Source organism: Falco peregrinus, chromosome 14 (assembly GCF_023634155.1).
Source record: "Falco peregrinus isolate bFalPer1 chromosome 14, bFalPer1.pri, whole genome shotgun sequence".
Lineage (NCBI taxonomy): Eukaryota > Metazoa > Chordata > Aves > Falconiformes > Falconidae > Falco > Falco peregrinus.
The window spans coordinates 14663250-14735338 of record NC_073734.1 but is presented as its reverse complement, the minus strand read 5'-3'; the positions used below and the strand labels follow the sequence as shown (position 1 = coordinate 14735338).

At 36.2% G+C, this 72089-nt stretch overlaps 1 protein-coding gene across 3 annotated transcripts; it reads left to right on the top strand.

The window, feature by feature from the left end:
• Window positions 1-48354: 48354 nt before the first annotated feature.
• Window positions 48355-71011, top strand: ZNF507 (zinc finger protein 507). 3 transcript variants are annotated; one of them, XM_055818683.1, is made up of 8 exons: window positions 48360-48408; window positions 49273-49408; window positions 51914-54045; window positions 55196-55301; window positions 60874-60988; window positions 63316-63420; window positions 66656-66790; window positions 66925-71011. In XM_055818683.1, the coding sequence occupies exons 3-8, from the start codon at window positions 51919-51921 to the stop codon at window positions 67286-67288; spliced, it is 2952 nt and encodes a 983-aa protein (XP_055674658.1). In that variant the 5' UTR covers window positions 48360-48408; window positions 49273-49408; window positions 51914-51918; the 3' UTR covers window positions 67289-71011. The 3 variants fall into 3 exon arrangements, with proteins under 3 accessions (XP_055674659.1, XP_055674658.1, XP_055674660.1); XM_055818684.1 differs by lacking the exon at window positions 49273-49408 and having other exon boundaries at window positions 48355-48408; XM_055818685.1 differs by lacking the exon at window positions 63316-63420.
• Window positions 71012-72089: the final 1078 nt, after the last annotated feature.

Genomic DNA, 72089 nt, shown 5'->3' with positions numbered 1-72089 from the left:
CATTATGTACTATAAAGGCCACAATTTAAGGATTCTGTAATTCCAATGATGATCATTTTAAAGTAGATTTATAGCAGAAAATAGTTAGATCCTTTGACTTCAGTTATAATTTTACATTTTGTAATTTAACACTCCTTTAGTTTATATTTGCACATTAAAAATATAGCATCTAAAAGTCCATCATTAAATACTTTTAATCAGTGTAATAAATAAATTTTACAGTGTGCATAAATCTAAGAACAAAACACAGCTTAAATTGTTAATCTTACACTTTTTCTCATTAATTGCAATACATAAACATATGTTTTATACAAAGATATTTGCTACGAAATAAGTATAATAAATACAGTTTACCACATGTATTAATCTTAATAGTTACAAGCTGTTAATCTTATATATTAGGTAATAATTTGCAATAAATAATTGTTTATTATCTTGATGTTTGCTTGTCTTGGGTTTTAGCAATATGCAATAAAGAAATGCAATTTTGAATAATTTGATTGTAAGACTGCTGGGAAAATACTGTAAGTTATAATTAGCTGAGGGAGGATTTTGTTCACTAGATGAACTATAGAGATATAGTTCAATAACAAAAACATGCATTATTGCTACCATAAATAATTTAAAAAGTTAACTTCAGTTTCAAGCAATAAGAGATTTTTAAAACTTAAATGCAAATAAAATTAGTAAAATATTTCACATTCTTTAGTTCTTTTATCATTCTGTGTTCACTAAAAACAGCAACAAAAACCAAAGCATTTCAGCATCTTACAATTCTTTGCACATATATACAACAGACATACACATGTACACCTGTCTCCCAACATCAATATTTGCCAGTTCAAAAATATGTCACGTATTTATTTCCCTATCAAACTATCTTCTGTCCAGTTCTAGTGTGTGTGTTTTATCATGTTTACTAATCTTAATAGGAATTGTTTTTTGTATACATAAAGGGTAATAATTTGTCATAAACATTTTTTCATTATCTAAGTATTTTCCCACCTTGGAATTCGGCAACATGCAATCAAGAAATGCAATTCCATTCACCTCAGAAGGAGACTGCTGCTTGCATTCAGTAACTAAAAGTTTGCTTTTAAGCAAGTAAGCATTATCTCTTAAATTAAGTGAATAGATACAGTAAAAGCATTTCAAACCTATCACTTCTACAGAAACAAAAGGACACCTACAAATAATAAATAATAAACCTAAAGCCCCAAGGTGCTTGCATTGGCATTACAAACAGGATTAGCTTCAGATAACATCTATGTAACATTTGACTGGTCTGTATATAGTATGCATTTTTATGCAACAGCATTTTTTTGTACGTTTCATTATTCCCATTTTTTTTTTTTTACTTGTATGCCCTAATAGTGATGAATACAGAAGTGTGATCTGCCTATAAGAAATATGCCATAAAACAAGGTAAGGTTTTTTGCAAACTCTGCTGTCCACTGGCAAACTCGGGACTGCAACACCCTTTAATCACCGTCTCACCAAAGCAACATACATTTGTAGTTTCTGTGCTCTAGATGCAGTATTCAAATGGTAGGCATTCCTGTTATACACACAGAGCAATACCTTCTTTCTAAAGCAAAAAACTTATTATGAAATCAGAATTTGCAGAACACGTTCTTAAAATAATTTTGGAATTTCATTCAACTCCGCTTTTACTGCAGTTTCACTCTATTACACTGTTTGATTTCCCTGTAATCTGGTTCTGTTTCCAATCTGTAAACCATGCAAGTTAAATAAGAGAAACTACATTACAAAAGCAAGCAGTACAGTACAAAAATAAAATCCATCAGTAGATCACTGTATTTCATAATTTATTACCAAAGTTATTATACACATACCTATAGTATCTCTGCAAATTAACCACCAATAAACATTGCTATATATAGCAGTATTTGTAAAGCAATGCCGCTTACTGTTAAAAAAAAGAAGTCATGCATTTATGAATTTTACAGTGATACGTAAATTCCAAACACTATACTATAATACTTACTATCCCACCTATTAACCTCGTACTATTACATAAACAAATTACTTACATTTTGTTTAAACCTCATCGAAAACTTATCACTAAACAACCAGAATTTGCTGACATATAGGAGATGTGAGATAAACTTTTCATATACTGATCAGAATATGGTGTGCATATATATACGCATTAATCTGTTAAATTGAAAGAAATAAGTCACCTTTCTAGAAATTTTAACTGAATTAAATGTAAGGCATTCAACATTGTAATGCAGTTTAATAAAATCGCCATTTTAACATAGTATGAAACAGCATAGAAAGAATTTATTTGTAGGTAGATTTACACAAGTGTACTGACATCTACAAATTTTAAACTAACACAAATCTGAAAAATTATTCTCAAAATTAGAAAATATTACAGGCTTAATCATTACAGAAATCGAAATACATGACAAAAGCAACTAAGTCATAGGGCCAGGGTGGGTGTGTGTGTATGAGTGTGTGAAAAATCACTCAAATTAAAACCCAACTCCCACTTGCCTTACTTACATGAATAATCCCATCGATTTTAATGGGACTATTTAATAAGTAAAGTGTGGAAGAGAACAGGATGAACATAGTGTCAAACCTACGATGGGAATGAATTCAGAAACCCTTTGCATAATATCCAGGAACAATTTCCATATAGAACTCAGGAACTGGAATAAGACTAGTTAAGGTATTTAAATGAATTTGTACCCAGCACGTAACAGGAGAAATCAGAAACTGGAATCCTCCGTTCACTAAGAATAAAAGGAAAATATCCTTAAAACGAAAGTGGGGTTTTTACATCAGATGAAAAGTATTTGTTAAACAAAGAGGTAAAGAAGTCTGCTATTCAAATGAAACACTGTACTACAAAAACACAGCGAGACAAGCATTATTAGAGGCTTCACAGCAGATGGAAAAGCTACTTTGTTGTAGCCTAAAGATGTAAAATGCAATACCAGTCCCTAAGTGGCACTGGTACAACTGTGGAAATCATACAGCCAGATGAAGCCCATAAATTTCCCATATGAACAATTGTTTTCATTTTCCTCCCATGCCACTAGATATTATAAGTGGAAAGTAAAACACAAGTAAATATGTTCATTCCACTCTTGTGATCAGTGATAAATGAAAGGCTATTGAGTCTGACAAAGGTCAACCATGGCCTCGTTGCAGTTTGCCGATGCGCCGGTGCGCCGCCGTGCGCGTGCCTATACTCCCACCAACCGGCCAGCGGCGGGATCGCGCCCCGGGGCTGCCCCGCCCCGCCAGGGCTCGTCCCGAGCACCGGAACGGGGCTTCGTGCTACCCTTGTGCAGAAAAAAAGCAATGCGGTCGGCGAACAAAGGTGAGAACCGGTCCGTTTCCACAGACGAACAACAGCAACGGAGCTGGAGAAAACAACGACTTCTAAGGATCACCATCAGCTACAAAATAGCCCCAAAAATGTAACAAGAGCGTTTCAGAGTGTTGATCATAGAAACAAGGCAAGATTTACAGTGCTTAAAAAAAATACATGTTTTAAGACAATTCAAAATACTAATGACAGAAAGTAAAAATAAAAATAGACTAGTATACATATCCTAAGAGTTCTCCTTCCTCCGTCTAGGCATTTACACCGCTACATATTTTCCTGAAGTTCTTAGTGTCTCAGCAACAGCTGCCAGCTACAAGCCCACGGCCAAATACTATTCCCTACAAATCTAAACATACAGCCGGACTCAAAGGTAAAAATCTTAAAACTAATAAATTTATTGACTAAATCTGTATCATCCTTGTCCAATATTACCATACAAATAGAAAATGCTTGCTGAGTTATGTTAGCCAAATTCTAGATATATTCAGAAATTTTTATTCCTATAACTAATTCCTAATCAATAGTATTTTTAACTATAGCAGCAAAACGAAGTGGCATTAAAAGAAACTTCTAATAGGCAAAATTGGGTCAATGTCATCTTTTGGACAATTCATGTTGTGAATCTAATACTATTAATTTTACAGTAACATATTTACCACTGTGAAACCCCATGAACAGGATTTTTTATAAAAGTTACCCATTACTATTACAATTGTAAAAAGGGGGGAAATGCTGCAATAAATTGAAAACTGCTTTGGGTGGAAAACAATAAATAAACATCATTTTCAGAAATCTGAACACGTCTCTCATCTTGCTAGATGTTTTTAACATTATCCATCCCTCCAGTTACTTGTATGATAAAATACCTTAAAATTCTCATTCATGACATGATTTATTATTTAAAAGGGAAAAAACAAAACAAAACAAAAAAAACACCCCACCAACTCACACTGAAAAAAAACACACAACGAACGCAAGAGGGATGGAGATATTCCAGAAGCAGTTAAGACCTCAAAAAATATACCAGTCAGAAAAAATCTTTGTAAATAGCTGAGAATAGGATATGTTTGAACCATAAATATGCTTTAATATTTTTCAATCACTTTGCATGCAAGACGTAACACGGCTGGCTCCTCTTTATTCCCCAACCTCTACCTCTGCCTTAAACTAGGATCTCTGTTACTTGGGCAGGAGTTTACATAGCCTTCATTTTCTAGCAAATAGCACAGGAAAAAGAACAGAGCAACTAATGAAAGGAAATACTTTAATCTACATATTCACTCTTTCCAGGAAGAAGCAGCAACACTGAAGATGTAAAGTCAAATTTTACTCCCTCGATATAAAGCCCAGGGCAGCAATGGAACAGAATGAGAAGAGTGAGTAGAGGCAATTCTGCAGCACAGCTGTATTTCATGGGGATGGCACAACTGCAAAACTCCAGCTCCAGAAGTCTAGCACCTGGAGCAGACCACTCAAGACTGCAGGACCTCTGCCTCAGAAATGCCAGCAAAAAAAATCAGACCTAGCAGAAGCATAACTATGTCCAAACAAAAGCACACACCCTTGAAGTTATCAAAGACACAAATGACAGCGAGGTATCTCCAAGTAATTTAACAGGTCACAGATGTCTACTTCTCATTTACGTTCTTAATAACAGCCCATTTGCAGTTCCTTGTGAATGACTGACCAACACAAACATTTTTAGTTCACACAAATCACACAGACTTCTCAGGTTTGAATAATTTTTCCCCGAGTCAACAATAGCAACTTCCCTGTGTCCCCAAAATAACACATGAAGATAATGCTAGATATTTACAAGAACATAAACAGAACACAGCTAGATACTACCATTACTGTGGTGTTGTATGGTTTTGTCTGTTTGGGTACCTCACTGCACTGTATCTAGACACCCCTCAAAATTTGGCAGAGACATAAAAAAAACCAGATCATATATATTTCAAAGTTCTCAAACCTGCTTCAGTACCACTCTTTTTTAAACTTCAAGCTCACAGAATACATTGCATATTTCTGGCAAGGTAGCCAACAAAAGATGCAAGCAATCTTACACATTCAAAAATAAAATAGGAACAACTAGAAGAGGAAGGAATACACAGATCCTTGAAAAGTGAAAAAGAGCTCTTCAGTTAAGGGTGATACTCCATGAAAAATGAACGACAATACTTTAAAGATGTACCACAAAAACCTCACTTCCTATTACAGCCGAGTGAGCGAGTGCCTGTGTCCAAATTACTACTCCTCCTGGGTTTGATGAATTTAAACAAAGAAAATATCTGCAGAAAAACTGTCGGAACTCTTCCTTGATCACTTCATCAAGAAAGGACAAAGCAGAGGCAGAATCACACTACAATAGCTGCAAGAGATCTGTTCTTCAATACAGATGATCCACTGGAGGCCAAGACTGAACTTTGGCCTTTTCTACCATCTTGCTTCCAGATGTGCTGACTTTAGATTAGCTCCATGTCATGCTGAAGATGAGCTAGACAATTACCAGCAATTGTTGAAGGACTGTGTAGAAATGGGATTTTTCTGACCATCCTCACAGCTCAAAGCAGACCATAACGTACATTTCCAGCATCCTCACTCTTGCTGCAAGGCCTCCCCTTTCCCCTCTTCCCCAGCCACTCCCAGCAAAGCGAACAGTGTTCACAATTTTCAGATAGGAATTGCAACCCACCACTGTACCCCCACAGATGTAGCCTGAGCAGATCCTAAGCTACACTGCACAGACTAGATGGGTTTTCTTAGAAGACTGGTTCATTTTTGTTGTATACATACTAGCTAACAGCAAAAAGATAGCAGGGCTTCCGTACAACAATCATTACAGTACAGGCCGGTCCTGTATGTAAGAATCCCAAGAGTTCAATCTTAGAAAAATAACTATTTTAGCTAAGAAATCACCAAATCAGGCCTCATATTGTGCATTACATTGAATTAAATAGGTCCTTCATCCCCAGTTTTCTTTTTGGAATGAACTTCATTACCTCCACTTTCTTCTCCTCATGACCTGCCTCCTTTGTAGCCACCACCTTCCCTTTCCTCCCTCCTATTCACCACATTGCTTCTTGCCACTGCCTGATGCTGTCTCCTTGTCTTCTATCCTTTGTTCTTCTGACCCCTGCTGCTACCTCCCTCCTCCCCCAGCTGCCCAATTTGGCAGTGTCAGCACAGGGCCCAGCCTAATCAGTCTGAAAGAGCTTATTAACTTGGGCTTCATGCCATGCTTCAACACTACTGGTGTGTCCCTGGTAGCTGGGAACCAAAACGTACAGCGAAACTCAGAACTCTACTGTGAAATTCAAACATTTCAGAATTAAAAACTTAATTGACAATTTCTAAGAAATTTATTCTGTAGGCAGGCAAAATCTGAGTACCAAGCTCTGCCTGTATTTCTCTAAGACAGCTGAAGTTACAATAGTTTCTATTCCCCCAAACCATAGGAGGTGCAATGCTTTACTGTCATGCCCATGTTCAAGATGTTTCATCTTCACATTGTGTGGGTTGCATGTAGTTCACCAACTCACCAGCTATTTAAGGTGTACCCACAAAAGATTTCTATGTGTATGAAAAGCATCACAATCTCACTCCACAGAAAAGCTTTCAGGGAAGCCTTGTGATGCACAAACAGGATTTTTTGAAAGAAAGATAAATTTTTATTGATTTTTTTTTAAATGCTGTAAGGACACATTAGAAAATATTTTTTCTAAACCATACGATAAAAGTAAAAACCATGAACAACTTGACACCAGACATTAACCAGCATATTATATATCAGTTTGTACTGGCAAACCTGGTACTGTTTATATATGTTCATATACCTCATCTTACCAACATCATTTGCTCTTCATTAACTTATTTATTAATTCTTAATATCATTTTGATAATAAAAATCACCACTGTCTCTGCCAAAAAGAAATACTAAATACGGTGCTAATATGATAGAATGGAAAATTGCTAAACAATAAGATGGATCTCTAAGAAAATTTGATATAGATTTCCTGTAGTTTCCCTGCACTATTTTCAACCCTTCTCACAAGGGATACAGCAAAATGGCAATGAAAAGTGAATTTCCTGCTGTTACAGCTACTTTGGATGCTCATGCTTCTGTTCCTGTGGAGCCAGCTTGGATCAATTTCAAGAAAATAGCCTTTATCTACACTTTTGCACAGAAAACACATTTCTGTTTTGAGGAGATTCAGTATTTGTCTGTGGTCTGTATTTTAATCGGCAGCATAACATTGTTGTAACTTGCATAAAATTAAAGCATAGCATACTATCAGAGAAAAATTTACAAAGCCATTGAAGAAAATTATTTTTGGATTCTATAAATAAGGTAAAGAAGTATCTCGTTCAGAATTCTTAGTATCATTTATGCACTGTACATAAACTATTACATGCACCTAGTACAGTTTCATCTGTTGAAGCAGAAACAGAAAATTAACTGAAAACCAGTATGATCACAACACTGGGTCTGAACATGCTTGCACTGTCATTTGTAGACCATCCATGTCTTGTGAGGCGATCAGGAATGAGAGACTCCCTGTAGCAGTTACTCCTAATCCAGTTACCAGGTGTGACAATACTCATTCATTAGCATTATATTGAAGTTTATGGCCCGCTTTTGTGACCAGGAAGACAACGAAAAAATTGGTTTATTTTTTTTAGGATACAGACACTCAAGCAAATTAATGCATGAACAGCACCACACAAATTTACTTACTACTCTTTCATGGGGGAGTTAATAATAACTGATGGGCTGTAATCTCACAGCAAAAGAGCATAAGGACACGTGTGTATACATTCATGCCATAGTTAATCGCATTATAGCTTGTATTTAAATATCCTTAAACAAAACAAAAAAACAAGCAACAACAAAAATCACACAGGCTTTAAGGCTGCAAGACCAGACATTTGGTCAGTTTGAATGAACACCGAGCAGGGTACCAATGAGATTTGAATACACCAGCCAGCCTTCATTCTGTTCAGAGATAGTCTACACATTCCTTACCTGGCTTTTACTACTTCAGATTTGTTGGATAAACATGGAAAAGCATTTTATAAACTGTACATTCAAAACAGACACATCTATTCTACAATTAAACAAATCACAGCATCTCTACAAGAAGAAAACACACTAAAAGTATCACAAAATCAAAATTTGAGCTCATGCTTTCTTACATGACTCCAGGAGACCAAAGAGTTGACCAACAATAGCCTAGCTAGGTCCTTGTTTCAGTGCAAATATAAACGTAAGGCAAGTAGAATATGAAGGTGCACCAGAACAGACTAATTCCTAAACTATAAACCAGCGTTTCTTTATCTGTAGTACATGAACACAGTCTACCAAAAGCATTGCTCCCATTTTGCATGCCAGCTGTCTGGAGCAGCAAAAAACTACTACACTGATGTAAGCATCATTCTTAATTCTACAGTACATAGCAATAGTTGTAACACAGAAACACAGCAAAACAAGCAAACTTCTTCAGCTTGCTTTACAGTTTCACACCAATTTCCAGATACTTAAAAGGAAAAATGGTAGAAACTAATTTCTTTGATGATTGTTAAAACTTAGATGTGTCTCTTAATAAAGAGTTCAAGTACAAAGTATAGTAGGTATAGATTCTTCTCTATACACTCCATAAACTCTGCTTCTTCAATATACAATTCAAAAAAGCCTCAAATTGCTATTGCTACCATGATAAACATTGGAAAGTTCTGCTTGACCTTTTATTAACATTTTTCTATACCAATATGGTTCTTTTGCTACAAGCACCCTAAGGAATTATGAAAAATACTTTTTTCTGTAGTTTAGCCCATGTGCACTTAATAGGCTCACAAATATAATACCATTATAAAAAAGAAAAACTGCCAACACTGCTAAAAAATTGTCATAACACTAAATTATTATATAAATATAAAAGGAGTATGTCTGTAAAATATTCACTCAATGAACATCCCAAGGTGATGATTTTGCTATGTTGTTTTTATTCCTGGGAGATCCATAACACATTTGGATATGCCACATGTCACCACATGAATCAGGCAGTTAATGCATGTGCTTTTTAGAAGCAGAGATGTCTTCCCAATAGAATGTGCTATAAAAAAAAAATGTTGAGATTCTGCTGCTTTGTCTGATAGGCATAATTTAATGTCTTGCTTATAATGCTGCATCTTAAGGAAAAATGTGCACTGTCCTATGTAGTTATTTACAATATATTACTAGATCTATGCAAATATATTTCCCTGAGCTCAGTGTTATATAACAAAGGTCAACAATGTTTGAAATATTTTGAAACACATGCCTAATATATTTTGTATATAGCACTAATGTCCAATGTATATACATATATCTTAATATATTTTCAGATATTTCTATTCATTTTATCTTGCTGCAGATTATTACGATAAATATGTGGGGGTTTTGCTTTAAGACCATAGAAATTGGCCTCTCAAGCTACGGCTTTTCATTAAGAATGTTAATTATACATTTGTTAACAATGCATCATTTAAATTACCACATAATATGCCAGCAATATTTAACAAATTAGTCAATATCACTCAATAATAAACTGATACTCATCTGAGAAAAATTAAGAGAAAAGAGTTTCAAAGTTCTGCTTCCAATGTGATTTATTTCACTATTTCTGCCATTCATATTTGTTTTCACTAACATTTAAACAGAAGATCCCTAAATACTATTTTTCTCTCCCTTTTGGGATAAATACTTCTCTGCCCTTTGCGAAAATACTAGGTATCTGATTTCATTTACATATCCCCCTGTCGTTTCTACCTTTATGTCCACATTACCATAAACAACATTTTTTTTTCCTACAAATGGAATTGTATTAATAATTAGCAGGATGTAAAAACTTGTGCATCTCAGAAAGCAGTAGTACTTTCAAAGGAAGTAAACATTTTTCTAAATTTTCTTCAGATTTCTTTTTATTTTTTAATGCACATTAGGGACAGTGTGCATTTTCTCTGCAGAATTATGGATGTTTTTTTCAAACTGAGGATTTACAAGTTAAAATATAAAATGTTCCCATGTACATACAATACCACTGAAATACTGAGCAATTTGTATGTTGCCCTATCAAGAAACTGACTTTTTTCCAAATTTTACACACCTATGATTTCAAAACACTAAAAGTTCTGAAAATTAAACACAGTCAAGTTGTATATTAATGAAATTATTTACAGCTTTCCTAAGTCAAAGCTGTATCATGCCACTTTAGCAGAGCACTGAACAAATTGTAGTATTCATTCGCAGTGTTACAGATCTGCATGTCTGTAAAACAGCCATAGATTTTCAAAGCCAAAAGACATCGCATGTTCTACCTAGTCTGACTTACTTTTGCCACAACACTTCACCAAGTAATTCCCAGATCAAATCCAACAGGCTGAATTGCTATACGCAGTGAATAAAACCAGGTTAAAACTAGCCCATATTACTGCAGAAAGGGAAGACCAAATTTTTTCCTCATGTTTCTGTTGCTAACAAATTTCTGACTCATTTCTCTGGGAGAGGCAAGATGACATCCTATGAAGCACATTGTTGAGTGCAAAGCGTATCCTGGGTCAGCATTTACTATGGAGTCTAGCATGTACCATTTGCTTTACATACTTACTCCTAACTTGCAGACCATTTCCGTTGTACCATTAAATACTAGATGTAGCACTTTGCTCAATAAGCACCAAGCAAGATTTAGCTGACTATGGCTACATTAAACTAATTCTGGGGACCCAGAAGCATTTTCAAGCTGTGTAGTTGTATACCACCTAATTCCACCCCTAGAACACGCCAGATAGGGGCCACTGGGGAATGTCACAGCACGCACTTGCGTGCCTCTTCAGACACACCCTTCCTAGGGGATTTGCAGCTAGCAGGCAATACCTTTCATTCCCACTGCCAGTCTAAGTGCTGACGTTGAAGCAGTAAGGCTTCCCCATCACTCACCATTCAGGCTGCACATTCTGACTCTAAAGCTCAAGTCACAGGGTCAGATCAACAGGTAATTTCACTTTGTACCCCATCTCCAACAGTGGCTGTAAGCAGAAGGTATGAAGAAAACAGGCCCAGATGAGATACTTTCCCCTAACATCCTCCCTTCATTCACCTATTCTCAGGTCAGAATCACCTGTATTTTTCATCTACATTTCAACCCGAAGCCCTCTATTGCCACTCTGTATCTTTTAAAATTATTGTTCAGCATCTTATAAAAGATTTTAGACACAAAATATCATTATTCTGTTGATGTTTTCATTCTCTCTGTAGCATTAGCTATTATTATAGTCAATGTTTTAATTTCTAACATGTTTCTGTATTAGTTCAGATCAGTTCTTACCCATTTCATTTATTTTAACTACGTGAATATTACCCATTCTTGTTTTTCAACTACTGACAAATTTATTTTAAAAAAAAATATTACATAGTTGACTTGTAATTCTAATTCCACCAAACCGTAAGAACTGCCATTCTGGAATTTTATTCAGGGCCATATTTCCCATAGAAGAGTCATCTATTTTTGTGCATGTGATACAGTTTTAATTTGCAAATCAAATAGTATAGTATACATGTAATTACTTAATTGAAACTACATGCAAAACTACTGTGCCTGGCAATATAATAGAACTTAACCCTGTTTTCCGCATACATATTTCTCACATTGTCTGCAAGTCTTTCTACTTTCCCACTAACATGCTCATGAGTACTTTCTTTCTATTTCTCTTCCCTTGCTTAGCATGGTCTACGTTGCCTGTGGATCTGCTACTTTTTCATTCATCTGAACTAGAAAGTAACACAAGCATTTGTAATTGATAATATACACAAGAAGCTGTGTTTAAATCTAGGATAGTCCTGGACAATCAAACATTGCGATTAACTCCCACTGCATTCTTAAATATACCAAAATTGTACAGAATACTGATAAAGAAAGTTGATGTTTAATACCATGGTCCTATTAAGCAGCATCAATCAAGCATACTAACAAAAGAAAGCTCTCAAAACTAACACGTACTCTAAGTAAAATAAAATACATAAAAAAGAGCATGACTACAGAGGCAACAAGATATGAATAATGCCTACAACTGGCAGATATTTATTACAAAATTGTTTCTGGGAACATACTTTGAATTGTGCCCATGATGTTTGCCTAGAAGAGTAAGATCTTTATTCAAGATAGTAGTTTCTTAGCATTATGCTTCCCTCATGTGTACATCAACATCACTGCTAAATTTCACAAGGCTCACTGTCTCCACTTAACAAAGGCCAGTATTTCTTTTGATGTCAGGGAGACCTGCTAACACTGCTCTGTATCTCTTCACATTGTTCACCCAATTCTAATAAATATTGGCAGCTCTTCTATTATACTTCACACATCTCTCCCTATGAATACACACACAAGACATGGGAGGAAAACTGGCAATGTTTGGTGCATTAAGATCACCTTTCCAGAAAACATCCATACCCCAGAAGGACTATACTCCCAATAAAGCTGTTTGACCTTGAGTTTCTTTGATGCATACTACTTTAGAAGAGGCACAAAGGCAGCCGTATCATTGAGGTTTGGGACAACTGCGTCCTTTCTCCTTCGATACCAAATCTACCCTATCTATTTTGACATTTTCACACTGCTTTCTATCTTAAAAGAAAGAAAAAGAGGTACAAAATTTGCAGATTCCAGTTGTCCTTTCAAATAAAGATATTCAACAAACCTAAATATTAGATATTTTTGTGGAGGACTGTAACCAACATCATCACAAGCAACAGATTGCCTTAAGATAGGAAAGTATCATTTTCAGACTCCTAAAGAATAAATCTGCCAAATATGAACATTATGCTGCAACAAATTAGCAAACAGTTAATCATGTACATTTGTTGGTGATGGTATGGTGACCAGAATCTATTGGTATATTTAAATAGTGAGTCACTTTGGTATTATACTTCAATAGTAAACTAATTTAGCCAACTAATCTTGTTTATTGCCTCAATATTGTTAGTTTCTATCAGTCAGATGATTTTTCCAGACACTTACATAACAAGCATTAAAAAGATACATTTAGCAGCTACAATTGTTAACATAACAAAGGCTACAGAATCCAGAGGTTATTGCATTCTCCCAAAAGTACTTAAATAATAGCCTAAAATCTGAAGAATTACTTTAATACTTCAATAAAAATAACCCAATTCAAAACATTTTCAAGGAAACAGAGCTCCTTGCTCTAGGCTACCGAATAATGGCTGAAAGAAAGTATATAGCTTGTCACTTCTGATTAGAGAACTGTGCCTCTGTGCTTTGAATGAGAGGCATGTCTGGTAATAGGAAGTGCAGATATTAAATTTAATAAAATAACGTGGAATACGATATATATGAAACTTGACCAAGTATAGCACAAAATGTAACATACATTACCCTGCTCAGTCAACTACTGTGGCCTAGCATCTAATGACAGACTTAATTTCTATTTTCCAAGGAGACTACTATAAAAATATAATTTTCAGATTATACAAATATTTTATCAGACTACACAAAAAAATCGTAACCAAAATTGCCTTACATGTCTACACGAATACATAACAATAGCAGAAAATTGCTAAACTACAAAATGCTCAGCCTTAAAAGTCCACAGAAAGACATTAGGTCTTGTAAATAACTAGTTACAAAGACCCTGATGCTAATATATCACAGCATCGTATGACCCACAACATATTTATTTCTTTCCAGGTTTAAGGATTCCTTCATTTTGGGGGTTTATTTGTTGAGGGTTTGTTGGCAGGGGGGTTGTTGTTGTTTTGAGGGGGTAAACAATCAGGATTCTTCTTCATAAACAATATGTAAATGCTGCAAGTGCCTTATCTCTTTTTATGTCTTAATTCTGGCATTGCAATGCAAATCATAAGAGCTTTGTCTTTCAATACATTAACCCTCAGCATGTATTTCCACAATTAAGTAACAAGCTCCATATAGTACTTTCCATTCCCTTTCTAACACAGAACTATGCTACCTGTGATATGACACATAAGGGATTTTAAAACAATTCCAAGAGCTAATCCCAGTAAACCCAGAATTAAAGTTCTTGTTTTCATATTTCACTTTCAAAATATTTAGAACTTTGACAGATATGACATTATGTTTTCATTAAAACAGCTGATTTCAAAATGCTGCACTGTGCAAAAACACCATAAACAGTTTATGATGAACTGCCACGCTCTTAATTAAAACAATAAATCCAGTGCACAATATTTGTGCAGCCTCTGGTTTGACCTTTGCCTCTTGCTATCCACTACCAAAGCTGCTGCCTCATTCTGTGCACCAGATGTAGAAGGTTTTAAACCATGATCTGAAAGGCAGTAAAGATAAAATAAGAGAAAATGTGCCATTACTCTTTGCAGTTATGATTAATTCAGTTCATATTTTACAATCTGGTTATGGAGTAAAACTGCAGACTTTACATCAAGTATTTGCCATTCAATATACCAAATGTATAAAAATGCCTGATACTTTAGAAAATGGCACAAAGCTAATTCACAACCACTACATGAAGGACAGGAATAGGAATAATAAAAAAAGGACAGTAATTAGCTATCCATCTAAAATAATGAAGCTATCACAGCACATGATGGTCAGTCTTAGCAACAAATGCATCTGTTATAACAAAACAAACTAATGCTTTCCCTTATCTCTCTACCACTTGATTTTAGATTAAAGTATCCTTTAAAACTATCAGGTCTGCTCCACAAACAGAAACCAAAGGTTATTAATTACTATGGCATGCTGTAATGATCACAGATTTCTTGTGTTTTCCTGGAAACAAAGTTGAATGCAGAAACAACTCAAAGACCTAAGTACAGGAAATGAGCTATAATCCTGGGGTACAAGCTGGTATAGGCAGAAATCTTGCAGAAAAGCAGATGAATCGAAAAGCCCTCATTCTGCAAATGCTTATACACTGATCAATTCACTACTTTAATCTACTAGCTTCATATACAGTAAAGCCTGCAGGAGTAAACATCACTGTCTGCTTGGTAGATTCATGTGACTCTATTTGTTGCATACTTAATATCTTCCCTGGAAAACTGGAATCAGTTTACCAAATGAAGCTAATATAGCTCATGATCACTTTTATGGGAAATTGGCATAAAAAAGATGTTTTTCTTTAGGATCAAAGAGGAAAAATGCTGTGTGTTGCCAAACAAACAAACAAAGGATTCAAACGCAAGTCCACTCATGCCCTAAGAAGGTAAGACTTTATTTCATATAATAGTTCCCCACACAGAGCTCTAGAGAACAAGAATCTTATTTTGCTAATTCTTTCATTTGCCCACAGTAAGGTACAAAAATCACACCTCAAGTTATCTTGTCATTCTGCAGTTGACACTAGGTGTTTAAGGAGGCAGAGGGTAGTTAGGAGCTTGTTTTTAGTTTGAATTTATTATCTTTTTAACTCCCCAATTTCAGTTACAAATTAAGAAAGAAAAACAAACATAGGACCTCACAGGTAAAACTTTCCCCGGGTTTGGTTCCTTACACAGTATTCATTATGTATTCAAAATCAAACTGCATTGCCATCACTTCTCCACATCATTCACAGGCAACACAAAAGTTCAAAATCAGTGGATGAGTTCTGTGGGGACACAAAAGGGAAACAAACATATATGTAGTTTCCTGCCCACTGAGAAATTGAAAAATATATTTAGAAAGGCAAGACATACAAAAAAAGATCCACTGCACTAAAACCTCTATTACCTCTGTTAATATTGGTAACTATTCCTTAGTTTTCTTTGTAAAAAGTATCACAATGGAATTAGACTATAATCAGTGAGAATGAAGTGAGCAGGGTAAAAACCAACCACAAACACAAACAATTTCAGCTCCTCAAAAATAGCTCCCAACCATTTCTTTAGAAGAAAAATAGGAAACATGCAGTTATTGAAGACTTCAGTGTTCATGTCTTTCTGTGACTCTCCACACCTGCACTTGGGGAGAAGACTATAAAACAAGTTCACAGTGAATGAGATCTTTTAAACTAAGAATGGATTAAATTTATGAAAAGTTATTTTACTTTTACAGCTTTACTTGTTTATTTGCATTATCACAGGTCCCACAGAAGTGAGTCTAAAAAAACTTGTGGAAAATTAATTACATGAATTACAAAAAGAGCCAGGAATCTCTGACTTTTAAACATAACTCAGACAAATTTTTATTCCAGCAACTTTTCCAGACTCTGGGATTTTCCTCTTTTCCATATTTTTAAAAAGATGGTGGGGGAAGCTACCACACTTGTATAACCTTTATAGTTGTGAGCTAATTTCTGCAAAGCATGAAATACTCTTACAGACTAAGTATGCAATAGAAAACATTTTATAGACGTCCCTTTGTAATATACACAATGCCATACTTCTCAAAAATAGTAACCAAGGAGGGAAGTATTTGCACACTTCTACATTTATCTGAATTCTACTGCATATATATATATGAAGTTTAAGTGCTGCAAATTCCTTTTCATTTTCTTGGGTTGCTTCATAAGAACATACACCATATTTTAATCAGGCATTGCTAGCCAAAAATCCAAGATTCCTGCTAGTTCATTGTTTTACAAATACTCATACTGCAGATGTCAAATTTGATGTTAAGAAACTTGTCTACTAAAATATGTCCATTATGACATGCCACAATTTAAGCATAATAGAACATGACCAAATCAGTCCAGAAAATATTACATTTTTTTACATTGCTAATCATAAAAATGTTGATATTTCCTCAAATGCTCAGCTCTTTACAACAATTATGTACGGCCAAAGTAAAATAAATTAGAAACAACAAAAAAAAAAATCCTTTCCTAAAAGTCTCAATTATAAAAGAAGCCTAAAAAAATATAGTGTACCCTAACAAACCCTGAACTCACAAATAAAAGAACAAATATTTTCTGCATCATAAAATCTCAGGGTTTACGCCAGTCTCATGATTACACTAGGCATGATTCATGACATAAAAATGCTTCAAGTTTGCCTACTAGTGGTTCTTCCATAGCTTTCACAGAAACTTTCAAAGATAAGCAAAAGTCTAACCCATCATCAAATAACCACTTGCATCAAACAATCATTTCTGAATTTCTCACACAAAATATATACCAGATATATATATTCATAAACTCTACCCACATACCTATTCTGTCAGAAAGAACTGGATGATTTCCAAATACAGGTAGGAAAATCATAATACAGGGGACTCCCTGGAATTGCTACAAGTGTTGAACTAAATGAGAAACACCCTTGTAAGTTATTTCCCCCCGGTGGTTTGTGATTGCAGCACCAGCTCCACTCACTCAGTTTAAGGAGGTTCTGTAGCAAGCGTTTGGACTCCGTAGGGAAGGGTGAGTTGATGGAAATTAAGACTGAGACTTTTGTCTTAGCATTACAAAAGATAATAGTAATAATAATTCCAAAAACATCACAGTCTTCTCACTTCTCCGGGTAAGAAAATAAGATTCTGTGAGTCTGGTTTGGACCTGGGTTACTGTTACTTCACCTGCAAACTTTCAACTGTCCTTCATGACACAGCAGGATCCCATCAACCAGCTTGGCTACTTACACAAGTGAAACCCATATCAAAGTACCAAAACACCTGCAATGATTTAGCCAATAAGGGACCTGGAGTGAGAATACTACACAGATGATGGGACAGCTTCAAAAATAAGTAGCAAATCCTCAATCATTTCACAATACTGGAATTGTTCCTAGTAGTGTATCAACCATGAAGTTCCATGAACAAACATTAAAACTGCAGGAGAGAGCTTTCCAGATGTAATTACATTTTAACATACCTTTTTCTAAAGCAGAAATCTTGATCCTGACTCCAGCAAACTTACCTGCCAAGTTAAAACTTTCTAATGAGCACATTAGATCAAATGTGTTCTAAATTAGATTAACATCTAATGAAAACATGCTCAAAGACTTTTTTTTTTTAATGTGGACCCCAAAAGGCAAAACTGAAACAAATGTGCCCTCCTACTATAGACCTATTGCAAAGAAAGAGAATGTTAAAACTTTTTAAAAAGGGTGCAAGACTGTTTGAATGTTAGCTAATAACATTTTTTCTGTAATCTAGTTCTCAGAAAGAGCTAAAACATTTTAGATGAAACACAAAAATTTCAGAAACTTGCAAGTTTTATCCCATAAAAATGAGTGACATTTAACAAAGTTTCAAGACACTGAAAATCATATATTTTATTGGAAATATTGGGCAAACTTAAATTAAGGGTGATATACTGGCTGCTATAAAAATATTTGCATGCCTACAGTAGAAGAGTTCATCCTTTTAGAAGAAAACATTGTTCTAGAGTACCTCTAATAGGGCATAAAATTTAAATAAGCTTTAAATAGGAATTCTGCCTAAAGATCCATTCCACCCCAGCCTCTGGTAGCTGCTTTGCTGAAGAAATTCTGTGCAATGGTTGATTTGTCTTCCTTTCTGGAGGAAGGAGCTGGGTGATTTTGATAAGATTCCTGGTGCAGGCACCCTCACATGAAATGGCTTTGCATTGCCAATTAAAGTGGTGGAGCTCTGATTCAGTAAGAATACTGAATACATAACAGAGTTTAATACTGGCATACCTATATGCAGCATACAGATTAACATAGAGAGTAAGCAAGCAGGCAGCAAAATCTTCACCATCCCCCCTTTCAACCATGAAACATCTGCATAGTTATCTCCTGCTGGATCACATTAATAGTGCATACATGTGCAAAGAAAAGTTATGCCCAGAAGGATAAAAGAACCATAACCAGCCATCAGCAGCCTGGCTGTATGACAAATCCAGAAGCAGCCATGATTACTCCAAACTTAAAGACACAGCCACCTGAAGAGCTGAATGAAGCCAGACAAAGGGTATAAAGTAACATCAGTCACTACAGGGAATTTCCATTAGGTCAACTGACAGTCAACCAGCTGGAAATGATAATAATAGATTCAGCATGATGCAGAACCACAAGACCACATTCTTGTAACACTTTTAGTGATCCTTTAAAAGGAAGAATGAAATGCATGGAGAGAAAAATACAAATTCACTTTCCCATTCAAAATACTCACCTTACTTGTCTCCATAGTATTATCTTTCTCATAGTACACTATTCCAACACTTCAATAAAGAGAAATTAAATTTCATTTTACAGAGAAAACAATTTTTTAAAAAAAATGTAAAGAATAATTCACATCCAATAAAGGAACCAGTGAACTGCCCAGAGATGCCCACATCTTCAGGATTTCAACTCACTTCAGTGGAACCTGCATATGCTTAGAAGCCAAACCAAACAAGCTCTTTTCTCCATGTTATATTGAAATTAGAGATGTAGTTCAGACTCCATAGTACCTGACTTTGCCTCTAAATCAAGAGACCTTAAAAGCAATCACTCATAGATTGCTAAATTTAAAATAGTCATAATACCAACTGGCTGAATAAAACAGTTCACAAATGTTATTTCAGTCCATACATTCAGAAAGACAATATCTGTTTGTCTTCAGCAGACACATTTTGTGTTTGAAAAGTACATACAATATACTATTAGCATTACCAGACAAGAGGTCTATGTTTTTAAAGTTCTCCTGGAACTAAAAAGAGTAGGCATTTTTCTTCAAAATACAAATTAATTTCTGCTAAAAAGCAATTACAGATTATATAAAACTTGTGGACAAATACTAAATGAGCCAAATAGCATAAAATTTCTGAATTATGTATTTCCAGAGTTCTTCTATGAGCTGGACTTTCACACTTCCTTCTTTATTTTGGCTTGAATAGCAAAGATTTAAGGAACTGGAGAAGGGTAGATTAAGAAGAATAAAATACATGCTTGAGTCACAATATTCTTTAACATTTTATCAGAGACCCTGCAAAAAAACTGGGCACATGAAGATTAGCATGTGAAAGATAGCATCCATTAAGGTTTATGCTGCAATGGCTCTAGGTTTCATGAATAACAAAAAATTAGCTCAGTTAAGAAAAGTGGTTAAATAAAACTGAGAAGAAATACAGTATCTACACAAGGCCTGCCTAAGTAGTCCACCTTCCTATGAATTCAGTTAATGCTCTTGTCCTGTTAGAAAAGTAAGAAATGACTGTTTAATTTTAAAACAGGTAAGTGAGGAAAAATTAGTAAAAAGGCAGCTTGAGGAAAATCTATATTTTCCAGACTATTATAGTCAGGTGATGAGTCTTCTCTTACTGGCAAATGTATCTGAGGCATGGAATGGAGGAAATAGGAATTAGCTAGTATCTTCAATGAATTCTAGCTCAGCAAATGCACAAATATCAGTAGAGGTAAGAAATTTGCATTGCAGCAAAGGAATAGGAAGGGAGAAAACTGTAAATTTTTATGGCCTATATAACAAAGTATTTCTTTTACATTCAATAGATGGACACCAACATCTAATGTAAATAGCATAAAGGTCCCCCTAAAAGCTGACAAGTGTTTCCAGTGATAAAAAGTTTACCTACTTTAATAACAGTAATCCAAAATAGTAAGTCTCGTATATAGACTATATAGTTGTATATGAGTAGTATAACCCTTTCTGTCTCCCTGCTTAATTGTCAGCTTTAGGAATAATCTTGGATCAACTAAGATACATGCTGGGTACATCTGCCTACTCATGGAAAGTCTTCAGTGGCCCCAAACATCAAATCTACCCTTGAGCTCATAGGAGTTAGTAGGTGATTAATTGGTAGATGTAGGTGACTGATTTAAAAACTGAGGAGACTATCTGAATGAGAATTATCCTTGAATTACATAGGGTAACAATCGCAAGTCTCTGTAAAAGAAAAAGATGCCTTTCTGATGACATTATCCACTGATCATCTACCACATATAACTAAATAATCTTCCTTTTTAAGACTAAGGAAAAGGACTCCTGTTTAGTAAGATGACTAAACAAATATGGAAATTATTATTTCTCCAGTGTTTTCCTAACTTTTGTTTGAAAATATACATTATACACAGAAGCTAAAGCAGTTATAAGTAAGACAAGAACCTTACAGTAAGGTTGTGACTAAAATTCTCCCTGAATGAACAATCAGCATCATTATGATGCCAACCCAGGAAATCCCAGACATCATGCTTGGAACTATAGAAGACCATTAATAAATATATTCTCTTCATAGGTAAAAGGAAACACTTTCTGTACCTCATGTGAAAAGGCTTGATCCCACTCAATATTTATAAATGAACAAGTCATCACAGAAAATCACAATGAAGCAAATAAATTTCACTCTGAATCCTGTTATTTTCTTCTTTAACAGCTCAATTTTTTCAATCTGATCTGAAATTTTTTTGCATCAATGTGGGATGTGGAAATGCACAGCTGTCACCCAAAAGAACAATACAGAGACTGTTTAAACTAAATTGGCTGAAGCAAGGAAACCTGAGACACACAATCATTTAGATTGTGAACCTTAATTTGTACTAGAGCACACATAAGCAGCACCAAATGTGAACAATTCAAGTCACACTCAGCTTCTGAAAATTTGGAATTCTTGGTTTAATTCTGTGGGCATTATTCAAGAAAAAAATCAAATTTCATGAGGAATTTGTGAGTTATAGGTGAAAAAAATCTGTCTTTTTTTTTAGAATTAACAGAGGCTTTAAGACATCACTCCTAGACTACATATACTGAAAAAATCAGTGCCACTACACACGGAAAAACACTGTTAAAAAAAATCCCACAAAATGAGCTGTATTTCATCTTTATAAGTGTGTCTTACTAAGTTCCACCACTGGGACAGTGAAAAAAAGAATAGGGATACATCTCCATCTGATTTTTTATGTCTTTCTTAATGCCATTATAGGACTAACATATTCACCCTCTCAACTTTTTTTTTTTTTTTTTTAATTGTGGTAGCACCACTGGGAGCAGGTGCCTTGAAGTGGGGGCACATACCAAGCCTGACCTCCCTATGAACAGCTCTGAATTCCCTGATCTTGTTATGAATATTTTTTCTTCAAATGCAAAGCTGCAAAATGCATAAAAACTAAAGTAATTCAATTAAGTATCTACTCGGAGCTGGAAAAGACCATTTTGTTAGAACCAGTGGAGCACTAGTTTAACCCTGGTGCTCAGAATTCCCAAGCAAGTCAGCACATTAAGCCAGCTCTTCAACTTAAGAACAATTACTGTCATTTATCAGCCTGAATAGCAATAATGCACAAATCGACAGCTTTCAAGAGGCAAAGAGCGAGCTAGGTGTAATGATATGCAAAGCCACAGCACTCTACATTTTGAACTGTCTTCAGCCCATCAATACATCTCCAAGTACCTACAATTTATCAATACAAATGTGGTACCCAATGAAGGCAGGACCAAAAAGATAAATATGAACAGGGTGGAATAAAAGGTTCAAGAATGTTTGAATTTTATAATGATGAAGTACAGATCACATTCTTACAGCATTTTACATGCAGTGACCTGATCACATCACATTTTATTCAGCAAGAGGAAACTAAAATAAAAGAAAATCTTTCAGGTAGTTGTAAGCAGCTGCTTTGGTTCTTTTTGTTTTGTTTCTCCTTCCTTTTCTATTCTTTTTTTCCTCCTGCCATTTCTATTTCAATCATGCATCTATGCAGTATTTACACAGATATGGTTCTTTTACTGATATATATAATTGACATCTTATTTTTATCATGAGAAAGCACAATATATACAGAAGGCATCATTTGAGTCTCACTATCTTATAAACTTATTTTAGTAGCAATTGAAGGATTAAAGGAATGCCTAAAATTATCTAATAGCATATATAACAAATGGCATTCTGGTGATTAAAGGCTCATGAATACAGAACTGATTTCCTCTGTACTTGATCTAATTGTGTGAGGTTTTTTCTTTTGGATTTTTTTGGCTTTTTTAACATAAATGGGTTCTTTGTGAATGGAACCTTTTGGCAACTAGAGCTATTGCAACAGTCAGGCATTCAGATTTCTTTTCTCTCATAGGACCTCCACAGGCAGATATGGGCATTTGGATTAGCAGTTAACATATACAGAGAATAAAGGCACATCTATGTTTTACCATGAGAAAAAAAATGAGGGTTATCATTATTTCACCTGAAAGTCTGGCAGTTCCACCTGAAACTGCTAGTTTTATAATACCTTTTAATTTTCTATTCCTTACTTTCCAATTATTACAGCATGTAAACTGTTATACGTAGTCCTATCTCGATTCAAGACTTCAAGGTGTTCACTTGAGGTAGACATCTGCTTTGAAATGTTTTTGCATAGGGGATTTCACTATGCAAGCTATTTTTCCTAAACTACTTCCATCTTCAAGAACTTAAAAAACTATATTACAGAAAATACTAACATGTCCAGATGGCTAAAATGAGGTATGAGCAGGACTGAAAGAGGACTTTGCCAAAGAGAAAACACAGTCTTGTAGTGAAAGAACAGAGATCAGGAGCTCTGGGGTTTATTCCTAGCTCTGCTACAAACTTCTCATACAATCTTGAACACATCACTGAAACCTGTGCTTCCTCAGTTCCTCCAGAGACAGCTCTTTTTCTAAACACAGAGAATAGCTTCTTCAGAGGACAGATGACAGTTATTGATCAATGGAAAATAGAACATCATGATCCATGAACATATGTGTGGTATTCCTCAGCAAAGATCCAAAACAATATTGTCTTCAGCCTTCAGGAGACAGAATTTGCACAGAGATACAATTCATCTTATGATATAGCTCAAAACTGAGAGGATTTAATGGGAGTTTTCACACCATTTAAAATACAATTTTAAGAAGAAATACAATTTCCTCCTGTTTTACAGCCTTTCTAGAATTCACTCATCTTCCTCTAACTATTGGGGAAAGGATGTATATTACAATGCTCTGAGTTTATCTTTCATATCCCTTTTTATTCCCCCCAACAAATTTTACCTCCCACCATCTTACTAAGTGGGCTCATTACATATTCCTAAACATAGGTGTTTCTTTCAGACACCCTAAGTTACCAGCTTCTGAAAAGGGTGCAGAGATTGAGAGGCTATATACCCATTGAGAATGCCTTAGAGACCACCAAGATGTCTTAAATGGCAGAATAAGTCAAAAGTGTGGGATGAATTGAGTTGAGCCTAAGGCGTCCTTTTCCCATAGGCCTTTCTTATACTACTAATCACACTTGTGTACTAGTTTAGTAGACTTACCAGTTAGTAATATGAATATTCAGTCAGAAGAAGTAAGTGACTATCAAGAATCCCAATGAGCTGGTTACTAAAGAGGTAATAATAATAAAGAGGTCATCTCATCTCAAGGTAAAAACAAAAGAGAAACCCACTGCTGACTAAGACAGCACAGTTTTGAGATCTTAAGAACTGCTGTTTTGTAACAACAAATTACTTCTGTATTTGATCTAGTATTCTGATTTCAGCTATTATCAATGTGTATGGAAGAGTACACCATAATGGAAGCATAACAGTATAATTTTCCAGGAAGGTGAATGGGAAAATGTCTAAACAGAACACAATGAATGCTTAATTTGATTGATATCTCTCTCTTACTTGTTACTGTGTCAGCAACGCTGATGATTTTTCACAAGTCTCCTGTTACTTGGCGTTCCTTCTCATCCAACCACTCCCACAGTTGTACTATATAAAAAAAAAACAAACAAAAAAAACCCTCATTTTCTTTAAAATTACGTTTCTAACATTCAGTAACAATGAGAAAACACTGCAAGCTGAAACCCAAAAGTTTCAGAATACTAAAGGAAGCAAAAAGAACTTGAAGTAAATTATTTTTTAAAACTGCTTTAAGCCAATGTCAGTATTTTGTCTGAAATGCAGTGGTCATTGGTCTTGACTGTTCCTATAAGTAAGGGCTCTAAAGCAACAGTGATAGCAGAGAACTTTAATCTCTGTTACTTCCCCTTCTGACACATTTGTGTCGACCTTGCTACTGTTATCAAGCTCTATTGCTCCTGTCTGATAGCAGCATCAGAAATGCAGATGTACTATAAAAATCCAAGGCATAAAACATTACATTGATTAAAAAAATAAATAAATTATTCAGAAGAAGAGGAGAAAACTCTTAAATAAATGTGTATACCTGAACAATCTAAATGACATCTTACTGTGTCAAATCCTTTTGTTCATTTCCTATGTCTAAACTGACTGAGAGTTTGATCTTGCTTCCTCTGAATTCAAAACAAAACTTCCATCTTTTTCTTTGAAAAAGCACAGAAAGATCTTCTGGAGTGAGAATATATCTTCTGTTCAAAAAACTTCAGATTTATCTGTTCCCTGGCTGAAGTAATAAGCGGAAATAAAATAGTAAGAAAAATCTCTAATAGTTACAGTTTCAGACTATGGTGTACTAGCTGGGTTCTGCTTGGCTTTACAATAAAAGCATTGAACATCACATTTTGACTAATTATCCAATTGAAATACAGATCATTCTGAATTGTCAGAACTCAAGATGTCTTGAAGGGACCTGAAGGTCTGGGGACTTTCAAGGCTTCTGACACCACCGTAGAAATAAGAAGAGGGGACAAGGTTCTGACCACATCTGATTCCTTCCTCCTTTCACCAAGATCTCTGGCAAAATTACCACTTGCACTCCGAGAGCCAAACATAGGTTCCTTAACAAAGATTTTCATAGACAGGATTCATGACTGAATGGCCCATAGTTATGAGAAACCTGTTATAAAGTTACAAAATATAATTTGCCACACATACCAGCAATAATACCTACACCCTTTTTATCTATAGATACAGCAAGTAATGACAGATCAGCAGCCACTTTGAAGGCTCACTGAATGATGAAGATGCAGGTTAGCATCCAATTTGTAATAAAAAAGGAATGAGCTCTGAGAGTTATTTGAAGATTAGTGGGAATTAGGCATGTCTACTTTCAGAAGATGCCTATCCACACCTTCATACACAAATATATTATTACCAGTCTGGTTCTGGCTGTGATTTTGTGCCCACCAACTTAATTAAAATATGAATTATTGTGAACAATATCTACTGATTTTTTAGTAAAATTAAATTAAATAGTAATATTAATGATTGGCTAATGACCACAATTCTGTAGATAAATGTATTAAGTACCTAGTACATGACAAAGATAGTAGGAAAGCTCTGGACACGACCAGGACTATGCTCTGCCAGTTCAAACTACAGGGCTGAGAGTACTTAGGGTCATACTAAGGTGTGTAGTAGAGAGCCCTGAAGAGCACGTGGTTCTCTGTTCCCAGAGCTGGGGTTTCTACTTTGTTTTTAAAGATCAATAAAGCTACAGAATACTCAAGGAACTGGAGAAAGAACACCTCTAAATACTAATTCCAGCTCATCCACATTTCAGTTGCCTAGTAGACAGCATGGAGCAAACCTGAACATCAGCATGGCTTCCATTCCTAAAGATGGTTTAACCTGACAGCTAATTCCATCAGTAGTATAGAGGGACCACATGTCATATGTTCAGAAGTATGGCAGAAATGAGGAATTCTGGCAGCAGCAGGCCTGCCAATCTCCTCCTGAATAACAGCCACAAAGGACAGAGTCAGTCTGATGCAGCTGGATCATCCTTGGAGTTACTTTAATTTATGCTACAACAAAATTGACGCCAACCTATTGCAGAGTTTTTTTAAAGGGGGTTGCATCATTAACTGTTCCAAAGTCCCATAAATACTGATTTTATTTAATAAAAAAGAGCTCAGCTTACCACTGTCATTTCCAATGGGCCTTCTAGCGCAAAGCTTTTCATTGGAAATGTGGGTACTCTTTTAAAAGGAAGTATTCCTAAATATGGATATTTATTATAAAATCTCATACTGACATCTGGATTTAAACTGGCAGGAAAGATGTTACAGACACTTTATCCTTGTTTCTATTAACTGTATAACAAGCATGAAATATATACAGAAGTTTACATGGAAGAAAAAGCAAACAATAAAATGGGAGTCAAACACTCTCAAACTGAAGAAAACTTCTTGACTCTTGTAACTCTTCTCTTTGAAGTATCCATGCAGTAATTTAGAAGAGAGTGCAGACTCACAAACTGAAAAGAATAGAGGGCAAATCAGGGCTATTTCAGGGATTGAGATCGAACGTTGATATATTTAAACACGCTATAACCCAAAGAGGAGGGTTTTCTTCAATGTCATCTTATTACACTGCAAGGGAGGAAAACAGACAGTTCAATCACAAAATCATAATGCTTAAGCAGCATGAAATCATAAAGCTAGCAACAAAACAGGTGAAGCATGCTACATTTATGATTCATATGCTTCCTTTCACCCTAGCACAGTATTGGTTTACTGATAGCCCTAAATGGCCGGTCTCTGCTGGTCTCTCCAGCACAAGAGGAGTGAGCAGTATTATCCTTTTGGGTGTACTTACTGTACTGCACTCCATCATATAAAAATAATGCACATGAATAGTTAAACTGTTTATCCAACTGTACACATAGGTTACAAGCTACCATAAATAGCATTGTTGTTTAGACATGTACATAAAGCTCAATGCATACAAATAATCTTTACTGTCACATTCTAGATCCATTGAAACTGGTATACTGCCACAATACAATTTGGTAATTTTACTTTGCTACAGACAACCCAATTCTCTTAATAATTCATGTAAACTAAAATAACAAATTCTTTGAAAAATTCTACCTATGAAAGAAAGTCTGAATGTGGACTTTCTTTGATCATTTAGTTTTCTCTATAATTTTTTTCAAATCTTACATGATTTTGAGATCACCAGTGTTGATATTCTCAAGCATCTGGGGGGCAAGCACATTTTGAACAAGGTGTCGCCTTACGATTTACTCCAGTGTAAATCCAGAGTCAAAACAATTCAGAGAAAACTCAACTTTATCTTGTGCATCCATGTGCTGAAATAGGCATTTTCAGCTAAGATACCTAACTGAAATTAGAACATCACAAAATAAACTGGGACATTTCCTCTCTGCATACAGCTGAACTCAATGTAGAGATGAGGAGGGAATGGAAAGGATAGCTTTGCTTAACTCAGGTAGGCTGAAGGCTTCTTCAGTCTCTGCAGCAACTCATTTGGGTGAATAAGGAATTGATGCAGAATTCAGCTCACCTTAATACCAGAGATCTTCCTGATACAAGTCAATACCTAACAAAAGGATGTTTTCTGGAGTGACTAAATATTCTAAGTGAGCTAGGCTCCTAAATGCCTTTTTACCAATTTTAACCATATGTCTCATACATTGACATGTTCATTATGAGGTAAATACACCTGCTGTACTGCCATCTGTTGTCAATCAATAATCCATAATATCAATGAAATTTCTAAATTGCTTTCAAAATAACATCATTGTTCCCAAAAAATAATTTGAACCAACTTTTCTTAGTTGGTTACGTGAATGTAAGAAAGATTTCTCTTTCCAGATGTACTTACAATATACTTTGTCTTAGCATATGAAGCTTGTTGTTTCAGTAAAAAAAAAAAAAAAATAAATAAAATTAATAAGGGAGAAACTAATGGAACATTTATTTGCTACTGGTATTTGGATTTCATTTTCCGAATGCAAATTCTGAGAACACCTTTTAGTATTTTCTACTATCGTCCTCAAGACTCAATCAAAAATTCTTCAGTTTCTCTTTTCAGCCAGAAGATGGAGTCACTGTTTCTTTAGAAAGGTCTTCACCACCCATACTATCACCCTGTCTGGTTTCTATAGCTATGTCAGCTTCCAACCAGGTAAACCACATCACAGGTTATAAATTATTCAGAATTTTGAGAAATTGATCGTGCACAGTACAACATTGTTGATTGAGTTGAAAGTCTACTTTATTTGCTTATGGCAAATCTTTCTAGAATATATTGGGGGGGGGCGGGGCTGAGGGGGAGATGTTTTTGATTTACTTCTATTATTCTAGCTAGCATCTCTGCAGTCACAATCTTCACCTCAAGGTTTTTGAGTGAATTTCCTGCCCTAGATCAGTGTAATTCTCACAGGAACAGAGGCAGTCTTCACATATAGTTTACTTGGGAAGAAGTGATTGCAGTATAGTTCATCAGAGAACTGGCCATTTTGGAAATGGAGCTTGCTTACTAATGTTATATCTATTGCAAATTAATATCAAAGAGTACATTGCACAAGAAGGAGGTTTAAGAAAAGCGGATAACTAGCCACACAATTTATGGTTACGTATTCTTCACATACAGGTGTGCCAAGGAAATGAACATATTCCTACCAAACAACTTGAAAATAAGACTAGAAGGTCAACATGAGAGCTTTCATCAGCAGCTCTGATTACAAATAAGCCATCAATTAACAATGTAGTACTAGTACTTCCTGAAATGACTCATCAGTAGTAAAAAGCTGGTTCATGAACTACAGGTATCACAAAAAGACAAACTAAATAGGCAATTGCAAGGTTACAAAGAGCTGACACTGCTGGAGTTCTGCATATACTCACCACAGTGAGCAAAAAATTCCGTTTTAAAAGGCTTAACATGAAAAGCAATTTATCAACCATACCACTAAGTTTGACTTTCACAACAGTGTAAGTAGATTACAGGTATTCTAAAATTACCCACAACTTTAGTTCGCAATCACAAACAAGTATTTCAGCAGTCATATGTTACCTAACTACAACTGTAGCTGACATAACAGTATCCCTTGACTGTCTACCATTGAATTTGTGCCCTGTCTGGCATCTACAAAATAGAGAAACCTAAAAAATCAGGGTTATCCTTGCCTTCTGGATCAGCTGTAAAGATGGAATCCATTTCTTTGCTTTAAAGCATAGAAAGCAAACCACTGCCCAGAATTCAAATTTGTCAGTGAGCACTCAGGAATGCATCACCACAGAGACCCAGACTGTCAATATGAGAAAAAAAAATTCCAATTACTCTGTGAAGTTAGTCTGATCACTTGTAAGTTCCAAAAAGAAAAGTATTACTTTTCATTTGCTCATGGTTTTAATTTGGACATGTCTGCAGAAGTTTTATGCATAATAAACACAAATACCTGTAACTGAATACATTCAGTTGTCTCCATTTTTTCTTAAAGGTACAATATAATAAACTCTCACATACATAAGAAAATGTATTTGCTCAGTTATCAGGTATTTGTTTACAAAGCTTTTGCAGTTACCTAACAGGCTCAAGTTTAATTCACAAAAGATTAATAATTTAGCTTCTGAAACTTTGTGTTACTTTGCATAAAAGACATTCACCCACATCTACCGTTCAAAAGGTTTAATCTTTTATTGCAGCATTGCCAAGGGTCACGATGCTAACTCCAGCCAAGGTGGGAAAACAGCACTGCTATTAATTATTACTATTTACAGTACATAGTAGTAAATTAATTGGGCAATAAAAGGTATTGCTATGATTTATCAAAGTATTAAAAACTCATTCACTGGATTTTTTTTCTTGCTGAACTACTGTATTCAATATTATAGAGCAAGCTTTTTACCTTTTTATTTTAACTAGGTGACCTGGTTTTGGAGAAAGTAAAATAGAATTCTTGTGAATGTTAGTGAGATGAGAGTAGAACTTATGTTATCATTAGAAAAACAGAAATTGAGGGTAAATATTTTAAGAAGATTTCCTTCATCTTACATTTATGCAACTGCAGAAAATTCACAAAGAAGATTGCTCAGGAAGTCCAACATCTGGGAAACTTAAAGAAAACCTGGACAAAAGACAAGAAATATGAAGTCCAGTTTTAGAAAATAACTGCTAACTAGATAGGTTTTTCTTATATTTTATAATTTACAAAAAAGTATTAACTGGCAATGACATTTGATTTGAGTGTCAAAAATCAAGCCCATTTCTACTTCATCACCATTCTTTTAGATAATTTTTCAGACATAAGCCATCTCTATTAAATTCATATTAAAATGATAATAACTAATATGTGGCAAGCCTTTAGATAGTAACATGTTCATTATTATTGTGCAAAAAATTAATTAACTATTTTCCATTTCTTCTCATTTATAGTGGTTTTGGAGCTTCTACCTTTTTGCTAAAACTGCTAAACCAGCCAATATGGTACAGAGATGTAAAGACCTGAATTACTGAGCTCAGCACTTTTGCCTGCATGTATGATGCTCACAAATAAATTATGTGTAAGAAAAAGAATGTATTATTGCATAACATTCTTAATTGCCTCTCTCCCTGCAGGACTCCATCGAAACATGGCATGTTGTATCCTTATAAAAAATATTTTGTAGAAGGACTTTAGAAAAGCACAGAGCTAGTAAACAGATAGCCATTGTGCTTATAGTTACAATGAGTTACAATGCATTATGTATTTAATAACCTAATTTTTTCAGTTGACAGTGCAGATTTTTAGTAAACTTAAATGGACATTGGACATTAACTCCACATGCTTATACGTAGCAAAATCTTTAACTGCTCCCATGAAGAAGATAAGTTATTAGCCTAAATGACAGATACTGTTTCCATGCTCACAAATACTGTCCAAATATTCCTTCAGTTAAAGGCATATTTAGAGCTCATTCTTTTCCAGATTTGAAATTATCTAAAAATTGGCGAAGAGGGTGGTTTTCTGAACTAAGCTTCAAGGGAAGCATGTGAGTTTGTTCTCTGAAAGCACATTATCAGTGTGCTTCCTGGAAGACAGGAACAAAAGAACGTTGAATGTGAAGGGCATTTTCCTGCATGGCTTCCCAAGACTGCTGTGGGTATGTCATCTCTCATTCTAATGATTTGCCAAAGGTCTACGCTATTTAGAACATGCATGTGTAAAAACAGAAAACAAAATATTAAAAAAAATAAATCTGACTTCTGCAGTCCTTGGGACTTGTGTGCAAAACCATAAAGGGAGAAATTTTTCTATCCCCTAGTATCTACCAGAAGAACTGTGAAGGTTCCTTTAATTTACACAACATCAACTGGAAACAAGCTCTTGTTCAATGCTTACAGGAGAATTACCTCACATTTTTCCTGTCATCACTTTCTTCATCACCTTTGAAGCAGGTGGGGACAATGCAAACAGCACATTCGCAGTGGTCAGAATGGTGTACTGTGAATCTATGACTGTTGTGAAGCAGTTCCTTCAAATGTTATACTATCAAACACTTTAAATTGGTTTCTCTTTGAAAACTCTAGCTTGAGCAGAAGTGAAAGCAAAGGAGGTGGTGAAGAAGAGACTAGAATAGAGATGCTGACCATTACATTTGCATTGATCCTCCCAAAGTTTCTACTGTCATCCAGAGGAAGCCTTTCCACCATACTACCTACTCACTCATCTACTGCCTTTAATACAAGGTATTATTAGAGTATATCAGATGGAAAAAGCTTGTGAAAGCACCTGATACTGTCTCAGCCAACACAGAAAAAAGGCCTCATTCTCACAGCACTGATCTAGAAGGAAGTATGTCAGTCTTTTTAGGAATTTTATGGAATCTTAAAAAAAGTCATTGCACTGTCCTAGACAAAAACCAAGCTCATTAATATCATGGCAGTCTTATATGAATAAGAAATTAAGAGACAATTAGTACAAAGCTATTGTACATGGTGTTAAAGTGCCCAAGTCCAGGTTCCCTTGCGTGCAAGGCAGGTCTCTGTGAGGAGAGGCCGGGGCTGCCCCGCGCTGACAGGGCCGGTTCCAGCCGGTTCCGGCCGGTTCTGTGGTCGCCCCCACGCAGGGCCCAGCTGAGCCCCTCAGCGACACCTCTGGGGAAACCGGTCTGGGAAAGGGCAAAGCGCTGCCCCACAGCCAGGGGACAGGTGAGGTGAGGGACAGGCGTGGGGGACAGCCGGAGGGACAGCCTGAGGGACAGGTGTGAGGGACAGCCTGAGGGACAGGTGTGAGGGACAGGCGTGACGGACAGGCGTGAAGAACAGCCTGAGGGACAGGTGTGAGGGACAGGCATGAAGGACAGCCTGAGGGACAGGTGTGAGGGACAGCCTGAGGGACAGGCCTGTGAGCACCAAGATCAGAGAAGAAGGATGTGCAGGAGGTGTTCCAGGGGCCGGGATTCCCCTGCAGCCTGTGGGGAGACTGTAGGGGAGCACCCAGACTGTAGCCTGTGAAGGGCCGCATGCCAGAGAAGGAGGATGTTTCCTGAAGGAATTGCTGCCCATGGAGAGACCCACACTGAAGGAGGGGAAAAGTGTGAGGAGGAGAGAGATGCAGAGATGGACCGTTACAGACCGACCACAACCTGCCATTCCCAAACCCATGCCCTGACTGGGGCTGGGGTGGGTAGAGGAGTCAGGATGGAAGGAGTGAAGTTGAGCATGGGAAGAAGCAGAGGGGAGGAAGGTGTTTAATTTTGTCTTTGTTTCTCACCATCCAAATCTATTTTATTTGGCAATAAATTAAGTTAATGTTCCCCAAGTCAAGTCTGATTTGCCCATGCCAGTAATCAGTAAGTGATATCCCAGTCTTTAAATTGACCCACAAGCTTTTTCATCTTATTTTCCCCCCGTCCTGTGGAGGAGGGAGATGAGAGAGCAGCTGGGTGTGCAGCTGCCTGCAGTGCAAGGTCAACCCACCACATCCCCAGGCTGATGAACACTACTGACCGTCAGTTGAGGGAGGACCATGACAAAAAAAAGAGGGGAAGTTAAAGGTAAATATAGAAAGAAGGAAATACTAGATTTATGTGAAATCTTATACCTGCCTGGATTGATACTGACTGTAAATTCTGCAGTCAGTCTGGGATATATTTGGATATTTTGATCATACATCCATACTGCCAATATTTATTTCACTGACACATTTGGGCCTCTGTATTCATTTAGTTCTATTCTCAGCACACAACTGAAACCCTAAATATGGACCTAGTCCATCTGGGGGTATCATACTGTGTAGCTACAACAGGCATACTTTACTGTAGTAACCCTTTCTTCTACTCGTGAATTGTGTAAGCACCTGGAAGGATCTATATCTACAAATACTCATTTTCTTTTATTGTGTCAAATCTTGTATGTATCTGTTTGTATGGAAAGATGTGAATAAAAATGCAAAGATATTTGGGAAGGCTACATAAAGGAACATACTTTCTAATAAGCATTATATTAATCTGACAAGGATTATACCTAAAAAAAAAAAAAAAGAGAGAGAGACTAATAAAATACTTCTAAAAGAACAGTATTTTCAGGAGATGTATACTGAATACACATTATGACACCTCCAGTATGCTATACTTTCACACATGTCTTTTCCTGAGATGCATTTAGTATCCCTGAAATTTATTATCAATTAGTCTCCATTTGCACTACAGTTTTTCCAGGATCACAGTTAATATCTGGTTACAAACTCTGCTGATGCTACCTTTGCTGCCAGGCCCACCATCTTCCTCAACGTACTGAAAAATAATGGGTTTTTTTCCAGACAGTTTCTCCCCTTCCCCACCAATTTGACACTTCCATGTCTCCTTTCCTTGAGTAACCATGAAATTCTACCAAGAACGTTGAGTAAACTTCTTGTCCATCAGCAATGACACTCCTGAATGTCTACTGAAGAGTACCAGTCTTGTTCTTACACACTCCATTTGTGTAGCAGTTGTGATATTGATCTAACACTCCACAAAAACACAGCTTTCAATCGTTACAATAATTGAGCAAAACACGTCCATTCTGAAATTATTAATACTATCACAGGGAAATTAATTTCCTTTTGATGTTCTTCTATCAGGAACTCTACTTTGATTCATTGATGTCACAGAACAAATTAGTGCAGTACATAGCCAAGCAGTGTGATATTAAAATCAAACATTATTCTGCCGCTGATATCAAACAATAAAGTAGCAGATGGCTTTTTTTTAGAAAAGGCTTTCATGTCAGAGTAAAGGGTTGCACAAACCAAAATTATTTCTTTTTCTGGAAGTTGTTGTTGGTTGTTGCTCATCTGGATCAAAATCTTCAGTGTATGAAAAGACTACATTATACGATAAAAGGTCAAACATTCAATGGAATACAGAAGATAAGAGACTTCACAATCTTCTGTGTTTTGGTTCTTTAGCTTCAGCGGCAACCAAACATAGCACTTGGTGAAAACACAAACACTGACTAGCTTGCGCCAACTCTTGGACAAACATTTGATTTTAATAGCATTGTCTTTTCATATACGAAATTTACTTATAACACATGCTACAGTTGCTCTGAAAGGAATTATCCCTTCATAATTAATTAAAAGCAATGGTATTTACACTGCCATCAAAACTGGGTTTGTAAGATCAGGCGTTAGTATTCCAATATTCTGCATTTCTACACTAAACCTGAACTTGCTTCTCCAGTGAATTAAAGACAAATGTGATTTTGTCATTTGTTTCAATGGGAGGTAAATGCGATTAGGTGTCTTCCTTCAAACGTGTCTTCCTATGATACTACCAATGTCATAAGGACATGTGCTACCTCTCTCTATTCAGCACAGCTACTTTCTTCAGCAATTAAGTCACAGTATTTGAATACCCAGGCTTAGGGACAAGTTTATTTGTTGAGGAACAGACCAACCCCTCACTGATACATTTCCTCCTACCAACTGCTGGTAAGCATACATTCTGTAAGAAGGAGTAAAAGACCATTTAACAAAACAATGTTGTTTATGACAACTTCTAAATGAATGAATTAAAACACAAAGCACAAAGGTTTGATTCATGTTGTGTTTACCACTGAAAATGACAGGTAACTAAATGCAGGTTTTATGCAGCTGTTCTTGCTCACCAGCAAACGGGCAGAACATGAGACAGCAGAATCTTTGAATTTCAATTGCACAGACAAGGACAGTATATTTAACACATCTCCTGTACATCAAGTGGTCAATGCTATAGCTATAGCTTCATATAATAGTTTTCAGGGGCTTAGGAAAATGAGCAAAAATAGGGTCGTTTACTTTGATCTTAGCCCCTGGGAATGGGAAAGAAAGAGCAGCCAAACATACTTGCATATTTAGTAAAAACAGAAGAGTCAAAACAGAGAAACTAAAGAAATCCATAAACTCTAGAAAGGAATAATACTTCATTACTTCCCAAAAAAAAAACCACCTCAACAGAGAAACATGAGATGCTGCTAAGTGGATTAGCTGCAATACAAATCCTATTGAACAAAACAGGCCTTCTAACAACTTGCAATTTGCATTTCTCCATGGAGGACTGGTGATTAGTTTTGCATTAATTGCTGCACCCTGTTAATATTATCCCAGCCAGGTTCCACTATCCAGCCGGAATCACTTTTTTCATTACCGATTCTTATTAGTTGTTGTATGTAATGCTAACATATCAGTCAAATTGAGTTTTCTTATTATTCTCATTAATACAGGATCTTTTGAAATCTTGGACTACTTATGAAAGAGGTTTGGGGGGCTGGAGAGGATTAGCCATAGTTTGTATTATCTGTCTTTGAGAAAGTATTTGTACTTGGATTTTTTCAGTCTTGTAAACTCTGTGGCATGATGTGACCTTTTAATATCCTCATTTGTCAAAAGCAGACACTTAAATTCATTTAGAAGAGTGGAACCATTACAAGTAAGTTAATAACACAAAACCCAGATATTTTTAGAAAGTTTTGTATATCCAAGGATTTTCTCTTTTGAGTAAAATATTTAACAAATTCATATCACTTTTCATATACTAATCTCCAATTTTAGAAAAATCCTTTGAAGTATTAAGCATCCAGACATGCACACAGAATAAATTTTCAAGTTATTTCTCTGAGTTGCTGTGTCCCATTCCCTTCCACCCCACAAAACACCCCAAAAACTGTATTCACCACCATTTTTAATGTAAATTATGTTTAGAATATATCATGTTTAATATAGTGAAAGCTTTTAATAAAGCTAAACTGAAACAGGTATCCAGTTTTCAGAGTTAAAAGATCCGTTTCTTTTCTATCAAATTATATGAATGACCAGTAAAATTGTAGGCACAGAAAATGTATTCTGCATTCACTGTAATAGTGAAATATTTGGCTTTGCCAGCAACAGACCAAGTATTCCATTTTATGTAGAAAAGGATGTGGTTTGCTTAGTTAGCTTGGAAATAAAGTCAGTGAAAAAGAGTGGAAGCTTTCAAAACACAAGAGAAGTACAACTTAGTGCTGTTTTCCCATAAAGCTGCAGAATGCAGGTCCCTTTCAGCTGTTAAAAGATTGAAGAATGACTTGGAGTAGAACAATAATGTCAGAAGAACAGGGAAGTGCACACTAGACAGCCATAAGAACTTCATTTGACTTGTATTGGCAATTGATTTAAATGGAATTGCAACTACCCATCAGGGTCAAGAGTGCTTTCTTGACATTAGGGACCTCTGTGTCAACTGCAAATGTACAATGGTCATCTATTTTTTACAAACATGTTCAAATCATTATAAATCATGTTTTAGAATGATTGTTTTAATGTTCTAAGTAACGTGATTTTACTGAACAGTAGTATTGCTAGCTGAACAGTTTGGAATATATTCTTTGCTATACAAATTACTCCACAAAATAATAAAATAAGCTTTATCAGATACTACACAGCTTAACTGAAACAGATGGATCACATCAGGTACTTCCACTGCAGTATAACAATGGTACTTTTAAGACAACAATGTTGTGATTTCGAGACAATAAGGTCTTACAACAAGGTCTTGCTTAACATTAGTGCGCAACCATTAGGCAAATGTTAAACTAACACTTGAATAAATCCTAAAATACTGGCTGCAGGTCAAAATCTCTGGAAAATCAAATAAACATCTATTACAGATTCTTCTCCCGTTAAAGTTGAGGACAACTTGTTTATTTGATTTTTGTATACTTACAAAGAGCCCCCATTGTGACAATCATAATGTTTTAATTTCTCCAACAAAATGTGTGCTTTTGGTGCTCTAAAGACAAATAAAAAGCATATCTCCGATTTTGAGATACTGGTAATCTAGGTTCCTGACCTACAGAGATGAGAAGTACCCACTAAAGCTCATTTCTATATATTTCTAAGAAATTACTCACATTAGTTTCCATGTTAATGATGTTCAGCTCATATATATTGTAGCCTTAGTTTTATTTCTGAGGTAAACATATTTCGGTGATAAAGAGCCATAAAGTTAAAATCAGAAAGAAAGAAGAAAGAGGTTCCCAGTGAATGACATTCCTCACAGGAATACCACTGTTACCTGAGTTATTCTGCTTCTTTGTCACTACATTCATATCTCTGGAAATTTTGTTAAATCATAGAAATTAGCTTAAGAAACAGCAAGGTGTGACAAAGAGAAAACTACAGTACAGGTCAGAAGAAATAAAAGACCAGATCTAGGTCTTAGTGAAGTAACAGTATTTGTATCAGATTTAGTAACCACTGGCACAGCCCAAACAGCATTCATGCATCGTGATCTCCATTTGGCTTGTGGTTTCTGATTCTCTATCTGCTTTTTAAATCTAGTAACACATCATTCTGGAGCTATAATTCAACTTACAATTCTATTTTTGTTTATATGCTTCTATAACTGTTTCTATGTAATACTCGTATTTCATTAGTTGAAAAAGTTGTCACGGTACAACTGGTCAACAGACAAAACCAGTGAAACATGGGTAAAGAATAAGGGTAAACAGGTCTAAATTTCAGATCTTAGTATAAACACAGAACGCTAAAGATTGAATAAAACCCAAAACCTAAATACTCAATATAACCTTAATTTTTATTAAATTATCACTGAATTATTTTTAACTGTTACATAAGCTATCTTTAATCAGTTATTGGGACTTCTTTATATTTTTGTATATATAAATATATAATATATGTATATTTTTATTAATATGAACTCCAGGTACATAAAGGGTTTCCTTCAAATCAGTTTTTAACTGATGTATAAACACATCACTAACATCAAATTCTCTGCATTTGTTAGGGTAACTATCTTTGAATGGTGCTTCTTCAACACCATTAAACTGTGTAACAGATATTTCTTTGGTCTTCTAGTCCAAACTTGTGTTAGTCTTGCAAACCAGCACCACCTGAGCAGCAGTGCAGCCCACACAGAAGATCATTGTGGAGTATTAGTTGTTCTAGAAGTTTGCAAAAACAAATGCTTTTAGCCATTTCTTCTAGTGCCTCCTATTTTGACTAATTAGCTAATAATAATTTAGTAACCTAATAGTAATTGACAACATAGAAATGCATAATAACCATGTCCTGAAAACTGACACGAGCACTATTATATCACCCAGTATACTGGCTTTCATACAACTATTTCATTACCTGCAAGCTTCTTGGTAATGAATATGCTATTAAAAGTTTCTTTTTAATTTTCATGTTTCTCATGTTGTAATTCTCCAATAAATTTCTCTGACTTCTAACATAAATAAGTTTCATTATTCCTCATTATTAAAAGAAACAAACACATTCTCCTTCACTGAAAGGGGGTCATATAATTAGATGACCTTCCTACATAAAATCATGAATGAAAAAGGACCTGACAACTTGCAGGAAAATATTTAATCAGACATTAGGACATTAAATATAGTTAGTCAAAACACAAGACATTATTACACTAACAAATGCTTTCAGAAACAGTCTTTTACAATACAAGAGATCAAAACAGACTTTAGTTTTACTACACCATTAGACAAGTCCCAGCTTTCCAACAATTTATCACCAATTTCTTCATTTGGTTGTTTTAAACATGCTTTTAAAACATACTTGATAACTAGTAAAAATTGTATACAATGCAAATGACATTTCAGATAAGTTTTATTGACTTAATGCTCTGGTAATAAAATTATAACAATCAGTATTATTTTGATTTATTGCAAATTTTACTTTCACCTTTAATGGACTTGGTGTATGGCAGAATTGAATGTAATGCTGCTGCCACCTCAAGGTCACTACAGAAAAGTGTGATGGTTCATTTTGGTCTACTCGTATCTAATAAACAGTAGCAAAATTCAGTAAGTGAGAATGAACAGACTCCTTTGTTTTCATGCAGTTGTTCAACGCTGTGTGCAGATTCCACAAGCATATTTGCAATGAAAATATAATTTGACATCTCTGTGTACATGGAAGTGCATACACGTCATCTACAGACCTGCATGCACGCACAGTGCTAAGGGTTAGAGAAAACAATCTTTGGATGTCAAGGAATGTCCATAAAGTGACCCAAACCATAAGGTACTAATTTTAAACAAACTAATTAAGAAGAATTTGACTTTAGTAAAATTGGTAAGGGAATTAAACATTTGGTCCAGTACCTTTCCAGGGTTTTGGGGTTTTGGTTTGTTGCTTTTTTAAACTTTCAGATTAAAATCACAGTAGGATGGAGAACCCCAGTTTATCACATTTATATTAATATTTTAATATATGTTTTGAGGGAATAAGTGCACAATAAGTACTATACCACAGACAGAAAGTTGTGTAAATCTTCTTATTTAAAGTTTTGGGAGCCAAATAAATATTTTAATGAAGAAAACTGGAACAATGTATTTATTGGGTACTATGAAACATCTGCAGCATTGTGTTCATATGGATGCTCAGAAACTGCGCACATTTGTACTCCTCAGAGTTCTATAGGAGCATAACAGAAGCCTCACACCATCACACACATGATAAATATGCGGTCAGCTGTATAAATTTTGGAAAATTTATCAAGGTTAGGTTAATGTGACTTCTACACCGAACTTCCCTGAGAAATCTCACACTGTATAAATACAATCTACAGCTTAAAACCCATCTCAAGCACCTATGTGCTTGATTAAAATACCCTGCCTAATCCCATTTGGCAAAAAAAAAAGATTTCACTTAAAGTTAAAGCCTCTGCAGGAGAAGATCAATCTATGGAACACAAGGAAAGTTGCCAGGACTAGCCAGACCATTCACTGAAGGACAGAGGACTGGTCCACAGTTCCCTTTAATGATACTAGAAGTACTCAAAAGTACTCAGCAGTTTCCATGCTGAGCAGGAAACCTTAATACCTTTATTCTGGCCTATATTGGTAATTGATAATGACATTCAGTCATGGATACACCTGATTGGATTTACAAATTTCTGGTGGCATTTTATCCATTGGGAGCTAGCATGTTGTATATACTCTAGAAATTCTTTCTTGCATCATAAAGTATTTTAGTCTATGATGACTGATTTAACAAGGAGGAAAAAGTAATGCCTTTTAACTACAATGGCTAAAAAAAATAAATAAATTAAAAAACAACCAAACAAAAAAAACAGCAATTAAACCCATTACAGGAATATTAGCTATATTAGAACTCCAGGGAGTCTGATTCTTTTTAGGGGCTCCCCTTTTACATGTGAAATACTAATTTATGTAATGTAGGATCTGATTCCAGGCTTACTGCCACTTATCATTCACAAATGAATTCTCCTGAATGTGTAAAACACACTGAAGACAGTCACCAAGGCATATATAAATGGCAAATCTAACAACTAGGATCTGTATGTATCTGCTATAATGCAACACTTCGCATACAGCTGATTTCTTTTACGACTGAAAAAGACACCTGTATTTTCACTGACTGTAACAAGAAAAAAAGTGTGGCAGTTTGCTGTCATTGTTGTAGGAGTCTTTTGTGCGTATGACTCCCCTTGCTACAGCTGCCAATAATAAATCACATCCTACACTCCCTTAATTGGATTACATGCGTAAGAAAGCGCCGTTTGGAGTATGAGCTGGCAAAAATATCAGTACCTATGCAAAGTAATAAAAAGGAAAAATAATAATGGACATCATGTGGCAAGTCTCTAAAAACTGCCTTGCTATTTTCTGTACAGCTAAATAATTTTTGCCCCTATTCTAAGGGGAGCTTCCCCATGGCCAATTCAACAGTAAAAACTGATCCAAACTTTCCTCATTATTTTCACTAATTTAAAAAAGATCTGTCCTCAATACATGTACACAGACCACACTGTCTTTATATTAATACAGACATTTAAAAATTGCATATTCTAAGGGCTAGGAGAAGCCCTGATATTTTGAAGACAATGGCAAAACACCTCTTAAGAATCACACCTTCTGATTTAACATTTCCCCCAAAAGTAAAAGATGGCAATAAGGTCCAGTTGTCACCTACCAGTGAGCATTATCATTCCCACAGCTGCAGGGAACTTTAAACTTGTAAAGGGATGGGCTAACCGGAAAGCTAGATTCTGTTGACTCTCAGAAGCTTCCAGTGCCCTAGCTTGCTGTAGAATTGAGTTCAAAGAATCAATGAATTTTAGCTCATCCCCTAACAATTTTTCTTGCAGTGCCCTTATTTCAGAGGATCCAATGCTTTTGATTCCATATTTTGCCTCGAAATGTTATTAAATGGAGTATAGCATGGTTTGGCTGTTTTGTAATTGTGCTTTTTCAAAGGCAGAACACTGGTGTTTGAATCATTTCTTCAAGTCATAATGCAACCTACTACTTTCAGTCACCATTGCAAACCCACTCCTTTTCAGTACAGAATCATAAAATAACAGTTATGCTCATATAGGCAAAAATATAAATTAAAAGAATTTACTGATCTTTTAAGAATTTTACAAATTTTTCTCTGTAGCTTCTTCCTTCCTCCACTCCTATCCACACACCTACAGCTCACATTTAACCTCTTCTGCTTTATATTCACTGCAGACCTTCCAATGAGACAAATACACCCATTGTGATCCTTTGACCAAGTCTGTAAAAATCATCTACTAAAATAGTAATAGTAATTAGGGATGTGATTTTTGGTGACATTTTTATATAAGATGTAATATAGAACACAGTTATAATTATGGTTTGCCAATATCACTGACACAAATAAGCTTTCACTTACTTCACAGAAGAAACCAGCAGCCACAGCAGTTGTGAAAAGAATTGCTGTGCCAGTATAACTTCTATAGAAGTTATGTAAGTTCCTGTTGGTATAACTGCATCAGAAAAAACACCTTTATTGTAGAGAACATTTCAGTACCTTGATTTGAGCCAAGGTGAAGCTTTCCATAATGTCTCACTACTTTCAGCTCACCTCGTTGTAGTTTCTTTCTCCCATATACCAGAAAAGCTACGAAGGAAGTTAGCTTACACTCGCTTCTACTCTTAGTACATTACCAGCATGCTCATATAAAGTGATTTTTCACATTCTTTAAAATTGGGTGCCTCCTAACCACTGACTGGAAGATTCCATGAAAATATAGCTCTATGTTTTACATTTTAAAGCACCTAACATTTTAGGGTGTAGTTTTGCTCAAGTCAGTAACACTCTCCAAAAACCACAAATGTGACTTCAGAATTTTAAGGAAATATCTAAGGAAAAAGATGAGCCTTCCCTATTTCTTACACTCACGAGTTCTTATTCAGGTCTCTTCTTCTCAATACCGATGAAAAGTCAGTATGTTAAAGATAGAACTACATATTCCACAGAATGGGATGAGGGGAATTTTGCAAAAAAAGTATATCCTCTTATTCCTGAGAAGAAGTTTTAAATCTAAGTGAAGAAACCAATGAGAAATAAATATAGCATTTTATTTTATTTTATTTTAAAAGCAATTTCAAATAAGGGACTTATGGTCAAATAACTAAGATTCAAGGGAAAGAAAGTAAGTTTGCAAATAACAGGACAGATGCTGTTAAATCATCTCTAAATTGCAATTACGTATTTTACGTATACACTTACTTGCATACATAAAATTGGATTTATGTATAGCTTAGAGGTGGCCCTGAATCATACGGTTTAAATCTGGAGTCAAGCTTGTATCTACCCACCCATAAAGCTGGGGGGAAGCAGTGGACTGAATATAGGGATTTTTGGTCTCATTTCCTGTACAAAATAAAGTAGATGTGATTTTAGGAGACGGAGTAAGTCATATAAGAAAGCAGAGTGAAAGATATTTTTTAATTCACTGAAAGTTATACATAAAATACAGAGTGAGAAAAAATCTCATCATTTGATAACCCATCATGAAAATATACAAGGTCTAAAGGAATAACAGATTCACTGACTTGCAGTGTTAGCAGTACTAAAATAATTAAAAGAAAGATCAAGCAAAAACAAAACACAAAAAATAAGAAGTTGTCATGCCTATTCTGTGAATATAAGACATATATCTGATCTACAGCTTTTTAGCAAATACTACTAACTTAGATTTAGTAAACATATTAGTAACCATCTTCTCAAAAAATAGAAGATAACGTATCTATATTAAATTAATATAAATCAGCCCCTAGATGTCATTGTTGCAGCTGAAATATCACTTACTACAGAACTTCCCTAATTCTGTAGTAGAAAAGTCTGTATAAAGCAAAGTAAACCATCTAAGTAATATAAATTCTGCTCAGTTTTAATGCCTCAGTGCCAAAGCACAAAGACCTCTGAGGCTATAACAAAAAAGATAACTAATCTAACTGTACAAAAGGACTGTATACGAGACAAAGGTTCTGACAGCAGGTAAGCACAACCACCTCAAAGGACATTGCAATCTAAACCTCACAGTGTTAAATGTTATATACCCCTTTCACAAGGGAAGATTCTTTGTAACTGCCATCAATGTTTGCCTCAATACTAAAAACATTGACATTTCATATAGTTCAGACATCTCTAACTCTACCAGGAACACCTATACATGTTCTGTATATACAAAAATCTAGTTTGGTTTTTTTAAAATCTTACAAAGTGTGGTTTTTTCTACAATATCTTGTAGCAACTAATTCCAAAGTTTAATTACAAATATATAAAAGAAAAAAAAAATCTAAAAATTTTCTGTGCTTGTCTTGAAAGTGCAACCATTCAACTTCACAGAATACCTAATTAGTCTAACAGTAGGAGCATATTTAAAGTGTATTGTATTTTCTTTATACTATTTATTATCCTTATGTATCTATCATATTCTATTGTACTGTCTCTCTAAATAAAGCAATGCAATGTTCATTCTTTCCGGTACAATTTTTCAGTACTTATAATAATTCTTAATCCATCTATACAGATATAGATATAAATAACATATTTTTTCCTATACAGTGTTCTTACCACTCTTCTCTTACTATTTTCATAGAATATACACCGCATTTGCAAACTTATATATTTACAGGGTCAAAATGTCCCCTGTGTAAAGCTTCGCTTCACAGTAAGGATTCCCAAGATGCCAGCCTAATAAAGTAGCCAATACATTTGCACCAATGTAAATATATGGAAATTCTTCCACCATTTTCTAACTGAGAAACCCAGAACTTTATTTTTCATGCATTAATCAACTGTATTTTATGCAATCTGCATTCCTCCCCACGCCCAGCCCCCTGCCCCAAAACAGAACTGCTATGAGCAGATAAACCTAGTACACAGGTACAGACAATATGAAACAGATTGTGCCATCCAAAAAAAGGTGAGAAAAATAAGTCCAGGCTCATGTGTTGCACTTATTCTATAAAGATGGCAGAATTCCTAGTTGCCAACAGTGTTGCAATGCTACTGCAAGTTTCTCTTTTTTATGGTGGATCTACCCCACGATAGATCAAGGCCACCCCCAGGCTGCCAGACTTAAGTGAAATATAAAAGAAGAAAACTACTTCTTTACGTGGCACTCAAAGTGCTCACACAGTACTCTTGGTCACTGCTCACATAGAAAGAGATGTACAAGCCAAGGCCTCCGTTCCAACCAGTGCTCCACGCAAGATTCACTTGTAAATAGAGCTCTGAAGCAGTTTATTTAATCTCCACTCAGGAGATTCAGGGACTCCATTTATATCATACATTATAATAATGTGAAAATTATAAAGCTTTTGGAATGGCTTTGGAACAGCCAGGCACAAAAATGTAGAAAACTCATGGGCTAAATTGAATTTTTTATTGACAACTATATAACTCATTGCTGTACAAGTCATTAATGAAAATAAACCTAATCATTAATCCTGATGACTGAAAAGAGTTTAAGACTGAGGCCACAAAGAATAAACAGACACCTTATAGGCAAGTTACTGTATGTAGATTTCTCTTATTTTAAAAGCGTGCACAAAAAAGTGTGTATACTTTGCATGTATTTACTTCAAGATAGCATCTTTGTTGATGTAGCTCTATATTTACTTGGTGTTTCTAGACTATGTATTACTCTTTTAAATTAAGCTTATAATGTTTACCATAAAACTCATACCACTGACATTCTGTACATATTTACAGTAATTACAAAGCAGTTTTGTATAAACTTTTACAAAAACATCAACAGCCTGAACATATTATGCTCAGTACAAGTGTCTCATTTCTACCACTCAGGAACAGTTGCCTTATCCAAATTTCATTTGGTTTCATGTTTCCTTCAACTTGAAAGCAATGAAAATGAAAAATATGAATAGAACTTGGTGAATTAAGTAGCCTTTCAAAATAATGTAAAAGCTGAAAACCTAAATCTGTTTTTGTTGTACAGTCATACTTAAACAGAGGATGAAATCTTTAACTTAGTCCGGCTTTAATTACAACAGGGAAGAAAAACAGTGTATGAAGACAACTACTCATTATCAACACAGTATTTTTAATCCAGACATATCAGATCCTAGCATATTTTGATTAGAAAAAGGAGGGTGAGAGTTCCGTATCTACAAGAGTGATTCAATTCAGATAACTGGTTAATTAAACTATGACAAATATAGAGGTGAAAACTAAGCTTTTAAAGGAACACGGTCCATGAAAAGTAATGACATTTCTGTGAAAAGGCTCCATTTAATATGGCAGAAAAGGTGAAACACACTGCTATTGTTATTACTACTACTACATTTGACTACTTTAAAAAAAAATGAAATGTCATTTAGTAGGTGTTAAGACAGATTGTATCCTGGCATTTCCCCTGAAGCAATGTCTTTTTTAAAAAAGCCTTACTAAAATTATCTTACAAAAGTTATCTTACCAAGTCACAGACTGTAGGATAAGCTTTGAAGTGTCTTAAAACTTAACACAATTAAATAGAGCTTCATAATTCAAGGAACTGAAGCAACAATGCAAAATTAGAGATTAAATAATGCCTATTGAAAGGATGGCTAAATCCATCTCTTGAGTAACACCTGATTTACCAGTATTTCAAACACATCTCCTACCTCTATGAAACAATACACAGTTATTTACAAAACTCCCGGCTGGGGGAGGAAGTAAACTTGCAAAAAGTTGCTACAATTGTACCAGGTCCCCCCCAAATTCAGCTGTAGACCCACACACCTGAATGCACCTCAAGGCTTTTTCGAAGAATGAACATTAGATTTCACTCACCCTCACCCAGCCGGGAAACACTGCTGAAACTCATTATCCCTCTGTCTTTTCAGTTTATATGAAATACCTCATAAATTCACAGCACATAACGCTCCTGACACCACATTCCTGCTAATATTTTTTTTTTTAATTGCTAAACTTTCTTGTCAGTTCTCTGCAGTTTACTCTTGGAAACATTTGCATCCATTTGCCAGTTTAGACCCAAAACGTGGTGGTCACTGTGGTGTTGTGTGAGTTTTTTGTTCGGTTGGGGTCTTTTTGAAGCACGGGTGTCTACCAGTTGAAAACAGTGCTGAAAGGAAACACTTTTTGGGAGAGCCTACACCATTTCGTGAAGGACATCGCGCTGCCTGGCGTGGCACGGGGTACAGCGATACTGAGGAACCGCAGGCTGGCACAGACATGGTGCCGCAGCTGCAAGGTAAACACCCAGTATTTTGAGATGTGGGACAAAACCACCAGCTCAAGAGCCGTCAGGAGCGGTGGTGCGTTGCTGTTGTGGCTCCGCGCTGAGTGGAAATATGAGTTAAGACGATAAACGTGTCGATGGAGCCACCTCAACCTGCAGCGCCCAGGCAGGAGGCCGGTGGAAGCCGCCTGTGAGAGGGCCAGGGGAGCACAGCCGCCCCGCCGCATGGCTCCCGCCCGCCTTCGCGCTGCAGCCAGCGTGGAGGGAAGGGCCCAGCAGCGGGGCGGCAGCGGCCCGGGGGCCTGGTGCGACGGGCGCCGCGGCGGCGGCGGCCGGGCGGGCTGCCGGGCGGTGGGGGCCGCGCTCGTCTCCGTGGCAACCGCGCGGAGGCGGCGGCGCGGCGGCAGCGTCCACCCGCCGGTCACCTGACCCGAGCCCGCGGGTCACGTGATACGGTCTCCATCGTCGCCATCTTGAAGCGGTGGCCGGGGGTGAGGAAAAAAAAAATTTTTTTTTTCTTCTTTATTGAAAGCCAGGTAAAAATCAGGGGCGGGCCCTCGGCGCCGCCGGGGCGAGCGGGCGGTGGCCGGCCGGCCGGCAGGTAGGGCGCGGGGCGCGGTGGCGGGCAGGCCCCGGGCCGGCATGCCGCAGCCCATGTGCGGAGCCGCCGGCGGCTGCGGCTCCCGGCGGCGCCTTCCCCGGGCCGGGCCCAGGCCGTGGCCGCCTCCCTCCTCTTCCTACCGCACCGCCCCCCCCCGGCAAGCCAGAATCCCCGCGGCTCGCCCGCCGGCGCGGCGGGTGCTGCTCCGAGCCCAGCCGGTAGCGCCGAGCGCGCTGCTTGAAGGCCGCGCCGGCGGCACCTGCCTGATGTACAGCGGGGGCGGCCCCGCGGGAGGGGGAACCTCGGAGCGGGGTCCGGCGGATCCGCGGCCAGACGTGCCCGAGCAGCAGTCCCGGGGCAGGGCCCGCGCCGGCGGGGGCGGCAGCTGGCAGCCCCAGCTCCTGCTGGAGAAGTTTCCCTGCCCTCAGGAGCCCCGATGCCACCAGACCGGCCTGCCCGGTGAGGCGGTTGTGCAACGCGGTGGTTGGCTTTTCCCCGACCCGGGGCGCTTCACCCTGGCTCTGCCCCCCTGGGTGTCTGACGCGGGCGGAGCGGGCAGCTCCAAGGCAAGAGGCGCTGCCCTCTGCTCCGGATCTTGGCCCTTGGCACCCCCAGACCGTGCACCTTAATTACTGTGTAAGCGGCACCCGCTGGCACAGCCATTTGCCCGACTGAAGTTTTATGAGATTGAGGCGTCTTTGTGCTTCGTGAAAGTAATGTAGTTACTAAAACTCAATTTTTGTACAATTCTTAGCCCTTTAAAAAACAAAGTCTGCAGCAGTAAGCGCTACAGCTACTCTAAACAAAGAATGATGTAACACATACATACCATAGTTACACCTGTGGTAACTTCCAGCAGCTACAAGCATCCCAGATCGATGCATCTGAAGGTACACGCTCTGTTTTCATTTTTGACATAGCAATAGTACGTGGCAGCGTACTTCTTTTAGGGTCAGACAGACCATACGATATTTCATCTTGGTTTCTGTGCTGCTTTCAGATGAAAAAGAGGAAATATTTGTCTACTTAGCATCACTTACAAAGTTTTAAAAGTACTAAGTATAAAGTAGCACCATGGGCTTATAATTTTCCTTAACTCATTCTCAAATTGAAAATATTTCAAGTAGACATTATTCCTTTGACTACTTCATGTAATGTTACATTTGCTTTCAGGGGAAAAAGCACATTTGTTTACTTTTCATAATGGTTTTTGAACATATTATAGCCAGTATGAAACAAAAGCGAAGTATTTTTGTATAACTGAATAGGATAGTTTTCAAATAACAGCCTTAAGCTTCTTTTAAGTTAATGCATAATCAGAGATATTACATGAAAGGGGTATAATTTTTCCTAGCCACATAGACCAGTTAGTCATTCAATGTACTGTGCCAAACGCGTAACAGAAACAGAAGCAGAATATGCACATCAACATGTCTATTGTTTTATGTTTTAAAAGTTAAATACTTGGATGTTTCACTATAAGTCTATGGACACATGCATTGATTCCTGTTAATAAGATGATACTGAACTTGAATTAAATAAGCTGGCTATTTGGTATACTCTTATGTAAAATGATACTTTTTTTGTTTAAATATTATTTAATTTCTGTCTCCTACAATTGATCTACTATTGCAGTGCAGTATTGATCATTTTTAATCTGTTTACATAGATCCAGCTAAAGTCATAAGGCCTTAAGTAGCTTAGTTTTCTAGTTATCATGGATCCAACTGCTCTATGGCTTTATTTATAAACAATTTTATTAAATTTTTCAATTTTAATGTAGGTTATAAGCATTGCCAAGTAAATAATCTTCAAACTAACACTGAAAAATAGTAACATTGAAGGGAGTAGTCTTGTGTTCCTTAATGATTCAGAATTCACAAATACTGATGCATTTTCAATTTGAAATATTTTACATAAGCATATTAGTGGTGGACTTGGCAGTGCTAGGTTTATAGTTGGACTGGATGATCTTTTCCAACCTAAATGATTCTGTGATTCTGAGAGGTGTGAGTGATACTAACATAGCTAATATTGATAGTTCTGATGATAACCTGAATTGTAAGTTGAATGGCAAATAAAGGTAATTTGAATAGTTCTGCCCAGAATTTTTTTTGTAGAGGGAAAGGGGCACCACAGAACCCACTCTTATATGTCTGTTCATTGTATCACTGTGTACTGAATCTGTAAGTAGAAAAGAATGAATTTCATGGTTCTTTAGGACCAGTTCTGGAAGTTCTGGTTTGGCCTATGTATCTTTCTGGGGAAAAAAAACCCCAATAATAAATAATCCACATTAAAGAACTTGGGATACATTTTCAAAGATGACTGACAAAAGAAATACCTGGCATCTCTTTATTGTCAAGGTTTTGTTATATATAGTATATAAAAATACATATTGTGTATAAAATATATGTGTGTATATATAGTGGAACTCAAATAGGTTATTTTTAGCTATTTTTTCAGAAGTAAATTTCACTGTAAGACTTCTTGTCCAACTCCTCCACCCCTCACCCCACAGCTCTGCCCACATCACAAAGTATGTTTTCATGTAAATTTATATATATTGGCTTCTAACTTAACCTCCAATAGTACCACGTTATTGCCTGTGGTTTATGGTTAGACATGTTTAAAGGAAGTGTAAGTGGAAGTAGTTATTGCCTTTAGCATTCCCTCAAAACAGAAAAAAATTACTCTCTATAACTTTAGTACCAATTGATTTTCCCTATAATTAAGGAATTGTAGAAAAAGCTACAATTAGTAGCTTTTCTAGAAAATGACATTTATAATAAGTATGATTTGACATGTGAATGGTCTTTAATATAGTCATAGTGAAATGACTAATGTAAGTAAATACCAGAATTACTTTCTTTTCCTAACATTTCAGGGAAAAAAATTACTTATTTTTGTAAATTATGTTGTTGCAAATTGTCATGTGCTTTAGGAGACATTAGTGTATCAGAGTAAGTACGTTTGAATACATTTTCATATTATATCATGGTTTTTAAATGTAAATATGCCAGTTACTATTGATTGGTATATTTAAGTGTCTAGCATTCAAACTGTGGTCCTTGTAAAGAAAAAGATAATAGCTGTAACAATGCTAATCAGCCTATATTTGACAAATATATATCTTGCCCTTGTACAACTTGGAGTCAGGCTGTTACAGGCTCTCATGGAATTAATCTGTCCAGCTGTATTGAATAGCATCTATGCTATCCACTAAATGTCCTCAAAATCTTTGGCTATCTATATGGCCGTTCTGGCAGGTTTTATTAAATCAGTGGCATTAGGCATCCATATTTAGCAGAGGGAGAAATCTAAATAGGACTGGGTTGTATTTTTATGATTGTGCATGTATAAATATTAATTTTTTATAAACCCCTTTCTCCTAGGTATTATGGAAGAAGGAAGCAGTGTTGCAGTATTGATGCCAAATATTGGGGAACAGGAAGCTGTGCTGATTTCTGAAACAGTCATTGGCCCAACACTGCAGAACAGTGAAAATCAGAGAAAATGTAAAACTGATCCACTAATCCATGTCATCCAGAAACTAAGCAAAATAGTGGAAAGTGAGAAGTCACAAAGATGCCTTTTAATAGGGAAAAAACGTTCCCATCCTAATGCTTCTGCACAGTCTTTTGATGCAGATGATCTTTCTGAAATCCCGGCTAAAGCAATTGAGCTATCTGTTATTGCTACTAAAAAGACTGAAGAGTTACAAGCAGATTATTTTGTGACTGAATGTCTTCCACAAAGCAAAAAAAAAGTGACATGCTACCAGTGTAGTCTATGTAAATTTCTATCACCTTCTCTCTTGACACTACAAGAGCATATAAAACAACATGGGCAGAAAAATGAAGTGATACTAATGTGCTCAGAATGTCATTTTGCTTCCAAAAGCCAAGAAGAACTTGAATCCCATTTCCAAAATTACCACGAGAGTGATGGTAAAAACAGCATCCAGACAAAAGTGCAGCAATGTGTAAATGTCACAAGTTCGGTTTTGCAAGGGCCAGTGGAAGGAAGTGTCAAATCAGGGACTGATCAGGCAGGAAATCTGGACTGTAAAGATGTGACTCAGTCTACTAATATGCCTGAAATGGGTAGGAGAAAATGGTATACTTACGAGCAGTATGGCATGTACCGCTGTTTAATTTGTCGGTACACCTGTGGACAGCAAAGAATGTTGAAAACACATGCTTGGAAACATGCGGGTGAGGTTGATTGCTCCTATCCTATCTTTGAGGAAGAAAATGAAACTGCCAGCTTGTCAGAGACAGTAGTAACTCACACACCTCATAGCATGGATACAGTTGTTCTTTCTTTGGAAAACAGTGAACTTGATATCCATAGTGAACCGTCTCTTCAACTTCAGATTTGCAATTCTGAGCAACTGTCTTGTAAATCACCAGTAGGAACAAATGTAAAAGAGGAAGGGATGTTAAATCAGTCTGTAGTGCATTCTCCTACTACAGAGGTTTTAGAGGAGACTGTATCAGATACGGAACAGGATAATATGATAACTGATAGCCTACTTTCATCAGCACAGAAAATCATCAATTGTAGTCCAAATAAAAAGGGTCACGTTAATGTAATAGTAGAGCGCTTGCCAGGTGCTGAGGAAAGTATCTTACAAAAGCCTTTTTTGATGGACACTGACACTGAAACAGAAAAAAAATTGATCTCAGAGGAGTCCCGTGTTACTTGTGAAGAACCTGATGAAGTTTACTGTTCAGATGAAATTCAAGAAGTAATAATAGGATGGAATAATACCGAGAAGAAAGATAATGAATTAAGCTCTAATAAAAATGTGACAACTGATGAAAATGTGCCTCCTGCACGAAGAAGGACAAATTCAGAGTCTTTACGACTACACTCATTAGCTGCAGAAGCTCTTGTTACAATGCCTATCAGAGCTGCAGAGCTAACAAGGTCTAGCTTCATGACTCTGACTGGAGAAGATGCTGTGGATGCAGGTGCAGGACAGGGAGAAGCTGATGGCCCATGCATGGCTCATTCTAAAGTGGTATCCTCACTGAAGAGTCCTTCAGAGGAGTTTAGTGGCTTAAACCAAAGTGAATGTGCAATAGTTGAGATACAGAAAGAAAGGCCAGAGTTATCAGAAGCGCCAATTAAAATGGGCATCAGTATGTCACTACTTACTGTCATTGAAAAACTGAAGGAGAGGACGGATCAGAATGCTTCTGATGATGACATTTTGAAAGAATTACAAGACAACGCACAATGCCAAAATGCAAATGATGCAAATATTACTGGGAGTAACCTAGTAGAATATATACCTAATGTAGATCGACCCTACCGCTGTCGCCTCTGCCATTATAGCAGCGGTAATAAGGGCTACATAAAACAACATTTGAGAGTCCATCGTCAGAGGCAGCCATACCAGTGCCCTATCTGTGAACACATTGCTGACAATAGTAAGGATTTAGAGAGCCACATGATCAACCACTGTAAAACAAGAATGTATCAATGCAAGCAATGTGAAGAATCCTTTCATTATAAGGTAAAAGTTCTTTCCTGTGCCTGTCTGTAATGGCTAAGTAACCTATTTTGTTACTTTTTTAATAACTGGTAATCCCTCTTTCTAACTTAATTCAGTCTGACATCCTGGCTTCATTGTTTTTACAATTGGGGATTATTACCAGCAGCACTTTCCATATATACAGTTCAGCTGTAATTACTCTGCTTTACCCACTGAAGTAAACTTGCTTCCTCACCTGTGTTACCATCCTGAGAACCATCTTATGGACATATTAATGTCATGTTGTTTTTCTGCCCACATGTAGAAATTCCATTCAGGAAGAAATTAAAGCATCAGAGAACTTAATAGTTGAAACTTTAAAAGAATGCTCAAACATGCCTGCGAGTTGTGAGTGTGTGCAAAAGTAATCATGGCATTTGGGGGTAACATGGGACACTATGAAGCAGAAATTCTTTCCTTTTTTTCCTCTGTTGTTGTGTTGATCTGGATGTTCTGTAGAACTTGGATCTGAGGGATTACACACCAGAGCAGAATAATGTCCTCTCCCATTTTTATAGTCACTAGTTTAAGCATTAGTGCTGGTGAATGTGTTCCTGTGTATGCAGTTCAGTACTTAGATAGCATCAGTATCCAGCTGTGCAACTGAAACTCTTTCTAGGCAATGGTAGCACAAATTCTGCCATATTTACTGCTGTTTAGTCCTAGTTTGAAAAACTGTACAGGTAGGGTGGCAGAAGGATCTCTTTCCTCCCCAAGCAAGTAGAAACAGGTATATGTATTCTTAAGTCACTGGGTAATATGAAAATTGAGTCAGTTTTCACAGAAGCCATCCTTTAACATCTAATCTAATAGTGCTTTTGGAGCATAATAATTTTGGAGGAAGAATTGTTTGCTACTTGTCTGTGGGAATGGGGAAAGAAGGAAGTTTGTTTTTTAAATAAACACAAATCATATAATCCTCTCAGTCGCTGTCATTAATTCTTCATGTTATTAAATAGTGTGATTTACTTTGTTTCTAGTAAAATTATCTGAGGGCTAATCTTTATATACACATAAAATTTGTAACAGTTGTTATTAAAACTTGAGTAACAATGTCACAAATTATTGCAATATTTGAAGTGAACAGTGTAAATTTGTAGTGTGTGTTTAAATGTGGGAATTGTTTTTTCAGAGCCAACTGCGAAATCATGAAAGAGAACAACACAGTCTTCCAGATATCTTTTCAACAGCTACATCTAACAAAGTAATAGTTTCCAACGAGGTAGATGAAAGAGAAGGTACTGTTTATATTTACACTTGAAATTACTGAGAGTCACTCATAACATTACTTCTTTTTGCTCTATTTGTGTAAAACTGGTTTTAAGATCTAGTTCATGCTGAAGTGTTTTCATGCCTGTTCATAACCTTAAATTTATGTTCTTTCCAGAATGAAAAACTTACCATAGTCAGTTTTGAGATACCTTACTGACATTTATTGGTAGGCGAGACGTTTTTAGCCCCTGTAATTGGACCTTGTGTTTCTTCTTAAGAAAAAATGACTGGTGAGGAGTATTCCTCTGAATTTTTAAGAAAAAAAAAATTTCCCCTCTTCAACAGCTACAGTATTTTCCAAATCACCTACAATAAACAGAAGGAAGCCTTTTTTTAAACACACTGTGGTAATGTAGTTTGCTGTCAGCATACACATACAATACCATCCGTTCTGTGTTTAGAAATTTCTGATTAATTATGGTAATGTCCAAAATGAGTCACTCGTTTTAGCCCTAGAGAGGCCAGTGTAAGGCATTCCAGAAATTCAACCAGTATCTGTAATAGTTTCCAGGGTAACTGTAGGTATGCATTTCCTAAATGTCTGTTTAACTGTGTATCTGCTTATAATTTAATAGTGTTTGTTTTAAAAACAACAACAACAAAACCCAAATACTTGATGTGTTAAGGTAGTGAAATAGGAAGAAATAGCCAAATGTTGACATTTAGGAAAAAATGTGGTCTCAAAATCCTTTGAGTATCCTGGAGGCCTGATATTTATTATTGCAGCTTGAATGCGTCCTCTTCTCTGGTGAGTTTAAGTTACTGAAAATATTTACAGCATTTTTATTCTGAAGGCAACATAGTAATTGTTAGTATTTTGCAAGCACTGTGGAAAAATCCTAGTAATTATATCACCTCTGAACAACTGTGGGGTGAAGTATTTCCTTTTTGTGCATATACCTCTGTTCTGTCCTAACTATGTTTGTTTAGATAGCAAAAGGTGCACTATAATAGTACTTAGAATGCAGCTGAAATTTCTAGGTTCAACTCTCACCTGTACAGCTGATCAGTGAGTGCAAAAATAGTCGTTGAAATTGATGCTGCTGTGTGTGGAAAAAGGTACTAACCAGTGTGAGCCGGGCTGGATGACTTCAACCAGTAATGATTTGTCCAAAAGCAACATGGTACATGTCAGAATAGAATGAGCTCCTTAACTCATAGCCTCTTTTTCTGGCTTTCAGTACACAAGTTAGAAATTTAAAAGTTAATTACCTTATCAGCCTCAGGTAGAATGACCCTTCCCAGCTCCTTTTTGCTCTCATCAGTGCAGAAAGCATTTAAATTCAGGAAATTGATCTGCAGTGCTTATTACACCCCTAAGACCTAAGCCTGAGAGAGCCATCTGAAGTCAGGGAGAGACAGGAAAAAGGCTAGGGAGTGTCTGCTGGTAGTTGGGGATGTTCCTTCCCCATTAAGTAGTGGGTTTTTTCTTCAGAAGAAATTGCAAAAACGTTTCTACAGAAGTGATAGGAAGTAAAACATTGTTAGTTTAGCTGGTTACAAATACCTAGGATCACAACTTGAACTATTACTTCTGACAATGTTTTGTTTTAAACCAGTACTTGTAAAGATGTCATAATACAGGAATAACTACCTTGCAACACGTGAAACGTCAGATTTTGGGGAATACTGTACCTTTTGAGCTCAAGTCCTGTTAAGGTGACTGAAAACCAAGATGTCTATCGCTTTTGAAAACAGTATGTTTTAATAAGGTGGTTTTACAGTTTATATTCTGATCTTGTAACTTAATCTCCATGAAAGAGGAGCCCTTGTTTGAGAAAAATGCCTGCTTTCAATTTAATTACTTTTGAGATTTTTTGGTTAAATATTTTTTGCTCATTATTATCTTATAGAAGTGTTATAGCCATGCACTTTAATTGATTGTTTACCCCACATGAAATTTAGTGACGTGGCTTGAATGAAAACAGTTCTTTTAAACTTTTATTAACTCATCCTGTGGAATGCTTAAATTATTTCAGAACCAATTTATAATCAAATTGCAACACCACTGCAGTACAGCAATCTCTTGTCAAACAGATGTCATCCCTATAAAGAGACACAAAACAAAGAAGTTTATGGCATAGCATCTGTTTATGTGAAAGATGCCTGAGCTGGAACAGTTTCATTTCTTGCTTATGAAATAGTTAGCCCTAAAAGTCTCTTTATTCATCATGGTTGTACAATAAATTAAAAGGAAGCATTATGAGACTGGATATGATCGGATTGTAAATGTCTAATAATGAAGGAATAGGATAATAAGCAGCATTACAGGAGCACCTGTTACTGCTGCTAGAACAAAGATCTGTCATTTCCATGTTTGCTTTTAAGAGACCTGATATCTTCCATCCAGAAAGCAAAAAAGGCCCCAAACCCAGAAGAAATAAGCCAGTGGAGGGAGTGGGGGACATGACTGCTGTTTTGCAACAGCAAGAGATTATATGATGTATTATAATTCATATGTATTTTGTTGAAGGAATAAATATAAAGTGGTGATTAGTATAAATAATTGCTCCTGTGTGCGTGCTACTGGGTGGTTAGTCACAACTGTGTAATAGATAATATCTTTACATAATGCTTTAAAAAATCTCATTAGATACTGTTTGTTTTAAGTTGCCTGCCCAATAAAATACCAGATTCGTAACAGAAAATACATTTAGAAGCAGTTTATTCTAAAGCTGCAGGATTTCAGATGGAAAACCCATTCAAACACCAATGCAATAGCTTAACCTTCACACAACCCCTGTTCTCCCACAGATCTGCAGCTCAGTGGCTTTGTACTCATTTGAGGTCTTCTCCATAAATGTGCATTCATTGAAGAATAATTGTAGAAATATAAATTCCAAACTCTCCAAGTGTATAATCAAGATTGTTTTGATAGTTTACATTACAGGGGAAAAAAATATATAATTTTTGTTCTATGAGCCTATCGTAGGAAAAAATGTGATGTATTTTACTTCGACTTCTGAAGAGTGCCTGTAAAATATTACTTCCATATCTTCATAAGAATGCTAGGAGTGAGCACTGTGTCATGTTTTAACAGAAAAAATACAAAATATTTTTTCTGTTATCTTGGTACACACAGAAATATTTAAATTTTATTTCAGACTGTATTTGGATTGCTATCTTATGACATACTATATATTCTTCAGAATAACCCTCTGGGGGTTATCAGCCCTACCTAATTACTTTGCATCTTAAACCAAAAGTGCTGAATTTTGGAGTGAAAGTTTAATTAGTGGTAAATTTCCCTCACTTAAAGTTAGCTGTGTGACTGTATTCCTCAGAATAACATATCTAAAACTTTTTTTGACATAAATTCATTGCCCACCTGTGGGGAAAAAATAGCAAAGAGAAAAGGTGAAATTCCATTTTGGATGACTCATTCTACTGGCTTATTCTGAAATGTTTCCTTAAGAGTTTTACCTTAAAGATTCTTAATTGTTGCTTTGATAATGGAAAAATTCAGTCAGGGTTTATAGAGTCCAGCATCGTCAAGAGGAAACTCCAGAACAAAATTATCTTTACAAAATCTGTTCAGTATTTTGGACTCAGGAGATGGAGCTTCTGTTTTCAAGGTAAACTCTATAGTTCCTCCTGAGTTCAGTCAGCTTGTCTCATTCCTCCCTTCTTTAGCTAAAAAGAATTGGATTCACGGAGATGGTAGAGGAGGGGTTTTCAGTCAGTTTTTCTTACTCCAAACTGGAGAGAGGTTCATGGTATTTGGACCTAAGCAAGAGATGTGTCTTAAAAGTCTACTTTCTATCTTTTTGGACAGTCACTTCAAATTTCAAGCTTGTTTGTCTTCTCAAACTGCAAGTTGGAACAGTGGCAGACAGACCCTCCTCTCAGTGTGACATGGACCTTCACTGCTCTTGACCTTGACAAACCTTTAACAGAATTCTTCAGGATTCAGAACAGAGGGTTCCCATTTGGGAAATTAGAACTTAGATTTTTTTAGAGAGGGGAGTTATTTCTGGTTTGAGGAGGAACTGGGAGGCCTGGGAAGTAGATCGCTTTCTGATATTATCAGAGCACTTAAGGCAATATCTACTGAAAAACATCCAGCTAATACACCTTTTTCCATTCCACCTAGGATCTTCTGCTGTACCCTACTGGTAGTAAACCCGTTCACAGCACAAACTAATGATTTTTTTCTGCTAGAGACGTGTTTCATACAAGCAAGAAGAGTTGCTGAAGTCTGTTCTTGCAAGATTTGAGCTTTACTTTGTCTCCCACACATTATTTATTGAATTGTATATTCATCTGCCTTTGTGGGTGTACTTCAGTAATGATCCTTACCCACCAGAGAAATTCTTTAAGGATCTGTATCAGAGTTTCTTCAAAGCCCATGTACGTAACTGAGAAACATGGCTTGACTGTTCAGCCAGCTAATAAGAATGTGATGTAAAGATAAAATGAACTTGAGCACCCTACTTGCACGTGGAAATAAAAGAAAAAAGTAGAATTATACAGGCTAGTGAAGAGGTTAGATGCTGAAAGTAAACCCCTTTATTTCCGTTTGAGTTTTTTTGTTTTGGTTTGGGGTTTTTTTGTTTGTTTGGGTTTTTTGGCACTAGTTCTGATTTAAACAGCTCCAACCTTGGTGTCTCTTCGTGATTTTGCTATTCCCTCATTTGGGGAGTGCATGAAGGCTGCATGATAGGCTGGAATGGAAAAACAACTTATATAAAAAATACCATCCCTCTTCCCAAATGTTAATATTTTAACCCAAATCAGTTCCATTATTCAGTAAGGGAGCAGGAATAGGGCTGTTTAAGTCTACACACTTACATCTCAAAAATACTCAAACTGTGCACTTCCAGGCACACATTTTCCTATGTTAAATCAGTCATTAGCCTTTGTCTCTGCAACTATTAATTTTTCAAGAGTTTCTTTCATTCTGGAAAGAAAAAATGATTTTTTTTTTTTTTTTACAACTGCTTTTTAGTCATTTGGAGAAGTTCCAAATTATTTCTTAACACATCTGATCGGTATCTGTTTGTTTTACCATCTCAGATCCTTCTGAAAGTATGAGTGGATTGGATGATAAAGAGAATGTAGATGCTTCAGAAGGCCTTTTGCTTTCCTTACCTATATTTGCCAGTTTGAAACTTGTCCTTTCTCAGTGCTCATCGTTTCCTTTGATTTGATCCATTCCACAAAGCAGTGAAACTGTTGCGTTCAGCAGTTCCCACATTTTATCACCTTTTGCTGTAACACAGAATTTTAACCCAACTGCAGGAAGAAGGGAAGTCTGCATAGACAGAAAGAATAGGTTTTCTTAAAATTTTAGTAATTCCAGTAAAAGGTAAGGGGAATACAGAACGGCATGTTAAATAAACTACACCTTTATTATCTCTGTGTCCATTGTCATTTTGCTCAAAATACTTTAATAAAAGTATTAAATATTTACAGCTATTTAGAAGTATTACTTTAAAACGTTAATTTATGTTTCGTAATTCAATTGTGCTGAAATTATCTGAGGACTCCTTACAATGCTGAATGCAACTCTAAAATAATGGATATTGTTCCATATAGGAAATAAGTCTTCAGTTCAGAAGCTGTATAGATGTGATGTATGCGACTACACAAGCACAACTTATGTTGGTGTACGAAATCACAGACGAATTCATAACTCAGATAAGCCATATAGGTAAGTGTCTCAATATGCCTGGTTTACTTAATTTAAAAGGATACTTAATTGCTCATGCATTTTTGAAGATAATGTTAAAGAATTCCAATTACATAATTTTACTGCAAATTTGAAGTTGCCACGCTTGCTGGTTGACTCAAACTATGCAATTAAGATTTGCTAACTTTTCCAGGATGCATCTTTTGCTGTAATAGTCTACTGCTTGTTTTGTTTGAAGCATTCAGATGCGGAAAGAGAAATAATTACATTTTAATATTGAACTTTGGCCAACAGTAATAATATATTTCTTGAACTCCATGCACACTTAAGTTCATTTTGGATTTGCTTTAGTGCATGTTCTCCATTGTCATATTGCTACTTTGCACATTGGCTGCTACAGTGTGGCAAAATTCTGCCCTTTGTCTTGTCACCAGTCCCCTCATCTTTCTCACAGGTTTCAAACCATATTAACACAATCACTTAGAATCAGATCTTATAACTTTTCTACAAGGGAGTTATATGGTTTTCTGTAGAAACTTTGATATATAAAATCACAGGTAATAGTATAGCTCAGGTCCCCAGCAGAAAAATAAATCATGCATTTTTCTATTGGTTCCTGCATAAATTCCTGCAAATTCAATCTATGCTCATTCAGTGTGGATCTCTGTCCCTCTCTAGTGGCTGGAAAGTAGATCTGTGTTAATAAAATTTTTGAGCTAATGTACTTCTATGTTTTTAATACAAATTTTGAAAACTCAACACCTTGAAATGCTGAGCACAGCCAAGGAAGGACTTTCTCTTTTGGATAAACAAACACGGAAGACGTGTTTTATTTTGATTTGTGTATTATAGTGATATCCCATAACACTAGCAAAAATTTGCAAGAAGAGCAAATGTGGAATACAAATAGATATTTTTTTTTCTCCTCAGAATCTTCCCTATTGCTGTTATTTGTAACTTAGTGGGGCTGGAACAGCAGATACTGTAGAGGGTCTTGTATATGGTAGTTTTCTGAATTGGTGTTAGGCAGCCTGTTTGATTTAGGTACCCTTGAAAATTTTCCATTGGTGATATAGACTGTTCCATACTAAATGTAAGCCCACTGAGCTGGCTTGCTTTTCTGATTATTTTTTCATAAGTCACTTAGACAAATCGGCAGACTTGATAGGATGCTTAAGCCACAGCCTAAAAACCATAAGGTTCCAGTATTCATAGCATTTCTCCTTCTGAAACATGTATTCCTCAAGCCTTTCATAGTATCATATAGCAACCTACTATACTGCTGTCTTATTTATAGCGGTAAACATATTTTATTATTTGTTCAACAAAAATTGCTGGAAATTAAACTGTATAGCCCTCAGTGATGCATTTTTGTAGATTTGATACCTTCTGGATTTTAATCGTGCACAATTAAGTCCTTTCAAAAATCAAGTGAGTAATCTCAAGTTAAGTAGCCTGCAGTCTTGAACTCTTTCACACCATAGACCAGACTTAGTAAATGTTGGACATTTTACCATTTCAGAAAAAAGAAACAACTGAAGTCCCTAACAAATATGCAGAATTCTAGCTGAACTTGATGGCTACTGTTTCATTATGTTATATGCATGAAGCTTGTGTGGTAGTATGTTGGTATTTATGGGTAGCATAGTATTTGTGTAATACTTCAGGATCTAAATCCGTGGATCTAAATCTAGATCCAGCCTGACTGTTTTATTATTGGTTTTGTACAAAAATATTGTCACAGAAGTAAAAAAAAAAAAAAATTTAAACAGCATGGTGTGACATCCTTAGGGCACTTGAATCTAAATGTGTTGATCTTATCCCTGACTTCTGTATCAGATACAATGCTCTGAAACTTAGACGTTTTATTACTAAATAGGTAGTTTGGCTTTTAAACAAACATGGGTGTTGCTTTAAGTAGAACATTTATTCTTGAGGAACAAGACTCACTTCTAAATACACTATGTCCCCTATAGCTCTTATGGTCATATTCCACCTTTGCATAACATATCCAAGCAACTTGCATCAGGGCTGCTTCACTTCAAGTGCATCCATCTCCCTTGTACTTCATGTTGCTTACCAGTGCTTAGAGGTGCACAAGATAGGTGTCAGGAAGGAACAGAGTCCATGTGCCTAGTGATTCTTGCTCAAAAGTGGAGGCTTTTTTGGGCTGCAAGTGATTCTCATGGTCCAAAAAATGAAACAATGTCATCACTTGGACTTCTGTAAATATTGCTAGTTTTTAACTGTAGTCTTTCCAGATAGCTTTGCTTTCTCATAGATTTTTATTTCTGGAATAGTGTTAGCAGTTAATTGTCAGATTAGTTTACTTGTTGTTGTCTCTTTAGATGTCAAGTATGTGACTTCGCCACCACAAATATGAATAGCTTGAAATGCCATATGAGGCGCCACCCCCAGGAGCATCAGGCAGTGCAGCTAATGGAACAGTACAAGTATGTAACAGTTCTAATTTGGCAAAACGCTGTGATAGTAGTGATTTTGCTATGTTAAGATACAAAGCAGGGTTCATATTCTGTTCTCTTCCCTCCTAGATTCATTCTTTGTTCCAGTGACTTTTTTTTCTTCTTTTTTTTTTTTTTTTTTTTTGAGAGAGAGAGAGAGAAGGAGATTTGATGTGGCATCCCCAGGTGATGTTTATGCTAGCTAATTAAATGCATCCATGACCTCCCTTTGGTACAGTATTCAGCTTTTTCTATCCAGGATGCGGTGGTTGCATATAAACTGCCTATTGCAAGTAGTTTCTGGACCGTGTTAATTGCCAGAGCGTGCCTGGAATTGTTTGGGAGGATGCAAGTGCCAAAACCATGCCAGGAGCACCTCTAACATTTAACGTTATAGACTGTTGAATTCCAGTACCCAGGAATGTTCTCTGACTTTGTTTAATATCCTAGTCTAGGCATGGCCTTTGCATATACATGTTAGTTAGAATCTAGATTGGCATCACACTGCCCTAGTTAAGAATTAGTATGACTAGTCGTTACGTTTAAGTGATAAGTGTTCTTTATAGTCTGTCCATAGGTATGTGTGTTCTATATATATACACACACATATATGAGAAAATTGGCATAAATACATGCAATTGTTTACTACTAATTTGCAACAAAAAATAAAAGCTGAGAAAGGAAAGAGAATGAGGAATGTTCTGAATGTTTCTTTCTGGAAGATTTTACAGACAATAGGAAGAATCTAAATAAATTACATTCAGATAAGGGTTTCTTCTCAAGAAAATGGGCTTCTACAACTTCAGAGTCCTTCCACTGCATTTTTCCTCCAAAATTTTTTCTAGCCACATTAAGTTCTATTTTCTCTGCTGTCATACTTCATACAGTATTGGTGAGTGCTCTTAGTATTACCAAAGATTACTGAAAACCTCCACACTTTGGTCCCTGCATCCCCGAGGAAGCAGTCTATCAAGAGCTGCAAGATAATTGTTTCCTCAGTAGATCAATTTAGGATACACTTGAAGAGTAAATTTTAATAATTCAACACAGGTCAACCAGCAGGGCAAATCATGCTATAGAATTAAAAGAGTTCTACTGCTAAACTCCGTGGTAAATAATTTTGTTTCTCTGGGAATGTCTTGCATATACAGTAACTATACATTAAGTACATGGTCATAAAGGGCAGGCAGTGCATCATGCTAAAAGCTGTTGAGTTTCTGTGTCTTTGATTTGAACTGAATGCTAAAGCAGTCAACAGCACTTGGCTCATGACACTGTTCTCAGCAAAGTAAATCTGATTAGTAAATCACCCAAGTAAATTAACGTACTTCAAAAAATGAGACTGTAATTAAAAGGGGGTAAAAACAAACACTGAATTCTTGCTACATTCACCGTGTTACCAACCCACTGACCAAACTGTGTTAATGGCACAGGAAAATAATACATATAATAAGACTAGTGGAATACATGTGTGTATAGAATGGAATTAAGATTATTTGCTGATCTTTGTGTTTTGCAAAAAAATATTTTCGCCTAATTTTATCTACAAATTAACTATAAGGTCTGCCTTTTATCTTATTTTTAATGATGTCATTAATTTGTAACAGCCTTATTAGAAATGTTAAGATTCTCAACCCGAGTGTGAACTTGCCTATATTTGAAAGCATCCGTTTTCTTTATAAGGCTTCAAATTAGAAGGAAAAGAGAAAAATAGGATAGTACATTCCAAATCAAGTAACAGAGAAAAGTGAGCTAGAAGGATACGCTGCTTGTTCCCCAGCAAGACAGAGTTATGTTGCTGCATGAGCAAGGTAACGTACCATGCCTTCACCTAACTTGTCAGGGTTGTGCTGTTCTTCACCGTCTTCTGCTGACCAGAACTAGTTTCCTATATATGATTATTTGGAAGGCATTTAAGGACTGTATCCTGCTGTCATTAAGAGAAGTTGTAAAACCATACTGAATTGTATGTATAACACAGTTTTATATAGGCCTTCTCATGGTTCCAGGTTATATTTCTGAAAAGGTCTTAAAAATTTACAAAAACTTATTAGTATAGTAGTCATTTTAACAGATGCATCATAGTGTAACATACCGGGATCACATTGCTTGAGCAAAAAACATCGTGCTCTCATTGACATAGACTGAGGTGCATTCCCAGCTATTCACTAGAACAAGGTCACCTTCAGTTGACCCTGGTCTTTTCCATGTGATTTGAGAAACTGAAGACTTCCAAAGTAGCAGGTAGCTAAGTAAAGTAGGTTCCTCGTCCAATAGACAAGGAGCTACGCTGTCTTTACCATGAGTACTGTTCTGCTCTGGAGTAGTGTCATGCAGTATCACTCATCTCTTTCATGCAGAGCTGACTAATTTATCATCTTAGAAAACACTTCTAAAAAAACTTCTTCTGTTGTATGTTCATGTATGAAAAAAGTCCTATGGGATTTGATCAGTCCTGAGTTATCTGTGTCTGTAAGACACTACGTCTCTATGTAAATAGGGCACGTTCTTCAAGGTTTTTTCTTTACTGTGTAAGGCGCTGTTTTATAGGGAAACAGATTATTTAGTCTTGTGTTACCCAAGCTGATGGAAAACTCTATGGACAAAATTCTCACCTGTCTAAATCTCAACCTGTGAATATATTCAGAATCGAACTGGACACTGCTGTTGGCAACCTGCTGTAGGTGATCCTGCTTGCGCAGGTGGATTGGACTAGGTGATTTCAAGAGATCACTTCCAACTTCAACAATTCTGTGATCCTTAAATAAACTAATATATACTACACCAGAAAACTTTGTTAGCTCAATTAAAATTATCAGTGCTAACTACAGAGCTCCTGTGTGGTTCAGAGCAATGGCAAAAAGAGCTGCCTACCGGCCTGCCATGTGCCACACCAATGAACTCCATGTTTCTGCAGTTGTCAGAACTACTGCATTTTTGCAGTACTTAAACAATTTTAACAGGCCAAACAGATAAGATTTTAATACAGTTCTTCAAGAAGTCAGAAAAAGCAAAGTCAAAAATTCTCAGACCCTAAAGATAGTCTTACATTTCAGGATGAAACTTTGCAAACTAACTTGACTTAGTTACGAAAAGGAAAAGAGGGACCAAGAAGACAATTGACATGTATCTCTTTACTTATCCTTTTGGAAGAACTAATCCATTACTAAACAAATAAAATTTAACTTCTAAATGTTTTTCTTTTTCATTCTCCACTTTTTCCTAGATGTTCTCTCTGTGGATATGTCTGCAGCCATCCTCCATCCCTGAAGTCCCACATGTGGAAACATGCAAGTGACCAAAATTATAACTATGAACAAGTGAACAAGGCCATTAATGATGCAATTTCACAAAGCAGCAGGTATGTCTGATTTACTTTCAAGCCCTATCATCTAGAATTTTCAAGGGACCCAACTCTGATCCAAAATAAAGTTCCTGTCAAAAAGCAACAACTCTAAGTTTTTATATTTATTTCGGTTTTTATTATTATTTCAGGTTTCAAGGACAGCTTCCTGACAAAACCTTATTAGAAGGCACAGATGAAAGTACGGTACCTATACTAGGAAGTTCAGACAACTTGGTGTCTTTTACAGAGTCTATTAACCAGACTACAAATGAAATTTCAGGTTCTGATGAAAATGAAAAACCTAACTTGATGAATACCTCATGCAGTTTAGAAAAGAACTCCACTCTACCCTATCTTGGCACAGAATATTGTGTTCTTCTCTTCTGCTGCTGCATTTGTGGTTTTGAGTCTACCAACAAAGAAAATCTGCTGGATCATATGAAAGAACATGAGGGTGAAATCATAAACATCATTCTAAATAAGGACCACAGCACAACTCAGAGCACAAACTAGGTGAAGCAGTAAGTTAAAGTGAGGGTTTCCTGGAGTGAATATTTTCTTTCTTTGTTAATTTTTGCCTGAGAAGCTTTCTAAGGAGAAGAATTGCAAGGAAAATTTGATTTCCCATGGTGAGTCTTTGTTTCAGTAGGAGTACAAAATTTTAACCAGGGACCGATGAATCATTTAAGAGATAAATATGAGTGGGGAAGATCCTTTTTAACCTGTTCTTTCTCTTTATGGTGCCAAGAATGTAGAATTGTTGGGGTTTTCTTTTATTGTCAGGTACTAGTCAGTAATAATGCATTAGCACCGTACGTTAAAACCCAAAGGTATGAAAGCTTTGTATCAATTGAAAAGCTTTCTTCCACCTCCCTCTTTGTTGTTATCCAAGTATTTCAGCAAAGAATTTTTTTACCCTCTTTTTTGTGAAACTGGCAACAGACCAGGTAAAAATTTTAAACTATGATCTCCTAAACCCCACTGCGTGGATTCTGGAAGGATTCTGAAGGGCATGTGTGTGCTTGCATGCAGACATAGGTGTTTCATTTTTTCCGATCTATTTTTAAGGCCTTACAAACTCCAAGTTGTCCTTCAACAAAGACTGCTATCTTTTCTCTTGATTTAGAGCACCAGGAGCTGAGAAGCCTAGAAGCATTTTGCTAATAACTTTATCTGATTGGATCCTAACTAAAAAAATTATACTTTTTGGAATGATAGTGTGTAAAAGATCCTTTATAATGATGACCTACTGTTTCTTAATGGTTTTCTTGACACATTCGGCAGAAGTATTTAAAAAAAAAAAAAAAAAAAAAAAAAAAAAGCAAGCTTATCATATGCCACTTTTAATTTGTGGTGATTACTTTTGCAGTATATATGAGCAGTGTTTTTTAATGAGAACAAGATATTAACAGTAATCACCACAAAGTGATGTAGATTAAAACTTTGTAGATTGCTAAAGGTGTAGGTGAGCCCGAAGTGGGATTTTGAGAAATGCCTACGTGCTTTGGAGTTCTTTGAAATCCCACTGGCTGTCTAAAATCCTCACTTGTCTGGCAGAGCTGTAACTGTAGAAATAATTCACTGAAAGATACAGTAATCTTCCTGTAGAAAATCATATTTTTTAAAAAAAGGCTAACTGTATTTTAAGCGAAAATTTATCCAGTCACTTGTAGAATAAATTTTACTAGTGCATATAATAGGGATTCATAAAGGGAATTAGGGATTACTTTGTTTTCTGAGGAACGCATAGAAAACTCCCTTTTAAAGCCTTTAGCTTCTAAAATTACAGTGCCTTTTTTTTCTTTTACAGTTACAGCAGTTTGCAGTACAAGACATTAATCTATGTATCATTTCAGAATATTATCATACTGGCTAATTACTGGCAACTTTGTTGAGGTTATTTGTAAAAGTTGGCTCCTTAAGTTGTTTGAAATATATGCTTCAACCAAGTGAAGTAGTAGCACTTCCAAAGAAGCCCTTTAGCAGCTAGATTTAAACTTTCTAGTTCAGGTATGTATTTCTGCTTTTGAAAAATGGCAGATGTACAGAAGCATGCCTAGTTCCTGACATGGGGATGGAGTTACCTGATTTTTAGTAGCTCACTACTTTAAAAATGACTTACTCTTAGAAAAACAGTATTTTACAGTTATTTTATTTACACTTTAGTTTCTGCTAGCAGAAATAAGCTACAACTGTAAATCTAAGAAGGTGGCATATGTAGTGTACAGTCTATTGCACTATCGCTGACTAGAAGTGGCAAACAGAAGAGCAAGTCGTTACGACTTTAGGAACCAGCACAAAATCTAAAGGCCCAGGGGTAAAGGCACTAGGATTTCAAATACATTTGATGATTTTTGTTTTCATGTGATTTCCTCCATTTGATTTGTTATTCTGGGTTAAATATCTATTATTTTGTTTATAAATTAGATAGCAGAAAGTACACCTTTTACTTTAAAAATTGGTCAGGGTATAATATCAAAGCATTTTTGTGTCAGATATTTGAGATATTTTAAATACATATGTGAAGAAAGTATACATTCTTTTCAGTTAAAAGTTATTTTTCATATTCCTACAGATGGATTTTACGTTTGAAAAACATGATTTATTGACATGATCTCAAATTCAGTTAGAGATAGTGAACTTTTAATGGGTTATTCATGCCGTCTTAGAGATAGTAAACTTTTAATGGGTTATTAATACGGTGTTATTGACACCAATACTTTACCTTCAATATAGAATTCATGTGAAAAGATTACATTATCTGGAATATATCTCAACTTTCTCATTCAGGGATCCCATTTGTTGAAAAAAAATTAAAGGTACAATGAGATCCATAGTAAAGGTAACCTACCAGTCAGTATCCACAGAAACAGTATTTTGCCACATTGTTATTTTTGTGTAAAGGGATTATTATTTTAAAGTTGCTCAGCTAGTGAAAGATAGAAAGGTGAAAAACTTGCATTCATAAGCTAAGGAGGAGATGGCAGTGAAGTAAGACTTAAAAAGCAAGTAACCTTGAATCTAAATTAACAATTGTGGTGTATGTGCAAGCCACGTTTGCAGCATCCAGCATAATGCACCAGGACTCACTGTAATGGGATTACTAAACAGGATGCATCTATTCACAGTTGTTCTTTGCCATCTTGTTCCTTTTTTTTCTCCATGTGTTCCTATAAAATAGTAGAAAGTTAGTTGCCTCTAAAAACCATTATCAATCCTAACAAATGCCAGCAAATAATTCTTTCCCATATGCACAGATTTTTTAAATTTTTTTTAACTGTTTTCATGCTGCTTGCCATTAGTTACCCACTCACAACTCCCATGAACTTTATCAGAAGTTCTGCATGTGAAGTTAATTATAGACTTAGTTTTTCTGAAAGCAAATTATTCCTCAGGTTATCTGCTTTAGAAAGTGTATGGTTGGCTTGATTGCATGTTATGTAAGGGGTTTTAAGCACATTTCAAAGTCACTAACACTGCAGTCTTCCCCTTTCTTTAAGCTTTTAAAATACTTTTCAATCTTCTGTCACAGCACTATCAGATGATCAGCTATTCACTTGCTGTTTGTTTAAATTAGATTTTATTCTGCAATACGATCTGTAACTTGCAGCTTTGTTTTAAATGCCTGTACTTCTACTAAAGAGAAAACTTCATTTGTACTAGGCTGTACTGATAAGTAGGTGCATATTTCATCTTTCCGATTTATGCTTGGCCTGGGAAAATAGAGTGGGATTCAGTCAGAGTTATTGTATTTTCCTCTTTCAGAAGCCCTTATTTAATCATTTTTAAAAATGTACAGTTGGTGCTCAAAGTAACATTTGTTAAGATATATTTAATAGAAATTTACATTTGCATTTGATATTCATGGACATGGGTACATGTATTTTTTTAAGAAAAGGTATTGTAACACTATGGCACTGCTTTTCTAGCCAAAGTATAAAAAATTTAGAAAACTGACATGTAAAGACTGCAGTTAATTCTGATACTGTATCTTATTAAATAGGATGACTGTCATTTTATAAAATTATCCAGCACATTAAGCTGCATGCCTTAAGCTCTCTCTAGGATTGTGTTCCTGATAGACGACTGTTTGGAACTATGAAGCAAAGTCTGTAGTACTACTTTAACTACCTTCTGAAATACTGTACAATGTTAGAATAATTTATTTTGCTTTACAGGAGTTTGTCACGTATTGACTTTAATATTGTATTTTGGTAATAAACTTTTTTTGTTAAACACTTTAGTCACTTTTATTTGACCTGTATAAAATATGAATATGGAAGATTCAAACATTGAACTAATGTTCAGAGATTTGGGAATCTGTTTAAATCAGAAAGTATCTGAAATATTTCACTGCCATTTCTCACTCTTGTGTCAAGTTATTACAGTTTTAATACTGTTAATACAAGTTTTATAGAAGTAACTGTAGCGGTGAAATATGAGACTATTAAGTCAAAATATTTGTAAGCCTTTATGCAGTTATGATGGGACAGTGCTGAAGGACAGAACTGCACTTTCAAAATCCGTAATGAAGCTAGCAGGAATTTTTTCCCTAATTTAAATGGAGTGAAAGCCTTATGCAGCTTTTATTCAGGTAAGTGATTGACTCTTCTTTATCCATCACATAAGCTAAAACATACCTTGCAACCTAATCTTTAATACATATTTCTTGGCTTTGCTGAGCTTTTCTTCCCATCTTTTTGTTTGTTTGGTTTTTTATTTGGGGGGGGGGGAGTGGGCGGGGGGAAGTCAAACTCAGTTGCTGCTGCTGGCCAAGGAGAGAAAAGAGAAAGTACTGCCAGAGTATCCATTGCTGGTATTATCATGGTTTACATCTACATAAACAGGCAATCTTTTTTCATTTTGTTGTTGTTATTATAGCCCTGGGCCAAATACGGTGAAGTAAGAAAAGCTGGAACTACAAATGGGTTTAGTTGCAATGCTACAGAATGCTGTACCGCGCAGCTTTTTCACATTTTCTCTAATGCAAAACCTGAGAAAAAAAGTCCCTGTGGTGTAGGATGTGGCATGCAGGTATTACCCTGTTCACCGGGCTAGAATACTTTGCTTGCTTCAGCTTAATGCAGCAGAAGAGCCTTGTCAGAAGTTACTTGCCCCCCCCCATAAATAACCTGGTCATGTGGGATCCACCTGATACCCCAAGACACCTTATCACCTTCCCTGCTTACGAGCACTGGCCAGCCCAGCACAGGGCTGCAGCTGCCCAGGGAAAGGGCACCGTGCCCGCTACTGGAAGTTGCAGCTTTTGCAGAAAGGGGACTGGACACACAGCTTGCTGGGATAGAGCTGCACT

Excerpts from the sequence above, each read along its gene's own strand:
- ZNF507 (XM_055818684.1), top strand. The coding sequence starts at position 51,919 with ATGGAAGAAGGAAGCAGTGTTGCAGTATTGATGCCAAATATTGGGGAA. Across the intron at positions 55,302-60,873 it reads CGAGGTAGATGAAAGAGAAG|GAAATAAGTCTTCAGTTCAG; the intron begins GTACTGTTTATA and ends TGTTCCATATAG. Across the intron at positions 60,989-63,315 it reads AACTCAGATAAGCCATATAG|ATGTCAAGTATGTGACTTCG; the intron begins GTAAGTGTCTCA and ends TTGTCTCTTTAG.